The 72,089-nt window shown below is 43.1% G+C and overlaps 2 protein-coding genes across 2 annotated transcripts; both read right to left on the bottom strand.

Annotated features, from left to right (window-relative positions):
* Positions 1–23,764: 23,764 nt before the first annotated feature.
* OLIG1 (oligodendrocyte transcription factor 1) lies at positions 23,765–26,143 on the bottom strand. The gene has a single exon (XM_005283923.5). The coding sequence runs from the start codon at positions 25,911–25,913 to the stop codon at positions 25,227–25,229; it is 687 nt and encodes a 228-aa protein (XP_005283980.2). The 5' UTR covers positions 25,914–26,143; the 3' UTR covers positions 23,765–25,226.
* A 33,685-nt stretch (positions 26,144–59,828) lies between these two features.
* OLIG2 (oligodendrocyte transcription factor 2) lies at positions 59,829–63,096 on the bottom strand. The gene is made up of 2 exons (XM_005283922.4): positions 62,879–63,096; positions 59,829–61,916 (listed from the first exon to the last, which is right to left on the bottom strand). Exon 2 carries the CDS (start codon positions 61,877–61,879, stop codon positions 61,001–61,003), a length of 879 nt encoding a protein of 292 aa, XP_005283979.1. The 5' UTR covers positions 61,880–61,916; positions 62,879–63,096; the 3' UTR covers positions 59,829–61,000.
* Positions 63,097–72,089: the final 8,993 nt, after the last annotated feature.

Below are 72,089 nucleotides of genomic sequence, written 5' to 3'. Positions count from 1 at the left end.
TGTTGAACATTACTGACCCTGATGCCCAACACAAGGGGGGTGGGGATTTACACAGATGTCTGGTAACTGTGGAAGGTGCAAAAATCCAGAAGAACAACCTGCATCCCATCCATTGGAAGTGGCTGGTTAACAAAGGTCAGGGGGAGGCCTGAGCCAGTGTGTGAGCCTCAGTGTTTTGGTGCAGTTTGTTTTTTGATTAGTGCAGTTCATGACCGGGCCATCCCACCTGAATAACAATCAGTCTGATTCACAGCAGGCCTGAAGAGGGCAAGGATGCCTGTGGAGCTGTGCATATGGAGCCGAGCCCTGGGAAGTTTAGAACCTTCCCAAACCCAGATGGTTCTATTTGACGCATTTGGCAAAACCCCAGAAATAGCCTATTATGAGATAAAATCATCAGGATCTTGCCCCGACTGTATTTACAGAAACAAAAGCCATAGGGGAAAGCTAGTGCTGCCGTGGATTAATGAACATGGATGAAATGGAGATTTACTGCTGCAGTCATTAAAAATGAGTGTCTGTAAATTTTTGCTTTCTTATAGGACAATCACTTCCCTAACTATAGTTCTTCTTTCTTGATACAGAAAAGTGCAACAGCCCTTTGGCACTGCAATCAGATGGGAAGGCTACACTGGGAGCCCAGGCTAAGAATATGAGTCCTCCAAAGCAACCTGGGGTAAAACATTCAGGGATTGGCAAAGAGAACTGGGTGCACAATTCCCCTTTATTGCTGTTCTCCAGTGCATGCCCATGAAAATCTCCATCTTTCCAATGATTATTTTCTACCTATGATGTTTACCTAAGCCTACAACTGTACTAGTTGGATTTCTCAAATTAAGTGGGTTAGGGCTGGGCTGGGTCAGTATATATCCAGGTGCTTCAAGGAGTGGTAATCTTCTGACTCCCTGGCAGAGAACCAGCGCCGCAGCATGGTGTTAGAGTTCACTGTGTTGCCAGAACCGCTGTCTCAGATGAAATGTAAAACTGAATTCCTGGCCACTGGCAGTCATTTAAGATCCCCTGGCACGTTTTTTTTTTTTAATCATTATTTATTTATTTGTTTGTTTGTTTGTAATTTTTTGGTGAAAAATAGGGATCTTAACTGAGGGGTCCTGGCCAAATTCCAGTTTGGGAATGTAACAAGCTGTCAGGTTCTAGGATCCTGCACAGTTGTTCTGCTCACTTACCCTGGCATGCAGACCAGTGAATTTGATGAGCTCCAAGACAGGAGCTTGTAAAAAGGGGGTTGCAAGCAGAAGATATATATATATTGTGTGTGTGTGTGTGTGTGTGTGTGTGTGTGTGTGTGTGTGTGTGTGTGAGAGAGAGAGAGAGAGAGAGAAATATGTTAGGAACAAGGTAAGACCACTCTCTGCTTATAAGGTAATATTACATTCTGCCCAGCCCCATTCCCTTACTCTTTGAACTGGACACAACATCTTCCCTTCCCTTCCTGAACTGTTATGTTTAAATCAGGTGATGCATTTCAGTGGGGGATAAAATGTGGCTTAAATACAACTTGTTTTTCATTTTGTTGCATGTTAAAATCCTTCAGGGTGAAATGTGTCATGTAAATGTGAGTCAATTTATTATTACCTACCCTCGGAGCTGAAAAAACAATAGAATTTGTAATCCTGGGTGTCCAAACATATGAAACAAGAGGACACTGGGCCAAATAATTAGAAACAAATCATTTTCACAAATAGTTCATATAATTCTTCTTTGAAAATTGTGCTTTAAGTCTCTCTAGTCTTATGAGTATCCATCACATTTTTCAATAGTATATTTCAAATAATCTGAAAACTACTTCTTAATGAAGGTTAAAATATCAATTTAAATGATGGTTTTCTTTGATCTTTTATACATTCCAGATTTTAATGAGCCTCTGTCTCCTGTATATTCATGTTCTTGGGATTATTTAAAGACATTTACTTGCATGTTTGTCAGCAGTAAATAAAAGTCTTCTATAATATATCAAAACCCAGGGAAATATTCAAGCTTGAGCTATTTTCAGCACTATTACTTTTCACATTATTATGGGCCTAATCTAAAGTGCCATGAAGTTAATGGTAGTCTCTGTTTACTTTGGGTCACCCCATGTCAGAATGAGCCAAAAGATTCATTAATTTTTGGATTTTTAAAAATATATATACATATTTTTGGCAGCTACAAAGGGGAAGATGCTGCAAACCCTTACTACTGAGTGTAGTGCTTTCTACTATGTGCAGTCCCAATGCTTATGCAGTACTAAGCATATGTAGGATCAGGCCCAAACAGGATAACTATTAATACAGATTTCAGAGTAGCAGCCGTGTTAGTCTGTATCCGCAAAAAGAACAGGAGTACTTGTGGCACCTTAGAGACTAACAAATTTATTAGAGCATAAGCTTTCGTGGACTACAGCCCACTTCTTCGGATGCATCTGTTCTTTTTATTTATACAGACATAACAATGAGCATATGAGAAGTGTAGTGGAGTTGCATGCTTTCAGGAATATTAATATTTTCTGTTTGCATAGTCCCTGACTTTAGATTGAGAATTAGATCCTCCCACGTAATATATGATTAGGGGCTAGAATCTGTCACTCTTATTAACGCTGAGTAGTAACGTTTTCAATGAGTAATCCCAGTGAAAGTATTGGGGTTTTTCATGGAGTAAGGCTGGGCTACACTTAAAATGCTGCAGAGGTGCAGCTGCGCTTCAGTAAAGATGCTACCTATGCTAAGGGAAGGAGTTCTCCTGTCAGTGTAGAAGATAATCCCCCTCTTTGAGAGGCAGACAGGAGAATTCTCAGATCGACCTAGCGCTGTCTGCACCAGGGAGTTTGGTCGGTTTAACTACGTCGCTCGGGGATGTGGATTTTTCACATCCCCGAGTGACCTAGTTATACCAATAATTTCCTAGTGTAGTCCAGCCCTTAGACACTTATTGTGAGTAAGAATAGCAGAATATGGCTCTAAAATAACGAGTCTGGAAGCATCTCTATTAAATTCCACCATCTTTGGCTTTAATTAAAAACAAAACAAAACTATTTTCTGGATAGTAAAGCAAGGCCCCACGTACTACTGCTTGACCTCAGCTGAATCAGGACAAAATAAGCTGACCCTCACAGCACTAAATATATATTCAGAATAAAACCACAATATTGTATGAATGTGAATTTGATGTGCATGTGACACATGAATGTCGTACGATTTGATACAGAAGAACATGTTTATCCACCCTCAAGCCTACTCCTTGCCCTTCTTTCTTTCCCCCAAATATTAAAGGCTTTTGTTTTTCATTAATGAATTTTCAGCACTTGCTATAGGATTCCAAAAAAGACTCTGGAAAGAATGTCAACTACCTGTTACACCCCAAGCTCCAAAACACCTTTCCTCTGGTTTAGCACTGGAGAAATCGGAGTTCCTGCTCACTTTTGCATGTGTGCTTTTGAAAATTTGAACCTTATCATAGGATTGGTTTGGTCACTTCAGACCTTTCAAAGGTAACTAGCACTCAGATGGGACAGTTTAATATTAGCCTAGATATTGGTGTGTTGCACACTTCAAATGTGAGAGTGCCTAGCTGCAGCAAGACTAGTATTATAAATGTCAGCTACAAATCTTAAGTACAGATACATAATTTAAGATATTGTAGCAAGAATACCTGTTGCATGCTGTCCGTGTTCCAAGCTCTAGGCATACATTAAGTTTCACAACATCTCTGTGAGGTAGCTAAGTAGTATTACCCTCATTGTAGAGGTGGAGAAACAGAGGGAGAGAGATTATGGCCGAGATTTTTAAAGGCAGTAGGTGGTGTTCTGGTCAGTGTTGCAATGCCTAAATTACTTAGGCTAGGTCTACACTACCCGCCTGAATCGGCGGGTAGAAATCGACCTCTCGGGGATCGATTTATCGCGTCCCGTTGGGACGCGACAATCGATCCCCAAATCGGCGCTCTTACTCCACCAGCGGAGGTGGGAGTAAGCGCCGCCGACAGAAAGCCGTAGAAGTCGATTTTGCCGCCGTCCTCACAGCGGGGTAAGTCGGCTGCGATACGTCGAATTCAGCTACGCTATTCACGTAGCTGAATTTGCGTATCTTAAATCGACTCCCCCCTGTAGTGTAGATGTACCCTTAGACTCCTAAGTCTCATTTTAAAAGTGACTTAGGTCAGGTCTATACTACAGACTTATATGGGTATAACTACATCACTCAGGGGTGTGAAAAATCCACACCCCTGAGCCAGTGGCATAGCCAGGGTTGCAGCCGAGGAGGAGCGGCGGAGAAAAAAGGCGCCGGTCTTTTGGTGGCATTTCGGCGGCCCTGCGCATGCGCCAAAATGCCGCCAAAAGACGGAGCGACGCATGCACAGGGCCACCCCACTTCCCCATCCGGAGCATTGTCCGGATCACCTAGACCCCTGGCCACGCTCTCAGGGCCAGAGTCCCGGCCGGAGCACCAGGAGCCCGCGGCCCCGCTGCGCCGCCCGGAGCGCCGGGAGCCAGCCCATGGCCCAGTTCCGCAGGCGCCACTTTTGGGGAATGTGATCAGGGGAAGCGGCCGCTTCCCTTGAACCCCGCTAGCTACGCTACTGCCCTGAGCAACCTACTTATACCAAAGTAACTGCCAGTGTAGCCCATGCTATGTTAATGGGAGAGCTTCTCCCATTGATCTAGCTACCACCTCTTGGGGGGGGGAGGTGGATTAACTATGCCAATAGGAGAAGCTCTCTCTTCAGCATAGTAGCATCTTTGCTGAAGTTTTCCTTGAACCTCCATCAGTGGTGCAGTTCAGAGGAGTCTGAAGTTTGGAGAGCTTATTAGGAGAGTTTTGGGGAGCTTATTAAAGACGGCTAACTGTCTGACTCACTGCCGCGCCCGATAGGGTCTCTACCTGTACGAGAATGCTGGGTCCCTCACACACAACTGCTATTAATCTCTATGGTACCATTCTGTGATGATCTCCCCATTAAACATTACTCATGAATACACGTCTCAATCATTTTCAGTACTTGCAGTATCAATGAGCGGATACTTCCCCTTTAAATTTTTCCTGAGCTCAGTTCTTATAACATGAGGTAGACAGACAAGCAGAACCACACAACAATGCAATAGCATGCACAAGCAAGAGCAGGAAGCTCCCGCTCAGTGTAAACATAACACAGTCCTTTTTACCTACATGACATGATTTGTCATCAATTAATTACACCAGTAAGGTCTAAAGTGGTCTTTCTCTCCATTGTCCCCTCTGTGTTCTCTAGAGCGTCACATTGAGCGCCATTCTGTACATGAAGACAAGCCCTTAGGCATAGCAATGCTGAGCAGAACAAGGCCTAACTGCCTTTAAAAATCTGGGCCTATGTGCCTTGCCCAAAGGCACGTATTAGGCCAGCTCTGATTAGAACCTAGGAGTTTCTGGATTCCAGTTCTATCCTCTGTCCACAAGACAATTACTGTCTCTCTAGTTCTCGCTTGTCCATCTATAATACTTATATTGTGCCAATCACTCTAGCATCTCTGTGCCAAATACAATATTTAGATAAGCATAAAAACTGTTCGACGTGTACTCTGCTCTTGCTGTTGAAAGGCTTAGAAAATTATACTTCTTTTCTTTCTCCCTACCATCGTTATTCTTCAGGTCCTGTTGCTGCCGGTAGACCTATGAAATAAGATGCTTCTGCTGGCCTCTGAAAACAGTTAGACCAGGTTTTCTTCTGATCGCTGACAGGATGTACATAGGGTTGGCCCAAGCCCCAAGAATTCATGGCTTCTGTGGAGTTTCACCTGAAACAATGAGATGAGCCTTAAAGAGCCCCCGAGGAGCAGAGTGCTTGTTTCTCTGGGATGTGGATGAAGGGTAATGGGATGATATACCGAGATTGTAAATTCTTTGGGACTAGGATCATCGTTTTTGTTATGTGTGTGCCTGGTGCCTAACACACCGGGGCCACAATCCCTGCCTGAGGCATCTGGATGCTACTGCAATGTAAATAATAACAAGGAAAATGAAGGAGGGGCTACGGTAAACTCATATTGGATGTCGGGCAAGTTTTTCACTCAGGGTTGGGAGGCTGGGAAAGAAACAGCAGGTAATGACAAGTGGGGTCATGGGTGGAAGCCTTCCTAGCTGTCTGATGAGGGGGAATTGTGACTTCACTCTCTGCATGAGTTATACCTGTGATAGGAATCAAGCACAGGAAAACAGGGCAGGCATGGGAGTTCCTTGGCCAACTACAATTAATGATGTTATTTGGTGCAAAGAAAGATTAAGAAAATCTTAAACTAACTCATCTTGTCATTCATTTTGGGGAGGAGGGTGCAAAATTTGGATGAAGTACACTTTATGGTTCTTTTTTTTTTTTTTTAAACCACAGCCTCAACCTGGCCATTAATTTTACAGGTGCAGTTTTGCTCCTGCAATTAATTGTGCCTATGATAGGCCTCGAAAACAGGCCCTGTTGAAGTGGATCACTGTGCGCTGATGCAGCATAATGACTCTGTCCCCTACCTTCTAAAGCCCCTGCCTAGCTACATGCCTACCAGCACCGTGGATCAGTAGGAAGCAAGACCTTCATAGGAGCTGAGGCAATACCATAAGTTTCAGCAGCATTTGGCCAGTATGTAAAGGAAACCTTGTAATCATCCTTGGAGAGACGATTATCCTTGGAGGGAAGGACCCTAGTGGTAGCATAGAGGAGAGGACGGGACAGTGACATAGGGATGGGGACCACAGGTAAGTGCATGAAGGGGAATAGGAGTAGAGAGCAGGGAAGTGAAGGGAGCAGTATGTAGATGGGGAGATGTCACAGAATTTAATTGTGTTGCATTTTAAAGATGTGTGTTTACAAGTGATCAGCCACTGTGTAGATTAAATAGCTGGAGTATTAATTTTAATAGATATAAATCACAAATGGTATTTTATCAAATTATAAATGACAAAATATTAATGAGAAATTAAAGGCTCGACCTTTTGCTTATTGCATTTGATGCAATACAGATGTTGCACAGACAATGTGCCTTCCATCCTTCAAACCGCTGGAGCGAGAGTCAGTTGATGTGGCCGTTACATTCCCTCTTCAGTTGCCTGAGAAACGTTTTGAATATCCTTACCAGCACCTCCTGTTTTCTAAGTCCCCCTTCTTGTACTTGAGTTCTTTATTCCCAGAAGCCAGTGTCCGAAGGCATAGACTGAGGTTAAGACCTTGTTCCATATTCTGTACTATTTAGCAGGATCCCTCTTCAATGCTCTAACCCCAAGCAGTAGATGATAGTGTTTAGTGACCTGTCACACTGGTACTTCAGTCTTTTGTTCTGTGAAATTGGCCTTCCTCTTTTTGATGTGAGAGGATTCGGTCTGTTTCATTACAGCCATCCACTTGCCTGGCAATACACCAAGCTTAATGGAGCAAGGAGAGAAAGCTGTTTCTCCAAGAGCACCATCAGGTCTGAAATACCTAGACTCCTTTGAAACTTGGGTTCAGATCCCTTCAGGATTGAATTAGCTCTTCATGCTCCAGAGGTAGACAAACAAGGTCCAGGCTGTTTACTGTGTGATGGTCCTTTGGCAGAGGCTGTAAAAACCAAGGCCCAATTTATTCTGCTTGGATATATAAATCCACATATGGATAGCTAGATCGATAATCACCGTAGTATCTTGGTACCCATTAAAGAACCGAAGTGTCTTCATTTTCCTGTTAGGCATGTATTCTTTGCTTCATCGTTGTTGTGCTTCTATTTTGTAGATTTTATCTTGGGCGGTGGTGGGGAGGAAGACTGTTCGTAAGTCAGAATAGCACACACTACACTGGTTCCTTACCAAGGATCAGATCCAGTTCTATAACTTGTTCCTCACAAACAAATCCATCAGAGCCTTAAGGGCCTACACTAGATTTGTAAAGGTAGGAGATGGACAACTGCATTTTGAAGCAGCTGTATTTACTGCGTGGCTTTGCCTTGACTGTCCCTTGTAGAGACCATGGCAGTAAGCAGAGCATTCTCAAAATAACAAAGGTAAGAGGATCACTGTGGCTTGGCCTTCCTCCGTGAGGCGTGAGTACTGACTTCTTACCAGTGGAAGATGAACTCTGCCAGCTCATCAAAGTACTTTCCTTTCCTCACTGGCACTGCCTCCAACTTGCTTGGCTTACACTTGGGACAGTTGTTACTCCGCCATGTGGAGATGAACTGGGGAGGTGTAGTGGGGGTGCCATTTATTTCATATGAGCAAAATGTTTATATAAATGCCCATGTGCCATAAGCATATTGTTGACTAGAGCTGGTTGGAAAAACAAGAGGAAATGTTCTCAAATTCCCCACCCCCGCCCATTTTGCATTTGAAAAAAATGCTTTGGATTTTGAACTATGAAAATTTTTGACTAGCGTCATTGTTGACATTGAACCTAGAGCTTCTGTAGTTGTTTCTTGCGGATTTTATATTGACATTTAGCGGTGTGGGACTCAGCATATGAAGAATATTGATGAGGTAGAGTACTTCCCCAAACAAACCTTTGAGTAATGAACGGAACTCTCTGACAGGGATTCTTCAGCTCCTGCTTGGAATTGCTGGGGGGCTAGCAGTTCTCTGGGTTATTTCTGTTGAAGGTAGTAGAACCAGTGCTGAATGTCTTACTACTGTCCCTTTCTATGACTTCATCCATCAGGGTCACTAATATTATCAGTCCATCAGCAACCAGTGCTGTTTCTTTGCCAAAGGCAGGCCCGGAGCCTGAGTGGGATAGGTTCAGGATATTGGACTATTGCATGCTTCTGGGCCTCTGATAAAATGCCATGCTTGAGGATCTCGTGTTGATATCTATTAGGACAGGGCTAAAGTGTTGATCCTTTTGCCTTCGAGGATCAGTTTGTACATGGAGGCATGGACATTCCTCGGGGTCTGAGTCTCTTCCTGCATGACTGGACTAATGTTAGATGGATTTTGTATAGGTCAAGGGTGGGCAAACTACGGCCCGTGGGCTGGATCCGGCTCATCAGGGCTTTGGATCTGGCCTGCGGGATTGCCAGCCCCACACTGCTCCCAGAAGCGGGCGGCACCATGTCCCTGTGGCCCCTGGGAGAGGGGGGGCAGAGGGTTCCGTGTGCTACCCTCGCTGTCAGGGCTCCTCCCCCCCCGCACCTCCGATTGGCCAGAAACGGAGAACTGCGGCCAACAGGAGCTTCGGGGGAGGGTACCTGCAGGCGAGGGCAGTGCAGGGACATAGTGCCGGATGCTTCTGGGAGAGGCGTGGGGCCGGCAATCCCACAGGCCAGATCCAAAGCCTGACGGGCCGGATCCAGAGAGCCTGCCCTAGCCCCGCTGCCACCCTGGAGCTACACCCCAAACCGCTCCTGCACCCCACACCCCAACTGTCTGCCCTGAACCCTCTCCCACACCCCAACCCCCTGCCCCTGCCCTACATTCATGGCCCTGCATGTAATTTCCCTACCCAGATGTGGCCCTTGGGCCAAAAAGTTTGCCCAACCCTGGTATAGGTGCTTCAGCCTGTTATTGTTCCTTCTGTTCTGGTGGGTGAGTGCTGCTTGGGTTTGAGGTCGGACACAAACATTTTGGATTTGTTATTTGTCCTATTGTCTAGAACAGGTCTGCTGATCATCATTTGGTAGCTTCTAAGTTAGAGGAATAATAGATTTTAGTTTGTTTCCTTTCTAGGGCTGGCAAATGTTTTATGTACTCCCTGTGCTGTAGGTGATCCAGTTCTGAACCACCATCTCTGCTCTAGGCCCTTTCCCCCATTTGTTGCAGGTATTTGGTTCCATTGATATAAGCCCATGTTCATGTTGTGGTTAAGGCTCTCTCTGTGCTACAAAAACAATTGTGTCAGAAGACTCAATTACAACACAATTGCCCTCTGGCCCAGTTACAGCATGATTCCATATTATATTCTGGATGGGACTGTAACATTATTTCATATTCAGGCTAAAGCATTGAAAAGACTTTCCAAACTTGGTTTAAAATGGAGCTGATGACTAATCCAATATCCTGGATCTCAAACTCTTGAACTTGACAGAAGTCCGGGTTTGTATACAAACTTTAAGGGTCTAGTCCATCTCCAGAGTGCGTGGAATGTGTTGGCTACTAGTTGTTTGACTGGGTGTTAGCTTCCACCTCAGAAATGGATTCATTTCAGCAGGCCCTCTCAGAGGTCCAGAGAGGCCCGGGACACTTCCAGCTTTTGAGGCCCTTAGCCATAATAAAAATAAAAAATGACGGCACATGAAAACAAAATAAGGCACCAAAAAAAGAGTGAGATATAATTTGAATATTTTTTTATTTAACAAATGCTTTTCTAGCCTTTTTCTGTGCAAATGCACTAATTATTGAGGGAAAATCTAGCTTTCGTGCAACATCACAGTTGATATTAAGCATGGTGAGCACATTCAAATACTCTTGTCCCATAGTTGAACAGTGACAGTTCTTTACCTGCTTCAACACGTTGAAGGTGCATTCACCTGAAGCCACTGATGCAGACAAACTGACAAAAATATGCAATATTTATGAACATTTTAAACTCTTTAATATGACAAAATGTATATCAGCAAAAAAATTTGTCTTTTACCAAATCACATCTCTTATTTGTTTAAATTTGCAGCTCTACGCTGAGAGAACGTGTCACATTTTGGTCCGATAAGGATGCACATAAAAACAAGTTGCGAAACTTATCAAATGCCAAAAAAATTAACAAGTGTCTAAATTTGAGGCTCCCTTTGAGCTTGAGGCCCAGGCCAAATGGCCCTCCTGGCCCCGCCTCTGATGGGCCCTGCATTTCAGTGATGCTCTAGTTTGTAAAGTGCTTTGGCGTCCTTTTGGCTTTTTGCTATAAGTGAGATACCTGAGTCCTTCTGAAATTGCCTCTATTTAGAGCATTTGCTTTAAAATAAGTGTAAAATGCCTCCCTTTCTTTTTCTTTTGTGTGTATCTAATTTGGAGTTGTGTTTACAGCGCAACTTCTTCCCAAGAGTATGGGAATATGTATAAGCTTCTTCAGTCTTAGCCAACTGACATGCAGCAAATGGTTACCTACACAGAAGGGGAAATAGTGCAAATTCTGAGTAACTCCACTGAAGCCAAAGAAGTTACAGTACTCTAGATTTAAAGGGCTCCAGCAGGGTAGAATTTGGTCCAGGAACACTTATAACTTCCAGTTGATTTGGTCCCAGGGATATATGTTGGCTAGTTTAGATTTAGAGTCAGATCCTTCAAACACCTCTGCATTTGTGTAACATTACTCATATGAGTAGAGTTATACACATGCCTAAGCATTTGCAGGTTTAGGCTCTTAGAATGTTGGTTTTGGTCATTCACATCATAATAAACCTATGAGCTATGAAATGTAAACCTGTGTCCCCCCCCCCCCCCAACCAACTCATGAGCAAGTTATGGGTTTGATCCTTGGTATCCTGACGATCTGATTTTCAGAGGTGCTGAGGACTCATAACTGCAACTGAGGTTAGTGAGAGCTGCAGATATCTCTGAACATCAAGACCAAAGGAACTCAGAATAACATAGGAGGAAGATTAAAATAGTCGGAACATTTCAAAGAATCTCCATGTTACTCTATAGTATAAACTAAAACTCTGGATACTTCACAAATAGGATGAGGGGAAAATACATGTCTTGTAAGGTGTCAAGCTTGGAACCTGCAGTGGTACCTCTGGAGGCAGATGAAAAATAGGACTACAGGTCACTATAACAGGTTTCTGTAGCTATCTGATTACAGCTCTTCTGTTCTTGTTGACCCTTTGCTGCTGTGTTTTTTGTTTTGTTTTGTTTTTTTACTTGAAAGAATTAAAAAGTACAGCTTCCATGAATAAATATAACTCTTAGCTCCATCTTATTAACCAAAAGCAATTTAGGGATAAATACAGTGAATGTTAACAAAAAGCAAAGAATAGAAAATTGTTTAAGTGGCCAAAGAAACTTTATCCCATTGTGATGCAAGCCAAGCTATGCCAGCTATATGTAAATGTATGCAGTAGTCTCTGTGCATGTGTCCACTTTGAAGTTGCCATCTGAATTTAATTCTGCCTTTGTGATTAAATCAGGCCATTACGTTTAATCTCACTTAATAGTAAGAAACGCTCTTTGTTGTTTTCTATAGGCAACATATTCTGCCCCTAACATATACAGCTTGTCATTCACACTTTACTATTAATCCCCGATGGCTGATAATTGCTTCATCTCCAAGTTCTCTGTCCAATTCACAAGGGAACTGATTGCAACTATTCTTCCCCTATACATTAATGCACTGTTTTGGTCTTACTTCTTTGGCTCAGTGAACCCTATCAAGCTGTCCACATTTTCTGGGCATGTGGGCGTATTGTAAGTTGTTAAATTAAATTCTGTGCTGACCCCCTAAATACCAGAATCTATTAGCACTGCAAGTTAGCTGATTGACAAGTAGGGCTACTTTTCCACTCAAAAACCTGAAATAAAAAACAGGCTAAATAAGGCTGAATATTATGTTTCTAGTGAAAATCTGAGGTCTTCTGCCTGCTGTCTTTCTACTTACATTTTCATTACTACAGCAGGATCAGTTGTATTATTGCCATAGTGTTGCTTCATTAATCTTACATATGTCACTTGTGAAATTTCTCTGGAGAGGAGGGGAAAAAAGACCAAGTCGTTGGGACTTATCTTTATGTTTCCTGAATCTAGAAGCAAATGTGGAAATTTCTTTTACTATGTTCAATAGAAGTTATGGTTGTTGCTGTTTTTTCCCAAAAGGCAGTTCTATTTCATAATTACTGAGCTGCCACAATGTAGCCCCAGACTACCCTTGTTTTCATAGAAATGTAAAAGAATTTACACAGATCCCTGCTGAGAAAGCTACTCAAACATAAAATGAAATTCTGAAGCAGAAACACCAGCAGTTTGAAATGTGTTTTTAAATATCTTATTTGCTTTCCCCTTCCTTTATCAAGAGTTTCACATTAAAACAGATTTATAGGCTTTTCTGCCAATAGAAAAATAGACTGACAAAGTGAAAAGAGACTCAACTACAGAAAAACTTCTATTAAGTTCCACAGTTAGGAAGATCAAATTTTGTTCCTTCCATAGCCACTAAGAATGGACATCAACTCCATGTTATTAAGTTGCGGTGTCATAGCTATTTACATCTCAGTGTTGCAGCTATATATTCCTTACTCATGATCCGGTTTTTACATTCTATTCACTATAATAATAATAATACTTCTCCAGAATTTATCCTCCAAAGATTTCAAAGTACTAAGCAAATATTGTTTAATTAGGCTTCACAACATCCCTGTGAGGGGAAGGAGGAGACAATGGATTAAAAAAACACATTAGCTCTTTTTAGGGATAACAAGAAAATTCAAAGTTATAACAGTAACAATTTTTTAAAAAGACAACAGTTTTGGAAAGGCTATAAACCTTCACGCTTCATGGCATAAGCCAACTTCTAACTAATGAAGGTTAGGAAGAAAAAACTTCCGAGTGCCACTAGACCCTTCACTTTCCGAGTCCCACAAGGACCAATTCTCTCTCCAGTCCTGTTCAACATCTACATGCAGCCACTAGAAGAATTAGTTAGTAAAATAACATGGACTCAAGTGCCAGTAATATGCAAATAACACACAGCTTTATCGATCCTTACCATATATGACCATAGCACTACCACCAAGATAGCCCACTGCTTGGATCAGATCAGCTCATGGATGAAGACCAGCTAGTTGGAGCTGAACCTGAGCAAGAAAGAAGATAGGCTGATGGGCAGAGGGAAAACACTGTGAACAGTTTGCAGCCACAATGCAATCTCCTTTGGTTGAAGCCACACACTCATGATTGGTCTATTCAGGCTATAGCTTAGGAGTGCTGTTGGATTCTTCGCTGATGCTAAACTCTCACATAGCAGTATCCACAATGCTTTCTACCATCTCTGGTTGGCTAGGAGACTCCACCCCACCCTCGCAGACCAAATCCCTGATTTCAATTATTCATGCCTTCTTCACCTCTTGTCTGCACTACAGCACATCTGGGCATGAAACCTTCAGCACTTAGGAAACTCCAACTAGTACAGAATGCTGCAGCACATCTCAGCAACACAGGCTAGCATAAGCACATCAGCCCTGTCCTCCACTCTCTACACTGGCTTCCCATAGAATATCGAGTCAGTTCAAGGTCTCAGTCTTTATCTTCAAGGTACTCAATGGCCTGGGCCCAGCATATCTAAAAGATTACCTAAAGCTCCAGAATGAAACCCATGGTCAACAGGTCCACTCGTCTGGCACTGGCCAGAGGGTAAAGCTTGTCTATTCAGGAGACAGAGCTTTCTCTAGTCTGGACTGAGACTGTGGAATGAACTCCCCCAGGAACTAAAAATCGGCATAAACCTCACCATCTTCTGCTCCAAGTGCAAAGTGCCCTTCTTTGAGCTGCCTTCTCCCATATAAACATAACACAGTATGTACATTTAGAAGAACTCAACAAGGAGCCATCACGTGAAACCTTCCCCGCAGCAGACCACCTCTTGTGGGTTCTTTCTGAAGGAGGGGATCATCCATGCCAATGTTGTTTTTAGTAAAAATCCACCCATAGGATATAGAAATAATTCTCTATCATATTAATACTAGTGAATTTACATATACTGCCTACCAACCACAGCACACTACAGGTATCCTACTGTGTAATAAAACACAATTTAAAAACAGTGTTGAATAGTCGCCGGTCTCAGTTAAAAGCATGCTTGGAGTGTTTTGGGATATATCCTATGATCTAGTCCCCCCCTTCCCAAAAAAAACTCCTCCTCCTCCAGCTAACAGGAAATTCACAGAGTGCAATAGAAGAGTATTATGCAATCTCTTTCCTCAACGCTTATAACCTAGGGCTGTACTAGATAGTGTCTTTTCACTTATTACCTTGTTTTCTCTTTATTTCTTGGCCTTCCGCATAGCATTAAATCCTATATCGCCTCAGAAATATTCACTTTCTGATTCTCTGTTTTGGTGGGATTGCCGGAAGACGTGGTGCTCAATGATCAGTCTGAAATCAGTTACATTTATTAGACACTTCTACGCAGAACAAAGCAGTGGGACCAAAAGAATTATTAGTTTTAAAATGTAGACTTGGCTCAGAAAGCTGTATCTTGCCATACTGGCTCCCATGATCAGCTGAGACTTTTATGCTGAATGATGTACTGTATTTCCATAAACATGAGGGCACATATGCTCTGGAGCTGAATAATTTATTCAGAGTGAATCTCTACCCAATGATTTTCAATAGTTCACTCCAAATCAGTGTCTATCAAATGTGGCACAGATGCTTGTTTGATCCCATTTCAACCATCTCTTTTGCTAGTAGTAACCTGACTCCTGTGAGACATTTTAATTAATTAATTAATTCATTTTCATTGCTGGGTTGTTGTACAGTGTCTTCAGTGAAAATCACTTTATTTACATCATAAAGCAATCATGTCCAAGCACACAATGTAATCTTACTCACTAAAACCAAATAAATGGTGTCTTCAGTGGCTGGAGACCCCACTCTTAAAACAGAAATCTGATTCAATGAAAGTAAAAGATTTTGTCACTGTGGTTTCCAAGGGCTATTCTAAAGAAAAATGATAGGCAAAGAGATTAATGGCCTAATTCAAAAACCTGGCTAATTTTGTCTTGAGAGATTTTGATTGCAATGAGCACTTTGGAACTTCTGAATCCCAAAGGTGTTTGAATGCTGTTTAATAAATCAATGATGTCTTATTAAATTATCTGTCTGTCTAGATACTTATATGACCTTCATTACTGTTCTATCTGAGCTGTGTCCCATCATTATTCTTAATGATGTTACTTTGGGTTAGACAATTCATTATAGGTAGAGCTGGCAGTGGTGCATGTATTTAAGGTTGCCTGACACTTCCCATTGCAGGTTATATAGAAGGAACTTCAATTAAAAAGTGCCTCCATGTGATGAGATTTTAATCAAAATGTCAATGCTGGTGATAATATACATTTCAGAAAATAGATATGAGAGACTTGTTTTGCAAATCATCATCATCATCAACAAAACAACAACAACAACAAAGCCAAACCATACAACAGTTCTTCTATATTATTTCTGTAACTAGATTTTGAATATTTAGTAGAGTTTAAAATATCACAACATGGCCTTTCTAGCTATCCATTTTACACTCCAAGATCAAGCAATTATGCTACAACATTGCTCAGCAACACTGGGAAAGCTTCATTTTAAAAGTTGGGTATCAGCTAAACAGTTATATTTACTAGTTTATTTAATTGGACAACTTGAATTTTTTCCTAATAATTTTTATAGTGCCTTCCAGCTGAGGATCTCAATATACTTTACAAACATTAATGAATTTAGCCTCACAGAGCCGCTGTAAGCATTATTAGTCACATGAAGTCTGCAACCAGAATAGAAGTCAGATTTCTTGACTGCCAGTACTGTGCCTTAACCACATTAGTGTGAAATACACACCTGTGCAGAGGGGCCAGCACAAATTTATGCACCACTTGAGTCCTATTTAAATCCTCAAAATAGGTCTTAAGTGAAACTTAAGTTGTACATAAGCCTTGTGACTAGCTTTCTGGTCTGGGATGAATTTAATCCTTCTAGAAAGCTATGCAAACCTTCTGTAACAAAACCTATAACTCTGCCTAGGTTTGTGATAAACTTTTGTATGAGTTTTGGGTGCTGGGGAAAGGTTTCTGGTTTCAAGTGGAAACCAGGCAAAGCTCAGCACATTTGATGGGAGTTTTGCTTCATTTTTTTAAATTTTACCTTTTATTACTGAGCAGAGTTTCAGAGGGACACCTTATTCCATGCATCACATCACCTAATTTTTAAATCCTTGGCCTGAGTTCTCTCCTTGTCTTGTCACTTGTGACCTGGTATTGTCCTATTGCAATTATAGCCATTGCGACACCAGTTCAGATTATGAGCAATGAGTTAGCTAGAACCTTTCCTCTTGGCCTTTCTCTTTTTTTCCAGTCCAGACAATAGCAATGTAGAAGTTTCCTGCAGCATCCATTCCCTTCCATTCAAGGCACAGTCAATGCTCCCCGCACATGTAATTATTTTCTGTTCAACTGTATTCTGCTGTATGTTTACTATAGAAACCTTTTTCAGCCTAGGGTTTGTACCCGTGTTCATAGTAGGAGTCTCAACCACACCATCAGCTCCCATCTGTGTGTGATAGAGCACTGGATTTTGAATCATGGATGGTAACATTTTAGGCCAGGAATTTCAAATGAGCCTAAGGGAGTTAGGTACCCATCCCCATTGGGAATTTGGCCTCTAATGCCCTTAGACTCCTTTGGAAATCCCAGCCTTAATAATTAATCTCTTCTTGCCATGGGGTCCATCTTCCCTCTGTTGAGGTTGGTCCTCCTTCAGTGATAGCCCTACCTGCTGAACTATAAGCAGCCTCTTATGTTCTCATATTATGCTCAAGTAATGTTTCCACCACTTAGGGCTGGTGCCACTGTAACACTTCAGTGAAGATGCTACCTGTGCCAATGGGAGGTGGTGTAGGTATAGGGTGACCAGACAGCAAGTGTAAAAAATTGGGACGGGGGTGGAGGGTAATAGGTGCCTATATAAGAAAAAGCCCCCAAAATTGGGACTGTCCCTCTTAAATCGGGACATCTGGTCAGCCTATGTAGGTGCTTCACCTCCCTGAGAGGCAGTACCTAGATTGATGGGCGAATTCTCCCATCGGCCTTGTACTGTCTACATTGTCCTTCTCCTGCTGCACCTCCCCCCCAGCACTTCCAGCTCACTTAGCCCCACCCTGCTGGCAGCTAGATCTTGGTGGGGAGTAGAGGGGGCAGTCTGAAGCTGCTTCTCATGCTGGCTGACTCCACTCAGGGTCACTGTCTGTGAGACAGTCCTGGCTGGGGAGGAGGCAGCAGCAGCCCGAGCCCAGCAGCTGGGCCTGGGCGGGGCGCTCATGGGACGGACTGCAGCTGCCTCCCTAGCTGGGCTCTCTCTGACAGCCACTGCGCACCGCACAGAGGAGTGACCACCCTCACCTGGCATGAGAAGTGGCTCCGTCCCGCTCCCTGCCTGGGCCCAGCTGCCGGGCACAGGGACTGAGCGAGCCAGAAACGTGCCCGGGGGAGGCACAGCAGGAGAAGGTAACTCTGGTGGGGAGAGCATGGTGTCCCCAGGCCGGGTGCAGGGTCGCTGGGGAAGGCACTGGGAGCAGGGTCCCTCTGCTCAGATGGAGGTAGGGGCATTGCCCATACTCTTCCCCCTGCTGAGGTATCCGTGAGGTTGCAGGAGCTCTGGGGAGACACTGTGGTGCTGTGAGTCTCCCTGGGCCAAGGCCAGCCCTGGCCCAACCCAGCCCAGAAGCACACGTTCCCCACTGCTGTGGCCCCAACCCCTCAGGAGCTGGTAGGATTGACTGCCCTAGCCCAAGGAGGTGGGGCTGGAAGCTTCCTCCCAGAGGCAACAGGTGGGGCAGCCTACCCCCCCCCCCCCACTGGCCACTGGGGAAGTGGCCAAAGCCCCCAAAAGGGGCCAAGTTTTATTTAGAAGCCCAAGGAAGGGGCTGGGAATTTAAACAGGCCCAGGGATGGGGCTGAAACCCTGAAGAGTGTCAACCATTCGTTGAACTTTGTTACCCCCCAGAAAGGGACTGAAGTTAAGAAGTGACCTGGCTGGAAAGCTGGGAAACCATAAAGCTGCTAAAGGCAACGAGTCTCCAGGGAGAAATCCCTGCTGGTACTGCTCCATAACAGGGCAGGGACAGACTTAAAGACAGCCCAGAAGGGGCTGAAGACTGAGCCCAGAAGCAGGGCCACAGATACCAACAAGGGCACAGTGATAGGCCCTGGTGGACCTTTGTTACCCCCAAAGGGGTTTCTCCCTTTTAGACTCTGTGTGGCTTAGCCAAAGGGCTGAGCCATTAAAGAACACCCTGATAAGGGCACCATCTGACAGCGGGCACCGTGAGCAGAGAGAGAGAGCAGGTTTGCACCCAGCCAACAGGAGGCACTCATGAGAGGTGAGTTCATCCTGTCACATAATGGTAATAGGCTTTTTAAGCCATTATTATGGTCCACATATTCCTGAGGCAGCCAAAGGCCTATCCAGCCCCTGGCATAGTTTAGAGCAGCCTCCAGCATACCCTATGGGCCATTGGCTGCTGAGACTAGCTCAGATGCAGTGTACTTTGGCCTCGCTATGACTTTTATTCACTCCTTACTGCAGTGGAGGAGGGGGAGGGTCATTGTGGTAACTATATGCCAGCCAGTGAACTTTTTGGCATAGGGATTATTTCCCAGGGACCATTTCTGCCCAATATAAGTTCTGTTTACTTTGCTAGGGCACAAAAGAGAATTGGACCCTGAGTTTATTCTTTGGTAAGTTAACAAAGAAATTCAGTATATGGACAGTTATATCCTCCTCCCAGCCTGACCAAATTCCTTCAAGTATTTAGTACCCACTCCTGCCCATCAAAAAATATAGATATGTTCAAAGTTAGTGCTGCCATTTGTCTCCAAATTAGCCAAACATCCCATCCCACTTTTTTCTCCACCCTGTATCATCTACTATGTTTTAAGACAATCCTCCCATCCTTAAAGCGATGCTACCCGTTGTTGTTTTTTTGTTATGAAATACAAATTAGGAGCTAGGACGAGACCCACATGGTTAATTTTAAAGAGCAAAGTTCATTTGAGTTTCACAACTGAGTGTTATGACCAATATTCTTCTTTTTATACAGCTATGCTTGTGCTTTGTTTCAAGTGGTTTTAATTTGTTCAGGGTTAAAACAGAATATTGTGCATGTTTTGGAAAGCATCACTAGAAGGATGTTTAGCTGATGCTACGAATTAGAAGAATCTATTCCTCTCCTCCTAAATTATATCAATTTATTTTCTAAAATCTGCCATGAGACTACAATGGAAGCTGTGGCTCCGTCATCCGTTCTTGCATAGAAGTTATGGAAAGAGGGAAGCTATTGATTTCTATTGCCAATGAGCAAATATAGAGGGACTTTAAGAAAATACTATCAATTTCTGTAGGAAGTTGCATGGGATGAATACATTTCTTATCCATGATGTGGCCTATTTCAGGTAGCCTGTGTTCAGTTCAAATGTCCAAGACCCTGGTCAGGTGAGCCAATAGGGAAAGAATAGTAGATAGAGTGGGAGTGTTTTCAGTCACAGCTCAAATAAACTTCCGGGTAGCCCTATCCAAGATCAGAGATGTGATTTTTAGAAAGCCAGTGCATGTTCTGATTAATCAATAGCCTAACATCACAATTCTTAGTGTTTCCATGAAAATGTAAACAACTTCCATCACCCCGACTGATCGTATTACAGCATTTTCTTTCAGAATGAAAGCTGTTGTTCTCTTACCAATAACCTGTAAAATGGGGGAAATTATACTTTCCCTCTTTTGTAGAGTGCTTTGAGATCTCTGGATAAAGAGCATGATATAACAGCTAAATAGTGTTGCTATTATTAGTTATCTGCTAAATTTTGGGTAAAATAGTGGAGGGTTATTGTGCAAGCTTTACATAGCTCATCAACTTTGCTGTCAAAACTACAGCAACATCGTAAGAAATATAGAGTTTGTAAAGTTCTACTGTGAAATGCTTTTAGCAGGAAAAAGGTGATTAAAAACAGATTTACAGAAAAGATAGCAAGTTTCGCTTTACAGAAAGATTTTTAATTATTTTCATAAGAGTGAGCCTGCAGTCTTTACTCATGCAAATTCCCATTGGAGTAAAGACTGCAAGAGCAGGCCTGAAAACTTATTACTTTGAATGTAATGTGTCTACAACTCTTTGAGTGGCGTAGTGATGTCACATCCAGGTCAGTAGTGCGCCTAATATCAGTAAGTGATTCTAGGCAATGAGCGAATGTCTTGGCAGTCATTTCTCTTCAGTTGTTACATACAGACTTTATACTAACAACGAGTCCAGTTGCATCTTAAAGACTAACAGATTTATTTGGGCATAAGCTTTTGTGGGTAAAAAACCCCACTTCTTCAGATGCATAGACTTTGTACTATCACCACCCAAGTTGTGCAATAGTCATCTTAAAGCCTGGCAAGTTAGATATAACTTACCAGGGATGAAAAAGTAACTCAGCCATAAATGCTCACAGCTTTAATTGGTATAGCTTTGTCAGGGCCGGCTCCAGCATTTCTGCCGCCCCAAGCAACAACAACAACAAAAAAAGCCACGATCGGCGGCGGCAGTTCGGCATCAGGTCCTTCGCTCCTAGGAGTAGTAAGGGACCTGCTGCCCCCGAATTGCCACAGGTGCTGCCCCTCTCCCTTGGCCGCCCCAAGCACCTGCTTGTTAAGCTGGTGCCTGGAGCCAACCCTGAGCTTTGTCAATAACTGGAAAGATACATTGACTAATGTGTCTCCATGTTGTTGTTACAGGAGATCTCTAATATCTCTTTGAAAAAAAAAACAGACATTTTAATAAACTCAAAAAATGGGTAGGTAGGGTCCTATGAGAAGAAAATCTAAGGGAAAAAAAGAGTTCAAGCAAGCTGGCAGTTTCAAAGAGACAATATTAAAGGCACAACTGCAAACTATCCCGATGCAAAGGAAAGATAGGAAGAATAGTCAGAGGCCAATATGGCTCCATCAGGAGCTCTTTCATGAACTGAAAATCAAAAAAGAATCCTATAAAAAGTAGAAACATAGATGAATTGCTAAGGAGGAGTAGAAAAGAACAGTGCAAACATGTAGGGACACAATCAGAAAGGTGAAGGCACAAAATGAGTCACACCTAGCAAAGGACATAAAAAGGAATACTTTGGGAGTGAGAGGAAGACAAAGGAAAGCATAGGTCCTTTATTTAGTAGGGGAGGGGGGGCTAATGACATCAAAAAGGTTGAGGTGTTTAATGCCTATTTTGCTTCAGTCTTCACTAAAAGGGTTAATTGTGACCAAATATCTAATACAATTAATATTAACAACAAGAGGGAAGGAATACAAGCCAAAACAGGGAAAGAACAGGTTAAAGAACATGGAGATAAGTTAAATGTATTCAAGTAGGCAGGGCCTTATGAAATTCATCCAAGGGTGCATCAGCTTGTCCCTTCAGCAATCTCAGAACCCTTAGCAATGATCTTTGAGAACTCGTGGAGGATGGATGAGGTCCCAGAGGAGTGGAGAAGGGCAAACACAGTTCCTATCTTTAAAAAGGGGAACAAAGAGGACCTGGGGAATTAGACCAGTCAATCTAACTTTGATACTTGGAAAGATATAATTTGTTCCTGTTAAACAATTAATTTATAAGCACCTAGAGAATAATAGGATTATAAAGCATAACCAGCATGGATTTGTCAAAAAACAAATCATCGCCAAGCCAACCTAATTTCCTTCTTTGACAGGTTTTCTGGCCTAATAGGTAGGAAGAAACAATAGATGTAATCTATCTTGTTTTTAGTAAGGCTTTCAAATTAGTTCCACATGACATGCTCATAAGCAAACTAAGGAAATGGGGTCTAGGACAGGATTAGAATTCAAATTGGAGAACTGGTCTGAATTCAACAAAATGAAATTCAATAAAGATAAGTGAAGTACTTTGCACTTAGGAAGGAAAAATCAAATGCACAACTACAAAATGGAGAATAACTGGCTAGTTAGGTGGTAGTACTGCTGAAAAAGGATCTGGGGTTTTAGTGGATCACAAATTGAATGAGTCAACAATGTGATGCAGTTGTGAAAAGGCCAATAGCATTCTGGGGTGTAGTAACAGGAGTGTTGTATGTAAGGCCTGGTCCACACTAACCCCCCACTTCGGACTAAGGTATGCAAATTCAGCTACGTTAATAACGTAGCTGAATTCGAAGTACCTTAGTCCGAACTTACCGCAGGTCCAGATGCGGCAGGGAGGCTCCCCCGTCGATGCCGCGTACTCCTCTCGCCGAGATGGAGTACCGGCGTCGACGGCGAGCACTTCCGGGATCGATCCCAGAACATCGATTGCCTGCCGCCAGACCCGGAGGTAAGTGTAGACGTACCCAAAGACACAGGAAGTAATTGTCCCTCACTACAGGGCACTGGTGAGGCCTCAACTGGAGTACTGCATCCAATTCTGAATGCCACACAAGTTGGAGAGAGTCTGGCGGAGAGCAACAAAAAATGATGAAAGGTCAGGTTTTCTAAACCTATCAGGAAATGTTTAAAAAAATTGGGTGTTTAATCTTGAGACAAGAAGATGGGGTGAAAAAAGAGAGAGAAAAGATCGTGATAACCATCCTCAAATATGTTAAGAGCTATTAGAGAGAGGACTGATCAGTTGTTCTCCATGTCCACTGAAGGCAGAACAAGAAGTAATGGGCTTAATCTGCAGCAGGGGAGATTTACGTTAGATAGTAGGAAACACTTTCCAACTAGAACAGGTAGTTAAGCTCTGGAACAGGCTTCCAAGGGAGGTTGTGGAATCCCCATCATTGGAGGTTTCTAAAAACAGGTTAGACAAATGCCTGCCAGGAATGGGCTAGGTTTACTTGGTCCTGCCTCAGTGCAGGGGGTGGATCTTGATGACTTCTGGAGTTCCCTTTCAGCCCTCCATTTCTGTGATTTTATGATCTTTAGATGAGTGGGAATCCAGCTCTATCTTTGTTTATAGGAACAAATTCTTACTCATTTTGTCCAGGTCATAACTTAATAAATAAGTGTTAAAGCTAGTTATATTATGCCCTGAACATCAAGAAATAAAAACAATTTTATCATTAATAGCTGTAACCAGGTAAATATCGTCAACTGGCTAAGAACATCTTGTTCAATCATTAAGACAGCTGACAGGATGCAGGGAAATTGAGAGTTTTATTATGACTGTACAGTTCCAAGTAAAAGGGTCATACAGTGATAAAACACTACAGTTAAAAAAATGCTATTAAAATAAGCTACACAGCAACAAAACCCATTCCCAGAAATGAGTGCAAAAAACCCCATCATAAACATTGCTTTTAAATGTATATTTCACTTGTATTAGTACACATGTTGAGGATGCATGTTCTTTGCAGTGTCTTTTAACTAATGTACAGGCTGGCTATGAAGAAACACTCTGCTTTCTGTATTTTTTCAAAAATCTTTATTTAAAAATGTTTCAGAATTGACCTTGTCTACTCTTAGACATCTGCAATAATAACACTGCCTCTGAAAGCATCATGTGGATTAACACAGTATGTGGGGGGGCAACTTTTGCTTTCCTAAAATAGGGGTCCTACCTTATTTTCCTCTATTAGATCAAGTTAATTGATTATCTTCTCTGAGTAATGCATATCGCCAGGAATGCATTCTCCTTTTTAGTAAACTATGGTACTTATTTGTGTTCAAGGTGGCATTTTGTTTGCAAGCAACACTCAAATTTCTAGATTGGTGGTTAAACCAATCTAGAAATATAATAAGCTGCTCCCCCAACAAGACTAAAAACCAAACAAACAAACCTTGATTCAGTTCTAAAAATTCAGATTCCTAAAGATGGAGGTCCCTTCCAGTCCTACATTTATAGGATTCTAAATGATCGCAAGTAGGTAACAAATTGGATTCTGCTTAGGTCACTGAAAGAGAAAATTACGGCATACAAAAAGTAATGTCTCCTTTAAATCACTGCCTAGTACATACCTTTAACTCTACATGTTGTTTAAGACCTGTTACTTTATTACCCTGAATGGTAGCTCAGTAAGCCAGGGTGCGGTTTCCATCTACAGTAATTAGATACTCTCCTAGCTAAATAAAACATTGTAGAAGATGCTCCATTAAACGGATCTTTTAGGCATTATTTTCCATGTCTTCGACTCAAGTGTCACAATGATTTTGGCCTCTCCTCCCCTTTCACCTGTGGAACGCATGCAGGGGGTCCCCGGGCAATGGCTGAGACAGCGACGGCAAGGCCAGGGCTGGCACACCCCAGCTGAATCGCCAGCAGCGTGACTCAGCCAGGCCTGCAGCTTGTGGGAGAGCTGTGCCCAGCGCGGGTTCGCCCCGCCAAGGGGCTGGGAGTTCGCTCTGCAGCCGTCTCGGTTCTGCTTTGAAAACAGGCCCTGGCAAACACGCGCCTTCAGGAACACACCGGACCTGAGCCGCACAGCGTTGCTCAGCTGCCCGCAGCGGCCCTTCCCCAAAAGACAGCCAGGAGCCCGGGCCCGCGTTCCTTCCAGCCGCCCGGAGCGCACCGAAAACCCCAGCGCTCCTGAGCCCGGAGCTTGCAGTCCCCGGCCTGGCACCCCACCCCGCTCCCCGAGTCCCGCCGCCCCGCGCCTGCGATCACTTGGAGAACTGGCTCTGCACGGCGGCGAGGCTGAGGCTGGAGGGGATGAAGTGAGGGAACTTGCAGATCGCGCAGGTGCACAGGCTGGCTCCCCCGGCCAAATGCAGCTGGCTGCACTGCTGCTCCTCCAGGGACAGCGAGAGGTATTTGTTGGCGGACCGCAGGCTGTCCGGGTGGTTCACGTTCCCCGGGGTGAGCAGCACAGAGCCCGGCGCGGCGAAAAGGGGCAGCCCGGCCAGCAGCACCCTGGGCCCGGAGCCACTCATCTCCCCAATGATCCGCCTGAGCTCCTGCAGCGAGCTGCCCAGCAAGAGGATGTAGTTCCTGGCCAGGAGCAGCGTGGCGATCTTGGAGAGCTTCCTGCCCGGGGAGCTCTGGCAGTGGGCTGCAGAGTAGGGCATGATCACCTCCCGCAGCGCGTCCATGGCCAGGTTCAGGTCCTGCATCCTCTTCCTCTCCCGGCTGTTGATCTTTCGCCTCAGCTGCTGCTGCTCCTTTTTCTGCTCAGTCTTGCTGCCGCCGCCGCTTCTGGCGCTGCCCAACCCCTGCTGTTGCTCAGGGGCAGGCTCCGGCTTGTCATGCACTTGCTTAGTGAGCAAGGTGGAGGGGGGCTGCCTGTAGCCAACCAGCTCATACAGGGCTGTCCCCAGCTGCACCTCACCTGGGCGTTGTTGCCTCAACATGGTCCTCCTGCTGCTTTCAGACGAGGCTGCAAACCTTCATAGCGAGGGCTGGGGGAGGGCCTGACGGGCAGGGAGCGGCAGCGTGCACAAGAACACAGGGCTGTCCTTCGTACTGGACTTAACGTTACATAAGGTGGCCACGGTGGGTAGGAAACATTTGCCGCGAGGAGCTTGTCGCTCAGGTCTGGGGAAGGGAATGATCTAGCCGGGGCCCTTTAAATCCATTTCTCCCACTTTGGGCAAAGGGATGGCGGTGGGCAGCCAATGGGAGCGCAAAGCTGGCCAGAGACGGGCTCTCATTGGTTGCCGCCTGCTGCGGGGAGGAAGAGTTGCACTTGGCAAACAAGAAGAAGTTTATTGTAAGGTTTGCTCGGCAGTTCTGCAGCCGAGGAGCGCTGCCATCCCGGAGCCCATTTCCCTCCCACGGACTCCTCTGCTTTGCCAGGCAGCTTCCTTTGTTATTTGAGACACTCTATTTTCTCCCTATATTTCTCCCCCTTCCCCTCCTGGGCTCTGACTGCTTCCAAGAATGTTAATGTCTGCCCAGGGATTGAAAAGAGAGTTTATTTCTGAACTGACTCTCCCTTTCAGAGCACATAAAGCAGTGTCTGGTTTGTCTTTTTCTTTGCTTTCATAGCTCCTTTTAAAAAGCCTTTCAGGATTCCCTCTTCCTCCAGTTGTTATTATTAGACATGGGCTCCCCCCCCCCCAAAAAAAATAGAGAGTTGGGACCAACTGCCAAATTTGGATGGTGGATGAAATGCCCCCTCTCAATTCTTATATCCAGAATTTTTGTTCAGGCCCATCTCTAGTTATTGAATTAATGTTTACCTTTGTGTCTGTGTATTTCTTAGATATGCATTGTTGTAGTAGTTGTGTTTTGTCCTAGGATAGTAGGGAGACAAGGTGGATGAAGTAATATCTTTATTAGATCAACTTCTGTTGGTGAAACAGACAAGCTTTTGAACTACACAGAGTCTTCTTCAAGCTGGAAAACATGTCTCTCTATGTATTAGATAGACAACTGAGCAGCTAAACTGCCTTTAAGTTCTGAGTAAAAATACAGTTATATTAGTGATACTTCGCAGTTTTTTGTATAGCATACTGGTCATTCTGTAGCCACAGTTTAAGACTAGCAGTTTAACAGTTGCATAAAAACAGAAATAGATAAGTAGATTTCACATATTCTACAAGTCATAGTAAATTTTCATTTGTTTCAATATGAGAAATATGTATGTAACCAATGATTGGGACAAAGTATTGCATTAATTCTTTGTATTTTCAACTAAAATTAAATGTAATGCTGTGAACCTAGATATTCCCCTAGTAGGGCTTGATCTGTAGTGCATTGAACTCAATGGGAGTCTTTCCATTGATTTCTGTGGACTTGGGATCAAGCCCTTAATGCTGTTAAGGGAATGGGGGGGGGGGGAACAGTGGAAGCCAGTGTGTCTGATGAGAAGAAATATTCAGTGGAAGAACAGTTCTACTTTTTAAAAATGTGTATTTACTGGGAATAGGCTTTAAAGACATTCATTTCTAGGTCACCTGTTCAGATTCAGCCCAGATCATCAGTGAGCAAAACTCATTACCCTCTGAAAGTTATTCATCAACCTATAGGAAATGAGTTGGTGGGCTCAATGAATGTTCCCTTTATTTTTTTTTCCTGGTGCAGAATGAACAGCTGCAAGAGCACAACTTATGTGCTGGGAAAAGAAGTACACAAAGCAAAGTCAAGGATATGTTTATTGACAAAGAGAGTCTGTGCTTCTATCAGAAGTAGTAACAAAGTGGAAGTCCAGACTATGTAGGTATAGCTTTTGAGAGATAAACATGGAACACAGCATGATGTGTTAGAGAGTTCTTGTAGGAGCCTCTTACTAAAATTCTGCCACACTACTGAAAGACAGGTTGGGATAATTTTCGTGCCATCAAAAATTTGCCCTTGTAGCTCATAAAAATACTTCTAAAGAGCAAATATGCTTGTGAAACAGATAACAGCGCTTCAAATGTATCCTCGAAATACTTATGGGGGGGGAAAAAAAGAGCTGTGGACATCACTTCTGCTCCCATTTCAAACTACGCAAGTAAAATTCTGCACGCTGTTGGAAGTCTGCTCAGCATACTTTTCAGGCGCAAAGTAAAATAATTTTTAGCGAAAGGTACTTCATATGTTTTTGCGCCAATGCTGTTGCTTCACCTCCTTGCTTGTGAGGAGATATTTTTTGTTTTAAACGGGAAAACTGATTAATAGATCCTCCAGTCTCTCAGCCATTCTTTGTGAATATGCACAGGAAAACCACAGCTGAAACATGCATATATTGGGCACCTGATTTTCAATAGTATTTTGAAAATAGAAATATTCTCCACATTACCCTACTACTTCTTACAAAAATATGTACATTAACTTAGCATACTGCATAAAAACAAGAAGCTTTGTACACTTTAGAAAGGATCAGAAGAAGATATCAAAGAGGCTACTGCCTCCGAAATTCAAGCTGTTTGTCTTTTGTTGGATGAACTGGCCATGAAATTATTGGACCTGCCTTGGACAAAGTCAGAAAACATGTCAGAATATTGACTAAGAGTCCATATACTCAAAGAACTGAAACTATGGTGACTTTTCCCCAGGATCATTTCCATAAGGTAGATTGATTGATTAAAGCTTGTTGAAATGACCACTTTAAACTCCATAGGAGTTAATATCTCCAGAAGAGTTAATATCTCTTTTCCTGTTCTGGTAGCATGAAGAGGATGGAAATCCCTTGGGAATATCTCATGTAAGGGGTGTTCCACAGCCAGCAGAGAGCTACTGAAAAAGCTCTCTGTCAGCCCTCTCCCAAATCCTGACATGGGAGCATATCAGGGAAGGGTCTGTGACTAGAATGCACCACACTCCAGCTATTCTCACTTGGCAGGTGACCCACAGCAGGTCATTTCAGCCAGAACATAAGTTAGAGCAACCCCTAGGCTAACGTATGCCAGGGCTATCCCAGTGATACAAGGAGTACAACAATGGCTTAAAGCTACCTTTACTGCTGTCCTGCTCCCTTACAGTTGCTACACCAAGCCCAGGAATGGAGGAACAGGGACTCAGTGGCCCTGTTTTGTAACCAACTCCTCCTCTCTTCCCATCTGATTCTCTGACTAGAGGAGCCATTGTCAGGGATGGGTCAGAAATTAAATCCTTTTTCCGCTTGTACCAATTGAAGCCAGGGAGGGAGAACATTTAGAATGTAAACAAGTTTCTTCATCCCCTTCCTCCTCCCCTTCCTGTTTCTAATTTTTCCTTTCTCCAATGATTTATTATTAATGATAATTATTTGTATTGCAGTAGAGCCCAGAGGCTCAAATCATGACAGGACTCTACTGTGTTAGATACTGTACAGGCATGCACGTGTACACACGTGCATACACACTTATCCCATTCTCCTTTCTTTTCTTTTGAAAGATAATGGTGATAGTAATTCAGTATAACACACCAGTCTCAAAGCTGTTGAATTACTGCTTAGACTTCTTTAATAGAAAAGGCTCTGTTAGGTTTTTTTCCATGGGGGAAAAAACCCATTTTAAAACTCAATAGCTGTTCAATTTCTGTTGTTGAAATTCAATCCTCCTCCTTTTAAGACTAAATAAAACAAAACCAAGGGGGGAAGAGAGAGAGAGAAACAGCAGAAAAGAAAATGCAATTCCTCTCTCTGACTGTCTCATATTTGCAGTGTAGCTGCTGGAAATCACAGTCGTAGCACTTGGTCAGCCTTTATCAGAATTGTTTATAAGTGCAAGGGTGGATTTGTTGTGGCTGACTAAGCTATTAGACAGAATGCAAGCAGAAAAAGATGGGTAAGAGGGAGTAGAAATAGGGGAATTGACACACAAGAGACTGGGTAATAACAGGAACCTCATGTTTACATCACAGGTGTTGCATAGGATGTTGAACTTGATGAAGGTGGTGATGTCATCTTGTTCGCTCTTCTTGTTCAGTCTGGCCAGAACATCTTTCAGGATTAGGACAACCTATGGAGACTGTGATATGAGAGAGGAAAGGATTTCTGGGGCTCCCCTGCCCCCAATCCCACTTCTGATGGGGAAGGGAAGACAGCTGTAAAGCTACTGTTGGGGGTGCAACTTCTTCTTCTTGGACTTCCCTTTCCCCTCCTGCTGCTGCTACCTGTCAGGTAAACAGGTTAAGGGAATGTGGTGAGGGGCAGAAGGGAGAACAGATGATAGATTTGGGGGGCAGAAGGGAGAACAGATGATAGATTTGGGTGAGGGATGGAGTGTGAGAAACAGCTAGTAGGTTTGAGTGGTTTGTTGTGGTGAACTCCACTGACTTCAGTGAAGTTACTCCTGATTTACACCTGTGTTAGTGAGAGTAGAATCATGTTCACCATCTATAACTGCCATAGGCAACCAGTGTAAGGATTCTGTGATGGGACAGAACTGGTGCACAACAGCCTAATGCTACCTTTTGTTCACACCAACTCCCACCAAGACATACTATAGTGTGGGTTTCTAGGTTTGTGTACATATTAATATAAAAATACCTATCTTAGTCAAAAACCTACCTTTCATTGTCGGGGGGGGGGGGGAGGATTTAAGATGATGAAAAAGCATCAGAAGAAGATCTGAGTCATGCCAATTGTTCAGATAAAATGCATGTAGTTAGTAAAGCAGAAGCCGGTTATTTCCCTTCTTTTATCAGATCAGGGCAATATGTTGCAGATCAGCAACAGACTAACATACAGCTTTTGATAGCAAAAGGACTGAGTTTTGAAAATTCACAAAATAGATTGTACTTTCCAGCAAACGGGTTCTTCAAACCCCATAGCTAGTAAATAGCAAATTTGATTTTTCTTTTACGTGAAGTTTCAGATTAACAGTCCGTTTTCAAGATGCACTCATATGAACACAGTAGTAATCCAATGAATCAGCTGAAACTGATTTCCTGATTAGATCACATCAGTTATTGGTTTTTATTTTAAATATGGCTATTAAAAAACAATATATTTATACTGAGAGCATTTTTTTTATTTTGCTGCAGACATCAGTAGCTTCAAAACACACACAAATAGAAAGTTAAAAGCAAGAATATTTTACTCCTGCAACAATTGATTACATTCTACTAATATAAAATGTCTTAACATATTCCAATAATATACATAGGAATCTACTTTCTCTTTCTCCTACTGAAATCCACTATGACAAGGCAATTTTGCAGAAAGAAAGATAAAATGAATAAAAAATAAAGGTGGCAGTTCCTTTTTCTTCATAAACAAGTTTAAACTAGACAATAAAATGTTCACTTTAACTTCAACATAATTGGAAATAAAAATTGCTCCTCACTAGAAAAATATGTGTTGAGTCTCTCTTAAGTCAATAGCCTAAGCCAAATGCTATAGAAGCTTACACTGACACAATAAAAAGGGACAATTTGCTTGGAAGGCTGTGGCTAATTTAGAACACAATGCCCAATGTCATGGTCAGTTTTGTTGCAAAAAATTGGCAGTTTAGCTCAGAGTCTCAGTCAGCCCGAAAAGATGTGAGTGATTCTGGCTGAAACAGCTTTGCTTATTGGATGTTCCAAACTGTTAAAACAAGCCCTTTCATAGTGATACATGGCTAAGTGTGTTCGAAGAAATGAGGGGAAAAAACAAAGGTAGCTCTGAAGTCATTTCCCTGCACTGAATCCAGCCATCCGGTTTCACTCTTTCCCCATTGAATGGACAGAATGCAACAGGAAGAACAGGAATGAAAGAGAACAAACAGGCCGAATGTACTGGCAGAGAGACTAGAGAGAGAGGGAAGACAGGGCAGCTAGATGCTAAACTTCTATTCTTTGTTCTTAGAAAGGAATGAATGATTAATTATAGAAATCCAAGAGGTAATAAATGTGCCTAACTGACGTACTGTGGCCAAGTTCCTAGAACACCTGCAATAACAGTAGCCTGTGTAAATAAAAGTGCTTCCCTCTTTATGGAGAGTAGACAGGATACAGGGAACAGAAGGATACTGTTCAAAACTTCACCTGGTTTGCTTTCTGCTGGCTTGAAATCCTTGTCATCTATCCCTGTCTGCTTTCTTTCTGTGGGAAGCAAAACCCCGGTCAGCTAAGGAAGAAACCAGGTTGTTCCAAGTGCCTAAAGAGGGTGGGATCAGGCTCTGACATGACTAGAGAATGTAATTTTACTAATACATCTAAAATTGATTCCCAAATCAATATTTGTATTAAAACAATTTTATTAATGAAACATATGAAAACAAGTATTTAATATACAGGCAGCAAACATCTATACTGTGTAAGTATTACAGTTGGGATTTTCAATATAGCCTAAGGAAGTTAAGTGCCTAAATCCCATTACAATTCAGTGGGATTGGGTGCTTATCTCCTTTAGGCCCCTTTGGAAATTCCATCCTACAACACTGTGGCCCACAATTCAGCAAGGTACTTAAATAACTGCCTATCTTTAAGCGTGTGAGTAGTTCCAGGGATGACATTGCTTAAAGATAGGCACCTGGTTAAGTACCTCGCTGAATTAGAGCTTTAATGAAGAAAGGTCAAACTCTTTTCACAGAAGGGTAATAAGTTACAAAAAAATAACAGTTCAACTATTTAAAGATGTGATATCTATAAAACCTACTAGACTGGAAAAGCTGTAGTTGATGGAGTTAAACAAGACCCAGTTAGGGCTTAATTAATCCCCCACTGCTCAGGTTCATAAACATGGAAGCTCCTAAGTGGAGTGTTGGATCCAAATGAGCCCTTTTTGTGTCTTGTTTCACTTTTAAAGTCTAACCCCTTTCTAATGAGACTGATTTTTCAGACCTCCCATCCTCATGTGTCTGAACTGTGTTCTCTCTTACATGTGCGATGTCTTGGGTCAGACACTGACATACAGTACTGATTTACTGTAAGTGTTACGGTAATCGTTTAACTACCTAGAGCCTTACGGTGGCAATTAGGCACTTAGGTAGCATAAATCACATGTATTTACAGAGAAAATACATTATTGCTTCTATCTTCCACCCCCTAGCAGAGTTTACATGGTATACTCTGTATGGTATTGGAATATTTCCAAGCTGCCGAGTGGGGAGAAGAGATGTTGCCTCTGCACCCCCTGACTAAAAAGGTTGGAGTCACAGGAAAGGAGAGTCAATCAAGCCTTCCTGAAGTCCTTAATCAATCCATCACTGCTTGCACCAAGGCTGGGCCTGGTACAATGTCTCTGATTGTTTTTCCCTTGTCCTCAGAATGGCCCGTTTTGCATTTAACCATTGTAAGCCTGATACTGTGATATGCTGAGAACTCTCAACTCCCATCAATATCAATGGGAATTTGAACTAAACAGCACCTTGCAAGATCAGTCCTTGTGTGAATTTGGTGTTTGTGAAAGAGAAAATATAATAGTGTATCGTTTCTGTGCTCAATGCTAACAGCACAGCTCTGCCTATGCACCACAGTCCTAACGTATGACACTTCTGTAGCATTCCTGGCCATATCCTGAGTTTCAAATCATACAGGGAAAACTGTCCTCTCTGAGATGCTCTATAGGTCCTCTTTCCCTTGCAATGCTACCATTGTTATAATCACCGAGAGAGAGGCTGAGTATGTAGTAGTAATTTGTTCTTTGAATAGGAGAGACTGGCCCAGATTTGGAAAGGTATTTAAGTGTCACTCCACTCAGTGTTGCAAGGCCCTAGCGACTTGGACAGCTATGTCCCATTTTCAAAAGTGACTTAAGCAATGTAAATTTCACTGAAAGTCAATGAGACTTAGGCTCCTAAGGCACTTTTTAAAATAGGACTTAGCTATCTAAATCTTTTAAGCCTTGCAAACACTTGCAAGTGGAGCAATGTCTAAATCACCTTTAAAAATGTGGGCTTTTGCCCTGTATACAGTCATTTTGTAATGTGCACAAATTCCCTCCAAGAACTGCAATCGGACTATTATGGGGAGAAGGGCTTTGGGATAACAGACCAGATAACCAAAACATTTTTAACAAAAACACAATGAAAAAAATAATTCATGTTCATTTTATGAACATGTAACAAGAAGGATGTGATAGAGTATGGAAAATAATGAATTCACCAAATTGCTAAAATCACCAACACCACATTGCTGTCAAGTGCGCTCTGGGAGTTTCCTAGTAGTTATCCCCCAGAATGCAGTGCACAGCTCCCACTCTTTCCCAGTTGCTGACTCTCTGAGGTGTGGTCCTCACAGTGAGGCCATGGCATGTTTGCATATGAGACACATTGGTGATGGATAGATTACTTACCAGTCTTCACAGGGATAAATATTACTTCACTACTTGGATGCAATGTATAAAATTTCCCCAAAAACAGGAGCATAAAGCAGCAAAACTCATATTCTTGACATATTTCTTTTTGAATTGACTATAAAGATATTAGACTTATATACTGTTTGGTATTAATTAGCTACATATAATCATTCAGAATGTAGACAGATTGGAGAATAATGGGTAGTCTTCTTTTTTCTTTTTTTATTGTGTGTGCCTGTGTATATAATATATAAACAGTATATATGCACATATATAACACATTTGTACACATGCATTCCTTCTCTGTGTGTATATTACACACACATACTAGAAAAAATAAATATTTTTTTAAAAAGCCTGTTGGGCTTAGCCAACCTTTTTTTGTTTGTTTTTTGGTTTTGGTTTTTTGCAAATTTTTGTTGTATTACTTGGGTATTCAAGTTTGTATATTTGCAAATGAAAATAGGTAGGGGTGTGTATGTGTGTAAAATGCTAAGATGAGAAGGAGCTGATTTTTTTGTACGTGACATTATGACTTAGTAGCACCAGATGTTATATGTTAATGATAGAATGAAAATCGACAGTGGCTGGAAACTACTTCAGGGGAAGCTTTTTCCAGCAACACAAAGAGCTATCATTTTGCAATGTAGCGAAATAAAAAGCATGTTAAACTTCTTCTCCTGAAGAGTTTGGTTAGTTCTGCTGAGAGCAGAATTCTTTTGGCTAAATTATTAATAGTGTATTACAGGAAGAGGAGTGATTTTTAGGGATTTTATATTTCAGATGATTGATATGTAAAGCAAACAATACCAGGGGGACAGCATGGCATAGCACACTACAGAAACCTCGCACAGAATATAGACCAATTTGGTATAATAATTAGCAGCCACTGCACATATGAGGCCCAGAATTCTACAGTAAAAATAAATTACCTCTCGCTTATACTTAGCGAGATCAGTTCAGCCAAAATCACCTATGGCCCTGATACAGTCGACAGTGTGGATTAGTTCTAATTGTATCCTACTTTAGCAAGTCTTCATTAGGGGATAAACAGAAAATTTTAGTTTTCCATCTACAATAAACCCACATTTTGATTGTGTATTTTTTACTTTTGATAAAGGTGTCTGGAGTATGTCACCTTTTGCATGTTTTTATAAATATGAATACAAATCCAAGTGAATAAAAATTATTGAGCCAGAAGGCACTGATTTACTAAATGTAAATATGTGATATCTGAAAGCAATTATCAGGATATGCTTGAGCAATGGTAGTGGTCTCAGGGAACGAGTTGTTTCTGTCTTGTTGGCCTGGGCTGCTGATATCTCAAGGAGCAAGAGAAGACCTCAACAAGCTGGCTTCACTATTGGCTGTTCTATGATGGAGCAAATCTTTACAGTGTGTCAGGCCAGCTTATCGAGAACGCACAAGAATTCAAGCACCTCATTCTCATTGCATTTGTGGATATCAAGGAAGCCTTTTGACTCTGTTGACAGGGAGTTGCTTTGGCTGATCTTGAAACATGCAGGCCTTTCTGACAAGCTCTGTAGAATGTTCCGTCTTCTGTATGGTCACTCCTCAAACTGCATTCTTGTAAAAGGGAAAAGAATTGCCTTATTTTGAATTAGGTCAGGTGTTTGGCAAGGATGCATTCTGCCCCAGAATTTTTCGATGCCATCGTAGATTATGTGCTTGATCAGACACTAAGTAAGTGCATGTTAGGCATACACCTTCATGATGATAACCTCACCAACGTCAGCTTTGCCAACAATATAGCACTAGCTATTGAATCAATGAGTGAGTTGGTTTGGGGCATTTAAAGCTCTGGAAAACTCAGTGGGAAAAGTTGGCCTGAATCAGAATTCTTCTTTCAGTGATTTTGAACCCGCTATGGGCTCCAGCATCTCAGTGGGCAACCACCTAGTTGAGATTGTTGATAACAAGGGCTGCACAGAGAGAGGACTTGAAGCTCACAATGCAAAAGCATCATCAGTATGGGGTGCCTCGTCAATAATGTCTTTTGCAAACCAAACATCCTGATAAGTAGAGAGATGAAGCTGAAGATATATGGTGCCTCAGCAATCAGTATCCTGACCCCTGGGACTGAAACTTGGCTCCTCACTGTCAGGACTGAAAAGAAATTGGTCACCATCCATATGAAGCATCTTCAGATGATTGAAAATCTCAATTGGTATGAATTCAAGTCGTATGAAGAGATCTGTTTTCTAACTAACCAGGTTCTGATCCTTCAAACAATCACCAATATTCTCTAGGGTGGTATGGGCATCTGCATCAAATGCCTACCAATTTCCCTATGAGAATCCTCTTTGACTTTGACCCAATAAAAGCAGGAGGGGAAATCCCCTACAGAAGACCTAACACCCCTTTAGGCATCAAAGGCATCCTAACTTGTAACACACTAGATTTGGCTCAGGACAGAACATCATGGAGTGCATAATGCATTCGGTGACTTCTATGCTGTCCAAGCCACACCATGAGAACTAACCATCCAACCATGTTAGTGGTGAAAAATGTTTTAAACGCGTATTCATTTAAAAAAATCATTAAAAAGTTATTATTAGTGTTTTAGTTCTTTATCTTGTCAACACTCATCTAGGTATCCGGAGACTGTATGTTATTTAGGCCTGATCCAGCACCCATTGAGGTCAATGGAAAGTTTCTCATTGACTTCAGTCAGTGCTGGAACAAGTTCACAGTGAGGTGTATGTTTGAGGGGAAGGGAAGAAAGGGTTAGTTTAACAGTTGACCTTAGAGTTCGGATTTTACTTCATGAGTTACCAGAGACAGAAGAATGGACATCCAGGATCTGAAATCCACCTACCCCTGAGATGTGATTCAGATCTGTGACTTTTATTGATTCTTTGGTAGAGGTAAGAGTTTTCTTACTCTGAACCCCTGAAATCTAAGGGTGTTCAGATCCAATCTCTAGTTTGGAATAATGATTTTATGGGTTTTGGTACTTCAATCTAAATTACAGTAAATACAATGTGAAACCTTTTAAAAATGTTACCCAGTTAAAAATCACAGGTTGACTCCTTTAACACAATGTGTTTTCTCATAAATTGACTGTGACAGTAAATCAGTTTAACACAGAAAGGCCCTGTCATGCTGGGATCAAACCCATACTAGAGACAAACATTTGTCAAGCGTGACAAACTTTTCGGCACTGTTTTAACTAGCAAGGTTTCATGACTGTTTGTGTCCAACATGTATCAGGTTTTCTTGATTTTTAAAACCTGATACATCAGAAAACACACTGTAAACTATTCACTAGCCAATCCATTGCATGGCTGCTGAACTCAATTGTAGCATGGTTTATAACCATATTGTGTGTAGACACATCACTTTACAACCATATTTGGCTGTAACCATTCTCAAACTATTTGAAACATAGGCCCTAATTCTGCTTTGGGCTTTGCCCAGGCGCAGAGATCCATTGACCTAATTTCAGGGTCAACGCCATATTGTAAGCCTTTGAGAGGACTGGACCTAAAAGACAAGCCCAGTATCAAAATGATAATGCAGGGTATCTATGTCTATAGAGAGATAAAATAACGTTCCACTGGTCTAAGATTTTGCTCCTTGACCACAGTTGGTTGCTGTCAGCAAACGTCTAATTTCCTTCTGCCACCAGCATTCCTATATGAGGCCGGCATTATTTTCTAAGAACAGGCACACCATCTCAGCAAGATGCTAATTCTCTCCTGAAGCAGGCCAAGTGAAAGTATACTGGAGACTTTGGAGATAATTTTAGTTACTGAAGATGGAGAGTTGGCCATTGAAGATGGGCTTTGGTAAGGGTTAGGGTTGAAGATGGGCTTTGGTAAGGGTTTTGCTCTACATCTTCAACATAGTGTGCAGCCTTCTTAGCTAGTGACAGACAAGGACTTTTAAATGTAATGGAGTTTGGTTTCGTCTGTAATGGAAGCAATTTTATATATTCTCAAGTTTTAATTTGTCCAATTTTTGCAAACATGTATCTAATATATAACTTTCCCACATCAGTAGAGGAAAAAGTAGCAGCTATGAGATAAAAGGAGAAAAGCCTACCTCTGACGTGGGCAAGAAAGGAAAAGGCTGCTGTGAATTACTGGAGGCACCATCAAACAATACTCATCCACAAGCCCTAAACAATCTATATATTTGTTCTAGCATGAAGTGAGGCCCTGATCTGAAAGACTTATGCCTGTGCTTAACACTGTGAATAGTGCCACCGAAGTCAATGAGACTGCTCCCAGTGCTTAAAGTTAAGCATGTGTGTATGTTTTTTTTTTTCAGGATCAAAGTCAAGTTAGATGTAAGTGTCTGAGATTTACTGGGGCAGCTGGCAACCTCCTGTGTCATGTAGTATGCAGTGAAGACAGCAAAACTCTCTTTCATGATATTATTTACTGTTATATTTTATCAGAATCTTACATTCCTTTTTTTTTATGAGAAAAATTTCGACAGCAAATACTTGTTGAATACCAGTGATCCAGCACAATGAATTTCTTCTCCCTGAGAAGATAGCATTTTGAAATCTCACCAGTACATAATTTTCTCATCCTGTTTCCCAACTGTAGTTTGTAATGATGTAAAGTTATCTAAAAGAACAAAGAAAAGTAACAGTAGATATTTAGATCATGTTTTGATGGCTTTATGTAGATTTTTTTTTCCACTGAGCAATCATGCCATTTTTAAAGTAACAATATTTGAGTTGGAAAGAAAAAAAGCCAAGGAATAACAATATTAAAAATATAGATTCATTGCTGAAGAGCAATTGTGCTGTTTTTGGCTAGTCCCCATAAGCTAACTAGTCCCCATAAGCAGATGAGAAGTTTATAGGCTGTTAATAAACTGTAACCAATCAGTGAATGCTGGCTGATTGTGTTCAAGCTGTTTGGGGCCACAGGTCCTTGGGAGAGCTTGCACTTGCTCTGTCTTTATTTCAATATAGCAGAAACATTAAAGCATGTGGCAGACACTTGATGTTTGTTATAGTGAATAGACATATGTCCCTCACACTAGCATGTAGAATATCTAATTAAGTTACACAATGATAGCTTATACCCAGGGGCAGTTGCAAACAAGACACTGTCACACTCTTAGGAATACAAACAAAATGAAAATTGGCTCTTAATACATTATAATGAATATATTTTCAACACATTAAACTTCATTTAGTAACACATACAAAAAGGCTGAACTGATCTCTGCTAATATAATTTTATAATTTATTTATTTATTTATTTCAGAAGTGTTGTCTTGTATAGTTAGGATTAAGGACAATTTTGTTAATTAACTACTGATATTTTTCCTCTTTAGTTGTCTCAAGAAATGAAATCTTATTTGTATATTTATTATGTCATCGTAAGTCAGTCCTCAGTATTGCAGTTCCTAAAGGCCTCTTTTAAGAATAGTATCTTGGTTTTGTAGGATGTGTATGTTATTGATTCAAAAACGTGTGTGTGTCCCAGACCACCTTTTTCATGAGTAGTTTTACACACTTATACAAAAAAAAGAGAGAAAGCCACTCCAAATCTGAATGGTGGGGGTTGTAATTATTTTCTAATACTGTGGATAATATTGGAGAACAAGTTGTGCTATCATGGATTTTGGGTCCAATTCTGCCACCCAACGACTAAGGTTTGATCTATGCACAGTTTGTAGTGAGATTGTTAATCAGGGGTGTGATTTTTTTTAAGTGATATAGCCCCTATATGATATAGCCCTTTTTTTAAGTGATATAGCCAGGTGGATGCAGTTACACCTGTATAAAGTCGCCCTCTATTAGTATAGATTATTCCTCTTCCTGTATGGTCATAAGCACTTTACCAGTGTAACTGCACCCACACTTGGGAGCTATACTACCTTACATGGGTATAGTTAAAGTGGTATTACTGTTGCATGTAGACAAAGCCTCAGAGGTAGGAACTCTTAATGCTATGGTTTTCTTTCTTTCTTTCTTTCTTTCTTTCTTTCTTTCTTTCTTTCTTTCTTTCTTTCTTTCTTTCTTTCTTTCTTTCTTTCTTTCTTTCTTTTTATTAATGTGTCCAAATATACCAAGTACATCATAATACACAAAGTAAATTAAGAGGGTCAGGATAAGGGGAGGGGAGAGGAAGTGACATATCTATTTTCAGGGTCTTCCTTAAGCACAGACCTCTTAAAAAGTCAGATACTAGGGTTGCCTGAGATTTCACACATACCTTAATTATGAGGTACTGGTCTGATACTTCAAGTAGACATGCAGCTTGCTTCCTCTTTCCAGACAGAGGCAATCACTTCCATCTCCGCTCCACCCTCTTCAAACACAAGCGCCAGGAAGCAACTCCTGAACCTAGGATTTCCTTCTTCCTTAATCTGACTCTGTTCAGCTCTGCTCCTTAATTAACTAAGAGGTTATTACTTAGGGATGGATCCTGCCATCTCAGTGCAGCCAAGATGTGCACTAGCATCAGTGCTAAGACGGAAGAGAATAGCAGTTCAAGTCATGGGGGAGCTTTCATGGCACAGTGGTAAGAACATCAGAGCCCTGTCCACTCTAGCATTTTCATCATTAGTGGCTATGGTGCGTCTGCACCATTGCTGAAAAATGCATACTGATTTCCCCTATGTGCTCCAAAGCATTTGTAACATCCTTTGTGCTTGAAAAGAGACAGGGCTTGCTTGTAAAGAATATTTAGGGAATTTTGAACCCACTCAGGAGTTTGTACATTTCTCTGGCTCCCTCACTCCCAAATTAACTAAAGGCAGCCAGTGTTGCCTAATGTCACTACACAAGGACTTACATTTTCAGAAGTGACTAGTGATTTTGTGTGTCAGTTTCTGGTGCCCATCTTCAGACACCTTAAAGAGGACTGAAAATCATGCTTGAGGTGTCTCAAGTCCAGCACCCAGAAATTGAGGCACACACAATTAGTGACCCTTTATGAAAAGTTTGGTTCAAGTGATTTGCCCAGCATCCCATAGGAACTCTGGCAGAAGCAAGGGTAGAACCCAATTCACCAGGGCTATGTTCTTAACCTTAACCACCAGACCCTCCTTTCTCTTCCTGCAGTCTCCTGCAATTCACGGCTCACCTTCTAACTTCTTCCACAAATGAGGCAGGGGTCCTACAGACAACAGCCTCCTTCACTGCACAACCCTGGTTCATCTCCAGAGCAGATTCATCCTTTGTGCTGAATGAGGCAGGGTTCTCTAGGAAAAAAAAGTGTAATGTAATGAAAGACAATATCATGATGCATATGCACAAGAAGGCTGATTAAGCAACCTTAAATCTGATGAAGTGGGCATTCACCCACGAAAGCTTATGCTCCAATACTTCTGTTAGTCTTAAAGGTGCTACCGGACCCTCTGTTGCTTAAATTTGTCTTTTCCTAACTTTTGAGAGCTTGACATTGCAGCCTTAACTTTCTTTTTACCATACTTTTTTATGCAATAAATAATATTTTAATTGTAAAATTATATAGCATATACTGTAAGTGAATCTACACGTGGGTATGGTTCAATAACCTAGCTCCTTTGCAGCCTTCCTAACCAGGACCTGTCTCTTTGTTTCATCTCTATTCAATTCATCACCACTTTCCTAGTTACAGTGCCTGTAGCCACAGCACCACAAAAGCACTGGGAAAATTCGGTAGCTTTTATTCTGTGCTGTGCCTGCAGGAGGGGCAGATCAGGGGTGGGGAGAGGGGGAAGAGGAGAAAAAGTGGCTTCAAGTCACCTCTGCACCCTCAGGATTCTGGGATGCTCAATGTAACTCCAGTTTATGGCAGCTGTCTGAGGGCTGCCTATAGGTTGCCCCATAATTCAGAGCAGTCCAGAACTCCATTAGTGCCATATGCTATGGCCAATGTTGTGTCCATACTGGAGAAACCTGAGCATCATACAGAGGCTGTGTGTGTGTGTGCGTGCGCACCTGAGCACGTGCACATGTGTGGAAGGAAGGAAGGATCACTTCTAGACTTTTCTAAACTGAAGTTGAAACATCAGAACCATGTAATTTACTTAGCACCTTAATATATTAGTTGTAGATTAATTGCACTAATATAGCTTTTGCTACATTAACTACCTTGTTTGGAATACTGTATATATAGTTTTTGCACCTGTAATAAGGATACATTCTATTCTGTTTCTTTAAACATATAGGGGAAAATTCTGCTTGGTTACATCAACAAAACCCTATTGAAGTTAATGAGATACCTCCGGTGTAACTGAGAGCAGAATGTGGCCCATGCTTTCTAAATGAGTGAAAGGGCATGATTTTTCAAGCAGACAAAGATATACATATTTTATTAAAAATAGAATTTAACAATTGCTTTCTGCATCTGTAAAAATCTCAGACAATCCTGACAGTGTGATCATTCTATAGGCTGGTGATGTTTGGTGACATTGATTGATTGATTTTTCCTGCTAATAGGATCAACACTGAGAATATATTAAACTAAAAGGCACACTTCTGACTTTCAGGAAACACTCTGTGTATTGGGCCTGATCCAATTGTATTGGTTTTGGCAGGGGAATACAGTGATTGATGACAGCCAGAGAGTTGAGGGCTGCTTAGAAGACGAGTTTGGTTCCCTTGTCTTAGAGGTCTCTCCATGTGCATGACACTAGTCCCCTGCTAGGAGAGGGACATGCATAAGAAGGGACAATGGAGCCGGGTGGCCCATCCAGATAACCCCTTCTAATGCATATGGTGAGATCTGACCTGCCAGTTCAAGAAGAGAAGGCAAATGGCTGATGGGAAATTAATTCTCAGGAGTTTGTCAAGACATCTCCAACAAGTGAAGATAAATGGCAGAACAAAACTTCTAAAGATAAACCAAGAATAGGGATGAATGAAAAAGAGAAACACTGTTTTGCATTTACATCCATCTTTTGGGGTGGGAGGCTTGAGGTGAACTCTGTGCTTATGGAGGATATCGACTTTATGTGTAATAACTTTGTGCTTTGCATAACTCCAGATACATTTGAACATCATTAGATTGTCAGAAAGGTTTGTGTGATACATAAGTACACATTAGTGTCTTTTTGGTCAAGCTAATGAATTTAGCATTTACAAAACTCTGAATCCAATCTTGAGCCCATTGAAGGCAATGGCAAAACTCCTATCATCTTCAGAAGTGTAGTCCATATAACAAAAGCATTTTAGTTATATATAATTATAGTTTTTCAACCTGGAAAAGTTAAAACTTTGCTGTGTGGAGCTTGAATGCCATCCTCCTTTTTATTCCCATTGCTATATTTATTGATTTCCTTTAGTAATTACTATCAGAAACATTTAAACATGTTAAAAAGTGTCTTTTATTAAACTTATTTTTTCTGACTCCGCAGGACACTGGAGCCTTTGCAGGCTTAAACAGGTATTTTAAAATGCATTACATCCTTCCAGGGATATAGGGGCTGGAATTTTCAGCAATCGGGGATAGGTTTTCCAAAGAGTTCAGCTCCAACTTTAAGCACCTAACTAAGTGGCCAGATTTTCAGAAAAGCTCGGTGTGTTGGCTGCTGAGCTCTTTGAAAAATCTGGACATGTGTCATATTGGGAACTGTTGGGTGCTCTTTTGAGAACCTGCCCCCAACTGTGGGGCCTGAGTACTTAAAAATCTGGCCCTAGGCTCTTTTGAAAACTCAGGCCATGGGGTAGGAGTTCCCCATCCCAACACTTCCAGGGAGACTTGCCTGTGAAAGACCCCTCCTGGAGGTAGGAAGCTGGGAGCAGGTACTAGTGTCTATTGATGCTCTGGCCTAGTGGCATTATCAGAGCTCATCTGCAAGGAGATGATACTTGTTGGGATGATGGGTGAGAAGGGAAAGTCACCGCCTCTTCTCTCTATGTGTGGGTTGGGGGTATCAGTTGCTTTAGAGAAACATATTAAATATAGAACTATATTAAAGATAGAACTATAGACTATTTAGCATAAATAATTGTCCAGTACATCAGCCTTTCATCTATGGAGACATGAGTTCAACTCCTGACTGTTAGGCAACAAGGAAAACCGAATCCAATGGTTTGTGCCATAGCGACGTAGCAAAGTTCTGTGGCTTCCCTGTCCCTTTGTTGTAGGGCATCACTTATTGCATGGCATGTCCAATGCTGTGATCCTCATACAGATGAAAATCACATGGACTCCTGCCAGAAGTTTGGCTTCTATAGCATCTACATGATCAGGCTCTCAAAAGGGGGATCAATGTGGAGTTTCTGTCTCCAAATCCTGCATGCAATAAATGGGGCAAAGTGTCACTGAGGAGAAATTATGGTACATCATTGTGATAGCTGTCAACAAAATGCTTTTACCCCCAATCTATGTGCCTGTACCTCATATAACCACAACATAATATGGCCCAGTACAGTGTAACTGACAGCTTCTGCTCAGCATAGGCTATGGGAAAAGAATTGTAATTCTAAGAATAAGGCTGATATTTTAAAAGCTGTCTGAGGGGATTTGATCATCCATTCCCATTAATTTTAATGGGAACTGGGCATCCAAATTCCTTTAGACAGTTTTGAAAATCTCATCCCAAATATTTAAGATTAATTACTAAAGAAATATGGAGTAAAGAGACAAAAACTATATTTTAATTTAAAAGGTACAGACATTTACTAAATGTTATTGATTAATAACAATATGGAGACATGTTATTAGAACACTATAATCTTAAAACTGTTTGATTTTTACCGGATAAAAATCTACCCTGGGTCTAGCTGGGCCATGCAAAGTTTATGGAAGATCAGTTTCTCTTGTGGGATTTGGGCGCGGGCGTGTGTGTGTGTGTGTGTGTGTGTGTGTGTGTGTGTGTGTGTGTGTGTGTGTGAGAGAGAGAGAAAATTGGCTTAGAATGTGGAGTTAGCTTCAACCTTAACTATGAAGCAACTACCACTGTGTAAATTGCCAACAGTATTAAGCCTATCACTCTGAACTGGTGAATCGTTTAGGAAAGTTCTAGGTTTTTTGTTTGTTTGTTTTTTGAAGGTTCTTATATATATTTAACTATACTGCCCTATGCCTTAGTTTCAAATGCTCTTTCTACACGTATTACTTTAAGATGTGTGTGTATATACATTTTGTTCTTCAGTCTTATTACCAAATGAATTGATAGAAAAGAGAGCCCTAGACCAAGTTTCATGCCTCGTATAAGCTGTTTCCCCATAATCAGCAGCAAGCTATGCAGATGTATGGGTGGACATTGTCAGGCGTCCCTCGGGGCAACCAACTTCCCCGTTGCTAGCAAAAGAAAAAGAAAAAAAAAAGAAAAGAAAACAAGAAAAAAGGGTTTGACGGACTCGTTTGAAACTGGAAACTCCGCAGCACTGCTCTCTGAGCCCAGCGTAGCCAGCAGTGCTAGGATGGATTCTCGCAACCATCTGTTGCAGACAGAAATGTATTAGCACATTATCAGCGTGCTCTGCTTAAATATCATTCTGTATGGAGTGAATGCAGCAGAGTTAACAAAAAGGAAAGGGATGGGTTTTGCATAAAGCCACTGTTTCGACAGTCCCCAAAATTAGAATCTTCCCATAACCTGCACATACCCCCGATTAACGCACTCTTACTGTATTCATAGCACCGGTCACAGCTTAATAGGAAAGGGCTGTTTTATGCTGGTGAAGAAATCTTAGATTCTTCAGGGGAGCACATCCGATGGATTGCTTATCACGTTCTATTCTAGCTATTTTCTCTTGCTCTTGTTTGGCAAAATGGATTAAAAAGGGAGTATCCAACGTTAATTCCCTTTAATCTTCAAGTGACTGCTACGGCTTGAGGTCTTGATACTTCTTTGCGCCCCCCCCCCCCCCGAGTGCACTAAGACTTAAGGAGACCTGTATTGACCTCGGCGAGGGGGGTGTTACTTTTTAAGCCTTATAAAATGCGCAATGCTATCTGATTCGCGATTTCACTCTCCCAACTGTGCCAAACGCATGCACGTTGTGATCAGCCTGTTTTGGGGAGAGGGGGAGAAGTATATTGCTTAGAGGGGTTCTGCTGCTGTACTGATGAAAGATCCAGACGGAGAGATTCTGGGGGAAGCTGCTGATTGTTTGACAAATGCTCACCCCGCTCTATTCAAAGAAGAGAGGTCGATAGGGTCTTTAAACTGAGCTACAACTCTATCACCAGTCGGAACGCCTTGGAGTGCAGCTAGATCGGCTCAAAAAAATGGGGAAACCGTGTCACTCCAAATTCAAATGATTAAATCGGTTTTCATTCCCCAGAATTTGAAATGGATCTGTGTTCTGTTTCCAGGGCTTTCCGATGCGTTTTTACCTCAATTGGTTTTTGGGGGGGAAATAGTTTTTAGTGAGAAAATGTGAGTTTTTTTGTTTGTTTTTTTAAGTAAACAATTTAAATGATTTTGGTAAACATACGAATACAAATTCCTGTAAAAACATTGCAGGAACTATCACAAAACTCGGATTTTTTTTAAATGTCAGCAATTTGTATGAAAAGTTTCATTTTTGTAAAAGGGACATTTTCTCAGGGGGGAACAACCCCCAGCATTTGTGAGACGTTTTGACCAGCTCTAATTGTTCTAGCTCGGGTAGAGGCTGCAGGAGCAGGTTTCACTCAGTGCAATACAGCGTTTATCCTGCATTGCAGTACAGCCACCTCTGGGGTAAAACACAGCAGCTGTAACGTGTAATAGGCCAGGAAGTCTCCCTGTCCCCACTGAAACTGCGGGCGGTGAGGGGTCAGCTTCCTAATTCTGCCAAACTGTTTGAGAGATGGAATGGAATTTGTCTCGTGTTAACATTCCGCCTCCCTCCCCCAAACAAATACACTTCTGCAAAACCATACACCCTTTAGCGATCACCAATGGTGGAGACCTTTGCGTTTACAATTTAGGCAGAATGCAGAAGAAATCTGATTTTAGTTGAGACTGATGATACTTTCCCGTTGGCATGATTTTCTTACATTATTCCCTGTATAGGTGAGAGCTTTATGCAATAAGACTTTTTAAGACAAGATTTTCCGAAGTCCGATGATTATGGGAAAGGAAAATAAAAAGTGCATTTTAAAAGTCCTGCATAGTTATCGTTGTAAAACCCTGATTTTCGCTAAAATCCCCTTGCTGTATATAAAATGAGCAGTTCTTACTGCTGATATAGACATCCAGTGCATCTGTGAACATTGATTTTTATATAAATATATATAAATTTATATATATATATATATATATATATATATATATATATATATATATATATATATATATATATATATATATATATATGGCATGCCGAAAGAAAGGTACTGCAATGTTTGTATTGTAAGGTAAATATCTGGACTATGAGTTTACTGAGAGGAAGTCGGCAATTTCAGGTGCATTTAACAAAATTCTGTCTTTGTATACGCCTGGGAGGGGAGAGGTCTTGTATGGACTTCTTTTATTCCAGGACTCAAAACAATGTCTGACTTTGAATATGGTCGTATCAGACTAATCAGAAATGCCAGGATTCTGATTAACATCCTCTAACTACGTTCGACTCGGTGATAGGGGCTGGGAACAAGCTGAGGTAGAATGTCATCGTGTTCTTCTAAATATTTGTATTTGCATTGCAGCTTCTGAGAAAGAGCGAGCCAGCGTCGAGCAGCAAAAGTAATAACCCCAAAAGGCTGGTTGGTATTAATATCCTGTGCTCTCTGCGTCCCCGCCACTGCTGGTTTGCTCACATGATGGCAACCAGAGCAAAAGCGATGATGCTCCTAATTGGAGAGAGGCTGCTTGCAGCCTTGCTACCTTTCCGAGCTGCAGGTTGAAGAGCTTATTTACATCTCTCTCTGGAGAGCAGGCATTCTGCTGTCCCTGCCTTCATGCAGCAAGCTTTAATTCTAAATCACTTCCTTCCTGTCCCTACTAAATAGATCAACCCTCCATCTTCATTAGGTTCCTTCTTTTATTATACCCTCCGGGGCAATTTTGGAATCCCAACGCACCTTCGGCCACCTTTTTCCCAGATCAGTGCCTCCGAACCTTCACTGGACTGTATTGGATACACTTACCCAATCAGAGCACACGGTCAGCTCCATTTAAGCACAAGACTCACTTTTTGCCCAGAACCAATATTGACCAAACCATATTTCCATTAAAAGGAAGGAGTTTAGATCCATTCGAAGTTTCTCTTACATATAACAACCCTTTTAGTCGGATGTTTAAATGTGTGCTTTGGTTATTATACGGTACACATTTTATTAATTCCCCTAAATATGTCTCTTTTGGGAGGCTCTGGCTCCACTAATAATTAGGATTATTAGAGATCATAAGTAGAGTCTTTGCGCTCCCTTCACAACGCACAATTAGGAAACGTCGGGAATTTATTACGATATGATATCCCACCTATGACAAGAGTAAACACGGGCCGCCGCTTCGTGTCATCAGTTTGGCAGTAGGGGTCCACCGAGAATCCTGCTTTTAATACTGGTTCTGTTATGTCACTCCTGCATTCTGTCCTGATTGAATTTTGGTGTCATTCCCTGAGAAGCTGTTAGGAAGTTGGAAAGCGAGTTAGAGCTTCCAAAATGTGTGTGGGGAACTGATCCTGTGTGTGACCTTTAGGTTGTTTTAACGAGCTCACATAAAGTACGAAAAAAATTGATCATTTCCCTAGCTCATTTGATAGAAGGGGAGATGTGTTAATCGTGCGTTAAGAAAGTATTATGCGGCTCTTTCCAGTAAAAGAAAATGGTGTTTGTTCCGGTATTGAAACGGATCATCATTTCCATCAATAAAACACGGCTTAGATCGGATCCGTTTTCTTAGAAGAGATTCTACTCCCAGTGGCTTCACTGAATATTCCTCAAGAATCTGATAATTTCCTCTTCCCCACAAGGTCTAATTGTACAAAGGCGAGAGCTCAGCCCCAAACAGAAGCAATGCTAGCTCCTCTTTCGAAGATCTCAGTATAAACGGGTGCTGGGCATCATAGGAGAGGACAGTTACTTGAAAAACCAGTAGGGCGGTACAAAATTCCTTTAAGAAATCTAAAATGTTGAGAAACAAAATACATCTAAGGGCAGATTTACTGCATCTCTTTTCAGGGTATGTTACTCTGGAACCTGTAATCTTCTATTGCTCTCCAGCAAATTTTAAATGACTACCCCGCAGGTGCCTGGCTTCAATGATTAGATTTCGCCCGATATTGATCAGAAACATACAGCGCAACCAATCCAATTGGCTGCAAAACTATCAAAGGAAACCGATGCCCATGCACCTTTTCTGGGAAGTACAACTAAAACTTTTAGATTTCCGGCCTGCACCTCATCTATGCCCTTTGAACCCATCCTGATAGGGAGGGATAACTCGGATATACTAGCGGTGAAAACTAGGCACAGACGATTGTTCTCAACTCCATCGGATTTAGTGTCGTGCTTGATTCTGCTTGAGATTTCTCCCTGCAGTTCACCTCCCCCGCCCCAACACATATGAACGTGTAAATTGGTCCAGCTAATCTGGCCATTCTTCAATAAACCTCACTCTTTGTCAGCCAAGGCAGAAGAGAAATATGATCCTTCTTAACAAGGAGAAAGCAATTTGCTGGTTATCTAATGGAGGCTGTTTTGTGTGATCTTAAAACAGCAATTCACAGTTTGCAGGGGGTTAGTGTGGGGGCTTCCACCATTTCATTTAAATTAAAGGTTTATGCATTACCGGTTTTAACTTGGTCAACAAAACCCCTATACGTAGGTTTTCCTTTCGTAGCAGATTTTAGAACTCTGTAGCTTGCCTGACTCTCATCTGATACTGGGGTTGTTTTGAACAGAATTCAAAACCAAACTCAAGCTTGTCACGTTTCCTTTTCATGTAACACTTCAGGGGCTGTAGTGGCAGATGAAAGGCTCAGGCTAGCTAAATAAATGTTATAATCGCACTCACCACCGAAGTAACTAGATGGAACAGCTAACTGCATCCTTCCTCCACTACAAGCAAAGCTGTAATTTTTGTATCAAACACAAGCCTGGAAGAAGTCACTGTCATTGTCCCTTTCCCGGGAGATGATGGAATATTCTGCCAGGGCTGCTGTACATTTAGTAGTTTCAATGGACTGAAGTGCTCAGCCCCTTCCTCTTAACGACTTATCCAAAGCCCGTTGAAGTCCCCGTGGGTGTCTTTGGACTACTTCAGTGGGCTTCGGATCAGGTTCATACCGGGGGCTGCAGCGTGACTATTACCAGGCTAGATCAGAAATCACAAGTGAATTGAATGGCAAATGCACTGTTCGTCACATCCCTGGGTCCCACCATGTCAGGGAGATGGGGCTGCAGCTGGGAGCCGAGGGCTCATATGCTCCGCTAACGGAGAATGATCCCAGTGGAGCTACTTTGATTTATACTAGCTGAGGCTCTGGCCCTCTTATTTTTAAGGCGCATCCCCAACAGGATCAGGGGACACACACGCTGTAGGAGCTGGCAAAGGTGTCGCTTTCCCTCAGGCCCCAATGAGCAGATTTTGTGCTTTGGGCCGATCCTGCAGCTTTTTTCTCACTTGAATCTAATGGGAATTTACCTGGGGAAAGACTGAGGAACTGGGCCATTTGTGAGGCTTCTGGAATCTTTAAAAAGTTAGGACCAGATTTTGCTCCTGTGAGTTGTCCAATTAACTTTCACTGCTCCCATGAGTAAAGGACTCGGGGCTTGGCCCTTTTCTGTCTTCGTCCTTAAAACGGACAGTCAGTGAAAGTGAGGCCTGCAGAATTGATGACAACTCATAAATGAGAAAATTCTGAGCCCTGGAAACGAAGCACACACGGATCATTTCTGAAACAATATAACTCGATTTTTAACAGCTTTCGTGGTGAATGGAAAGAAATGGGGAAAGGAAAGCAGATGGTTGTGCGGTGGTGAATGCCACATTACTGCTAGAAGAACTAAAAGCTGAGAACTGCATATTGTACTTTCAATTAAATTAATTAAATACACTAGACTACATAGTGGGATCCCCCATAGATTTAGCTATTAAAATGCGAACCAACTCCTGGGTTCTGCAAAAGTTTACTCAGTGCATATCTGCGGAAGTCAAGGGGTGACATCCTGCCTCTATTAAAGCCAGTGCGACTTTCGCCGTTGACTTTTAAACAGGGCCAAGATTTCACCCAAGACGTCTACTCATCCGTACAAAGCACGTGGCAGGATGGGGACATAAGGCCCACCCTGGCGATCCCTACCTACGGGTCCATGTTCTTCTCTGCCCTGTTGTATCGTGGGCCTTTCAGCAAAATACTCCCACTTTGGTACCAAGGAACGGATTGTTGTGGGGAGGAGGGGAACGGTCAGGGGCTTTTCAAAGTCTTTACAGCTACAATTTCCAGAAAACTGTGGGTCGCATCTTGGAACCTAAATAGAGACTGTACGATCTAACCACAGGCTTTAGCCTTCTGGATAAATGATATAGGCGAGCTAATCATATAATGCTCTGGAGCCCAGGGCAATGGTATGAAAAGGGAAAAGGAAACGTTATTTAAAGTGTGTTTGTATACAGCTTCCCTGGACTGACATTCTCTTTCCCTGCAATGAGTATGACCCGTTAGTAGTTTAGGTTAATATTAGCAGGTCTGAGAAAAGGGAGACGATTTGATCTTATTTGCTGGGAACCATCTCCAGGCCTGATCGAAAACCCACTGAAGTCAATGGAAAGGGGTTCTTTTCATTGGCTTCAAGGAGCTCTGGCTTTAGAACAGGGGTTCTCAAACTGGGGGTCAGGACCCCTCAGGGGGTCGAGGTTATTACCTGGGGAGTCAGGAGCTGTCAGCCTCCACCTCAAACCCCGATTTGCCTCCAGCATTTATAATGGTGTTAAATATATTAAAAAGTGTTTTTAATTTATAAGGGGAGGTCGCACTCAGAGGCTTGGGATGTGAAAGGGGTCACCAGTACAAAAGTTTGAGAACCACTGAATGTCCCTGAAATCCCAGGGCCCAATTCTGCACCGCTTGCAGTCCCATTTAACCAGCGGCGTTTGGGGTGAGCTGGAAATGCAGGAAGGGGCCCAGTATGGTATTGGTGACTTCTCCCAGCCTGTGGTTACCGATTTTATACATCTCTAACTTCTGTCACTTGAGTCTTCTCTTCTTTCCTCACCTTTCTAGAGCAGTGGCTCTCAAACGTTCCAGTCTACAGTACCCCTTTCCGGAGTCTTTGTACCCCCAAGTTACACCTCACTTAGACTATTTCCTTACAAAATCAGGCATAAAAATACAAAAGTGGCACAGCTCATTATTACTGAAAAGTTGCTTACTTTCTCATTTTTACCATCTACTTACAATATACATCAATTGGAATATAAATATTGTACTTATATTTCAGTGCGTAGTATATAGAGCGTTGTCTGTATGAAATGTTAGTTGTACTGACTTCCCTAGTGCTTTTTATGTAACCTGTTGTAAAACTAGGCAAATATCTAGATGAGTTGAGGTACCCCCTGGAAGACCTCTGCCTATCCCTAGTTTAAGAACCACTGTTCTAGGGGGTTAAATGTTGCAGTACACGTGGGAGGTGATGTAAAGTAAATCTAACCTGGTGTATGTAGAAGCATATGGACAATCCCACCACTACCGCCAACTCTGTAACTCTATATGAACCAAGCATTGGCTTAATCTACAGTAAATGTAATAAATGGAGTCCTGTGGGGCATTTGCCCGTACAGAGCCAGCAGGGGAACATATGGGCATAGCATAGGGTTGATGGGATTGGGGATAAAAAAAAATCAGCTAATTTCATTGGCAGGTAAAGTGAAAGGCAATGCAGCAACACCGCGTTGGGAAGAAAGTCACAGAACAGCTGGCAACTGGATCTGTGGGCTAGTCTTGTGGGAGTGCGGTGAAGGGGGAAAGAACAGGAATATCCCGCCGGTTTCTCTGCTCCAGACGTTACTGCTGATGTTCGGAAAGAAAGCGGGGTTTTGTCTCTCTTTCTGATTGGCTACACTCTTCCCCGTTGCCATATTCTAATACTTTGCACCTGGCGCCATGCAGTCTCGAATCTGATAGTCCTACAGACGTTGTCAGCCTCATAACAGCCCTAGACTAGAGAAGTATTATCCTATATTACAGACGGAGGAAACGGGCTGGAGAGGATAAATATCACATAAGGAATCAGTGACAACAGGCTTTCTAACTCACTTCCCAGCCTGTAAATTAAACCAGGGCTTCCTTCCTCCTGGACATCGTTCCCAGGGGTGCCCATTTATTGCAGTATGGAGCCCGATCCTGCAGCCCTTCAATGAAATAACTAGGATTGTTCAGCGGGATAAAGATGGCAGGATCAGATCCGGGGAAGATGCCTTCACTTCCTGAATTCCGGGCCCTTCTAGAAGAGTGTGAGGTGGAGGAGTTCCCTAGCGGAAGCAGAAGGGTGTGAGCCTTTCAAATCAGCGTCTCCTCCCGCTGCATGGGATCCTGCCTCGAATGTTTTCTCCAGTTTGTAGGTTCAGTTCGGTGCATACAGGTTGGCGCAAAGAGGGTTCAATTCTAGATATCTTTCTGGTCATGTAGCTGCACAATACTTTGGTTTAGTTCCGTCCTCCCCACCCCACCATCCAATCTGTTTAAAGTGAAGTCACCACGTCAAGGAGCAAACGAACCATCTCAATGGTCATGGTCGGGATCCAAAAAACCTGTCACTATCCCATCAGGGATGGGCTCAGGACTAGTGCTCTTTATAAGTGCTGCGTTTGATTAAAAGCTTTCCCCTTCAGTTTGATCTAGTGTACAGCCCCTCGCTTAAAAACTCCTAGTTGACCTCCTCAACAAGATCAAGAGAACTCACACCCTAAAACTGTATTTTTCCCTTCTGTGGATTGTGTGTGTGTGTTTTAGACCGACCTGCTTCTTAAGCGTGACACTGGCACTGCTCCTATATATGTTTCTTCAAAGATGCCGCTGATCTTGTAAATCTAGGTTTCACAGCTCTGGTTCCGTTTTTAACAACTAAATCTCATGGAAGAAACAGAGTGTGCGCCTTCTAAACGTCTTGCATGCCAGTAAGTATTTTTCAAAACAGAGTTTGCTGAATAGAAGAACATTCTTCCTATGTCGACACTTATTCTTACATAGCCCTTGTCACCCCTACAACTCAAAGGGCTTTACAAAGGAGATATCATTGCTTTAATTTTTACAGAGGGGGAAACTGAGGGACAGAGATGGAATAGAACCCCAAGTCCCACCCCTTATAGCCACACCGCCTCCCACTGTTCCTATTGATTTCCAGGGAAGAGGTACTGGCTTTTACAAGGAGATAAATGTATTTCGCTGTTGATTCAGTTGAGTTACTACTATCTATCTACTACCTATTTACGGGGTGCAACCTGATGAGCTAACTGTAAAGCCTATTCTAAATGACTTGTTCATTGTATTTTTTTATGAAAATATCCTGAGATTTGGATGTACATTGACAAGTATCTCTAATAACATGGGGGATGCTTATTGAGGAAAATATTGTTTCAGGTTGGATGATGGCATTCTGCTTTGGAACATTTTATAGGCCGGGATATATGAAATCATACTACACCTTTGCCTCTATGAGAGGCCGATCCCACTCCGATCCACCTCGGTGAGAGTACCTCGTTGCTTTGGGAGCTACATCCAACCAGTAACTGTGCTGTAGGCCAGTTTTTTCCTTCTGAAGAAAAGTATCAGTGCTATGAACAAATCCCACTGCATGAACACCAAGGAGCGTGACTGGAACCCAGCTCATAAAAAATTAAATTGTTACCACAAGGCAAGCCAATTAAAGCAAGTAGCCTGGTCACTTCCTGATAAGCGTGGCCTACTTCATTGAGAGAGAGACAAGGAAGGGAGCCAGAATGGGAATTCTAAGTTGAGGACCTTTACACTGCATTATTCTACATCATTCTTCCTAGTGTGGTATCGGGACTCCGTCCCCCAAGCAGGAAGGAACACGGTATGCAACATTTCCGTTTGCCCCGCAACTGTCTCCTCCTTTGCTCCACCTGTTAGTCTGATGGAAAGGCCCTCTGGGTAGAAGCGAGAGATCAGCGAGACAGCCGTGTAGATTTAGTAGCTTCTGGTCTCTGCTGAATCTCTGCATCTGTCAGGGTGCTAATTGTTGCCTTTAATAGAGACAAAGAACAGTTCCTAATGGTGCTCCCTCTAATGCTCACCTGCTCCTGCGCTTCCTGCAGCACCACTAGCTCACCAGAGCAGTGCTAATTGGGAAAGCTGCTCTGCTGACCGCGCCTCCCCGCAGATGGAGGGAAAGCAGCTAAGTAGTGTCAACTGAAAACACATCGGGGTTGGGGTAACAGTATAAATGGGGAACACATGGCGGATTAATACTGGAATTAACAAGAGTCTTATCTGGAGGCGTTCCAAAGAGCGCCTTGTACCGGAGTCCAAACAGGTGGTAGGGGGCTGATTTTTTTAAAGAGGTACTGAGCAGCCACAACTCAGACCGGCTTTAAAGGGATCGCTGACATGTCAGGCTCCTACTTTTTGCTTGGAGGTTCTTCCAATATCGTATCTTCTCTTATAACCCGGTACCGAGCTAGACTGCTTTGGACGACCACCTAGGAATACTGTCTACCTCCTTTAAAGTGACGGCTGGGAACTGGCTGTTTGCTGAAATGAAGGCAGCAGCTTGGGGTCCGATCCCTCCCTCCACTGGATGGGAGTGTAGCTTGCAAGATAGCTGCGGGATCAGGCCGTTCCTGAGAGCGGTGCCCCTGGGACAGAAGGGTGATCTGATTCCTTTCCCCAAAGAAAAGAGCCACTGCCAGGAAAGGGAACGAGAAAAAGGGCCTTCCTTGCCAAGGCTTACTTTGAGTGTTTGGCGTTAGCGATACCTTGCTAAACTCGCAGGTCTAAAGCAATGATCAAACGACTCCCCAAACTCTGCGAAGTGTAAACTCAAATATATTGCATGGGCTAATTCTTGAGGGCCAGCATCATCGGTGCAGTTGGCGGCCAAGAGAGCTCAGAAAATAGAAATTCACCAGGCTTCACATCAGCTACCCTCTGATAAATGGGGGAGAGGGAGAGGGGAAATCTTGCCTGGTAAGGGCAGCTAACACCTTGATAACCGCCTAGAAATGCTGTAGTGGGAAAACCCAGGGGCTTATTCTTTCTACTAAAGGACTGAACGATATTTGTTCTAGAAACTAAATCCATATTTTCCATACTGAGTGCCAGCAAATGAATCACTGGGTTAAATCCTGGCCCCACGGAAGTCAGTGGGGCCAGGATTTCACTCATTGGATCCTGTATTCCGTATACAGCAGTCTGCAGCTTCATGGACTATATAAAGTGTGACGAATGGAAGTAGCTTTGGGCTATGTGATTGAGCCCCTAAGCTGGAGACGCACTCACCTGTCTCTGTTCAGGTGTGTTACACCGCGTTGTGCACAGGGCAAAGAGAACCTTTGGTTCTATCATCACTCCACGGTGGAGATGTCACACCAAATGGCTTTATAGCTGATGTTTTCTTCCGAACCCTTTTCTGCTGGCGCGACTAGCCCCTTAAGGATCAGTTCCTTTCTGCTGCTGTTCTGAGAAGTTTCGTGCTTAAATAGCTCGCAGGGTTACTCGTTTTAACTCTGAAGACGGTGATGGGGCGAAAAGTCGAAAAACTAAACTTATTTTTAAAGAAAACAACAACTAGCCTTTGGGTGGGGGGGGATCTGTTCGATTAGATTTCCCCCTTTTCAAACAAAGAAAAAATATACGTGCAGCATTTAAAAATAAATGCCTAAGGGCGTGGGCTATTTAAGGAAAATCCTTCCTAAACCCTGTCCTGAGAAGAGAACAGAGAAAACTCCTTTCTCCGGTACAGTAGTGGGATGGGAGAAGGTGCCCGCATTCTAACCCAGGTGGGTGAGTGAGGCGGGGTACAAGGCGCATGTGTCGCTAACACTCACTATTTATTCTTCCCCGTATCTAATGGGCACCTTTAGTCTTGTACACAGGAAATCCCAACGGATGCGCTTATCACCTTCTTTAAGCAGAGCGCCACATTAACATACGAAAGAGCCTCTGGTTGCACTCGTATAGGAAGCAACCCAATTGTGTGTGTGTGTGTGTGTGTGTGCGCGCTGGGGGGAGGGGTGCATCTCGGGGCATCTTGCGAACTGCTTGCCTCCAGAGACTCTTAGGGGGACTTGGGAAATACTATGTGACGAGAGATTGGCTTCATCGGGCCAGTTTGTGTTTGAGATTGTATCTGCTGTTCCGAGTAATCCTGGTTAGAGTAATAATTAGCTCAGGAAAGAGAGATCGCCAGTAGCAATTGCTAATATTGTCTGTCTGCCTCTCATGTTCCCGGAGCCCCGGTTGGACCTTAATCGTCTTCTTTTGCTATACCAGTTTTTCCACTACCAAATAAAACGCTCTGCCAGCCGCTGGACGCAGTGGGAATTTAGCCATGGTCTCCAATGGGGAGCAGGATCTGGCCCCTCGCTTTATAATTGTAGGGGTAGAAACTAGCTTAACGCAATGGAACCAGTTCCTAGCGTGGGGTTTAAAAGCGATATCTGCGCGCAGGAAACGGCAGCGAGTTGCTCACATTGTCCAGTGAGTGCGATCCTTCACATGGCGTTTGTGTTGCAAGGTTTTCCTTGAAACGGTGATAACATTAATAGAGAAGTTTAAAACTCTCTCTCTTTCTCCGTCTCCAGTAACAGCCATGAAATCTGTAAGGCTGCCTGGACTTATTGGAGTAGGAGAATTTTAGCCCATCAAATGCGTTTACGTCTCTCGTCTCTGCCCCACAGATTTGTTTTTAGTCCCATTCCTCCTTGACTGAGAGAAAGGGGTTTATCTGGAAAAGCAAATTCGGAAAATTCCAGTATTTTTTAGCTATCCTGAGTGAGGGGGTCGAGTTGCGTATCAAAGTAGCCCGAAAAGACCTCCTGGCGAGTAATTCAGTACGTTTCTCGGGCTCTGGACTCTTCCTCAGAGAGACACCCAGCCCCATTTCCCCACACCGAAAGAGTTAATGTGGAGTTCCTCTGCCGACTTCGCAAGGCTGATTCGCTTTCTAGTGTAGCCTATCATTTATCATCTTAAACCCTTGGCTCGTGCTTCAGCTTAATTTAAGCACGTACTTCAATGTTTTTAGGATCCGGGCCTAAGTAAGGATGGCTTAGGCTACTAGGTGCCCAAAATGTTTAACGTGTATTAAAGGGGGGATAATATTAACGGCTGTTACTGATCGGTAGAAGTGCTGCGATCTCCCTATAGGATGTAAGAAAAATTAGCCCTGCCCGTGGGATTTCAAAAAGGGCTGATCTGTAGTGGAACTCAGCCGCAGGGCCCCCAACCGATTGAAATGCCCGGCGTGGAAGGAGCCTTCCCCTGGGTCTAATACCTCGAAAGCTGCAGGATTCTCACGCTGGCTGAAACTGAGATCCCCACGCACACGCCGAAATCTGCTTTGAGTATTGCTTCAAAATAGTCACGTCTTGAATAAAAATGTTCCAAAGAACCGAATTCACTTCCATTCCCTGGCAGGTTTTGTGGGCACAAAAACGCCTGCTGGGATATCTTGGAGTCGACACCAGGAGTTTTTATGTAATTTTTTTAAATGGCTCCGGAAAAGAGACAGGACTTGCCGGCCAGATGCTGTGAACTTTAGAGTTAAAGTCCCTTGAAGTTTTGCCTAAATAAAAAGCTCAGGATCGGGATCCACTGAAGTATTTGCACAAGTCGAAGGAAGAAACTGAGATGGGGCGTGTGCAAAAATACTATTGCTAAAGAATCTCTCTGCACTATTCAATAGAAAAGCGTGTTACTGTGCGGGAAGTGCAGTAATATCTAGAAAGTTAAGCGAAGTACTGTAGTAATAAACACGAAGGAAGAGTTAAAGGGGAAAATGAGGGCCCGATCCCGCTCCTATGGAAGCAGATGGGATTGCTGCCATTTCTTTCAGCGGGAGTAGAATCGAGCCCAGGAGGTGGTGTCAGATGTGACGTGTATTAACAACCAAAGCAAAATTGCTTATTTGAAAAGTGTATTCGCCTCTTTTTTTTTTTTTTTTTTGCTAAGAAGGGGAGTTCATTTTTTTAAAAGTGAAGAAATAAGGCGTCTTTTTCAGTGCAAACCATCTCCACATACCTGCTCTTTAAATCAATTACATAATTTGCTTTTTTAGCAAGTTGAGGTTTAAAGCGCACGAGAACTAAAATTTTGCTCTAATATATTGTTGTGTCTGAATATCTCAGTACAGGATTGTTTAAATAGGCAAATACATAGATACACAATGAAGTAGAAATTATTTCATTTTAATTTTTGTCTAAAGTCTCATATTTTGAACTATTTAAACACGCAACACCAACCTGTGTTTAATATTTCCTTCTCATAAGCAATTCCTTATTTTTGCTGGATGCTGAGTTTTGTTTAAGAAAATCTTAAAAGTTTGGACCTCATAAACTAGGTTAATTGATCATTAATCTTGCCACTTAGAGAACTGATGGGAAAACAGTTTCAATTGCAGCCTTGTAAGACCGTTAGGAAAAAAGGCTGGAAGTATTATCTTTAAAATGTTCTAAATCCTTTTCGATCTGTTTTTGGTCTATTTAACCATGATGCCTTATTAATATTGTTGAAAGTAAATGTGTCTTGTTCTTCTTACTCCGGGCTTCAGCCACTAGACTTCCCAAAATATAAATGGATGGAAAAAACCAATTTACTTAAAATGTTTTTTATTTAAAATCTCAACCATGGATCACTCATTTTGTTTTTGCAACCAAACAAGTAATAAATATTATTTAGCAACTTTTTTTTTTACAAAAATAAACAGATGATAAAATCTCTGCAAGGGGCAGTAATAGGAAAAATTGTTATTTCAGAAACAAGCCCAAGTTCTCAGTATTGCAACACAGGCAGTGTGGAGTTCCTACATAGAAAGCACATTAAAGAGTTTTGTAACTTTTTGTTAATGATGGCAGAAAAGAAAATCGTGTTATACACTAAAACAAAACAAAAAATCCTTTACCATTCATAAGGTTTCCAGTACAAGTGCACAAACAGAAAGCTCAAGCATAACGGACTTACATCATCATTGGACAGTATATTTACAAATCCAAACCCCAGAAAACTTTGCAGGCTACATTTACATCAAAAGCCTTCATTCTTGCAAATTATGTTGGTAGGAAGTGACCAGCCCGGTGCTCAGAATAATCACTTTACATGTCTTATGATATGAACCAGAAAAATGTTGAAAGGGAATATGTAAAAATAATAGAGAAAAACAAACAAAAAACCCTATGCAATTTTGGTTACTTCACTTGAGGAGAAGAGTCTATAGCTATTTTCAACTCCTATCAAAGTTTAAAAAGATGCACATATATTTATTTAAAAAATGCTCTGAGGGTTTACACAATTGCTATTGAGATTGGACAAAACATCAAGTACTGTACGTAACGCTGGCCTCCTTTCTCCTTTCCCTGCTGGAAATGATGGAGGAGAGAGGATCAGTTCTGCGTGGAGTCGTTTGCAGGAAGAGGAATTGGTTTTTGTTCATCTTTCTCACTGATGGGCTTCAGTGATTGAGTGTCCTCAGTCTATCTCAGTATGGAACATGCCTGAAGGTGCCCCGGGTGGCCTTGGGACAAACCTGTAGTGAGGGGTGAGGGTGGGGAGGGTGTGTTTAAAAAACTTGGATGAGACCGGTATGTCCTTGTAAGTCCTTAGATGTGCCTGTGCTTTTGACGGAGGCCCCCACAGAGTCTGTGTCTCAAAAATGTGCCCGCGTTTCCTCGGGGCTAGAAACTGGAGTCTCTCTCCCCACTCCCCACCTTGTTTCGGCAGATTCTGTCCCCCTCCCCGGCCCCCCTGGAGGCGGGTCTCCTGGGGGTTCATTTGGTGTCGGTGGTTAATCTGGGCAGGCTGGCTGTGCTCATGCTGGAGACGTGGTGGTGAGGCGGTGCGGGCACCTGGCACATACTGCACGGGCAGGGCATTCCTCCCCAGTGCTGGAAACTGCTGCCCAGCGGGGCTGAGGCGGCGGCGGCCGAAGGCGACTTGAGGAGCCCATGCGGGGGTCGGATGGAGCTGACTGCGGAAAGGCCGGATCCGGGCAAGGATGCGCTGGAGACGGCAGCGGGGGGCAGGATGGGGTGGTGCACGGGGTGGGAGGCGGGATGCCCGGGATGACCTGGGAGCGGGGCGGAGTGGGCGGCCATGCCCCCCGGGCAGGCGGAGGGGTGGAAGCCGGCGTGATGGCCGCCGTAGATCTCGCTGACCAGGCGCTTCATCTCCTCCAACGAGTTGGTGAGCATGAGGATGTAGTTGCGCGCCAGCAGCAGCGTGGCGATCTTGGAAAGCTTGCGCACCGAGGGCCCGTGCGCGTAGGGCATCACTTCCCGCAGCCCGTCCATGGCGATGTTCAGGTCGTGCATCCGCTTGCGCTCCCGGCTGTTGATCTTCAGCCGCAGCTGCTGCAGCTCGGGCTCCGTCATCTGCTTCTTGTCCTTCTTGGAGGAGGAAGAAGAGGAGGACGACGAGGAGGACGAGGAAGACTTGAAGCCCAGCTTGTCCACCACCACCACCCCGGCCGCGCTCATGGCGCTACGCAGCTCGGCGCTCAGCTCTGGAGGGGAGTCGCTCTGGGTGGAGCTGGACACTGTGCCCCCCGAGAAGCCCCCGCTGCTGCCTTTATTCCTGGCAGAGAGGAAGAGGTCATCGGGCTCCGGAGAGGAAGGTCTGCTGGATACCAGGCTAGCGTCGGAGTCCATGTCCCCGGCGAGGGGAGAGCGCCGCGCACCAGGCTGCCTGCGAGGAGGAGAAACCAGAGAGCGACCCCAAATCAACGGGACAAGAAACTGCGCGGCAGCCTCAACTTCACCTAGCTAATGCTCCAGGCAGCTCCCAGCTCCTAGCCACCCCAGGCCACTGCTCAGCCTCTTCCTCCCAATTCCCGGCAGTGTCTACGAGATCCTTCATGTGCGACCTTCCCAGCAGGATCCGAGACCCTCCATTCCCCTCTCCCTCCCTCCCAAGTTCAGCAGCAACGAACTCCCAAATCCGATATAGTCTCCCGGGCTACTTTCCAACTCCCGCGCCAGAAGCAAACGCGTCGTTACACCCTGTCTCCCAGAATACTTCCCAACCTTGCTTCACCTCCTCCCCTAGCCCCCCTTGCCCCACCTCCCGCGCCAGGATGCTCGCTGGAGAATTGTCACCGGGATACCTTCCAGTTACTCCCCACCATCCGCCAGCAAAACCCTGGATCTCCACCCTGCTCCTCACCCCGCCAAACAGCGAGATCTTTTAATATATGAATCTGGCACGACTGGTTTCCGAAGGGTCACAAATTGCGCCCCAGAACGGGACAAACCGCTACAAAAGGAGGCGGAATCCCGGTTAAGTGACTGGAGTCGTGATGTGGGGAGGGACGGGGAAATTCGGGGACGACTGAGGGAAAATGAAACATTTTCCCGGCGAAACCTTCCTAACCAGATCAATATTTGTTTAGACACTTTACCCCCCCCCCCACCCGCCTTCCCCCGCATCTGTCACCTCGGCGCCCGCGAGGAGCCCAAAGCGGTGAGAATCGGAGACAGAACCGGCAGGGCGCACAGTTCCCTTTGGAGGGGGGGGGGGCTGTCTATCCCCATTTATTTATTTGGGGATAGTGGGTGAGGGCTACTGTGGAGGCTGTCGGACGCCCCCCTTATAAAGTTAGCTACCGCAGCCGCACAGGAGCCAGGGAGTGAATTTGTTTGGGAACTTACTGTTTGCGGAGTGATCCCTTTGGCAGTACGGACCCGCTCCAGCGCCGCTGGTGGTTGTCACAGTTCACAATAATAATAAGCACCTTTTGGCGACTCGATGGTGTTTTTATAGGCACATCGGCAAGCAGCGCCGGGTAAGAACAATGTTATTGTCCTGGAGGGGCCGCTGCACCAATAAGCAAAGTGCTGCCAGGGGGCTGGGAAACTGATGTCATTCCGGCTAATTCCGCTCAATGAAACTGACTAAGACACGCTCCTTTGCAGCGCCAGCCAATGGCGTTTGCTAGGAGGAGAGACCCAGAGAGACAGGAGGGAGAAAGAGAGAGACCTTTGTCAAATCTATAATAAAATGTAACAATGCCAGCGTTAGGAACAGCTGTTGGGGGAAAAAATAGACCAAACAAACCTTAGTCCCAGCATAACAATAACATTTTGAAAGGAATGGCCCTAAACTCCTAAAGCACTCCACCGGGCTCTGCCGCTTGAGAGTTTTAATAGGTTTCACAAACACATCGGTATTTCTCTCCTAGCACCCCCCCCCCCAATGTAAACACTCACCAGGCACAATGCAACCCTTCCCACACTTACTTAACCACTTATCTCTGGTCTGGGCAATCTCCCACTGCACCCCGGACACACATATTTCAGGGCAATGAAAGACATATAGTGCAGGCGGGAATTCATAGAAATCTAAAACCATTCTTAACGACCCCCGCCCTGCACTCCTCGGGGGGATGGCTGACGAAGTAAAGGTGATTTAGTCTTTTCTCCGCTTACTTCAGTAAAGAAAAAGAAAAGTTTTTGTGTCAAAGGGTTTACAAAGGAACAGATGCGATCGGACAGCGAAGTTAGCAGGAGTCACGTCACCACGTCAATAGCTCAACGGAGTCCGATATTTCTGTTTTAAAATATGTCCTTCTTCCAAACCCCGCTCACAAGAGCAACCCTTTGCCACGATAAGGCTTTTGTGTTGCCCTAAAAATGCACCTGTCCTTATTTACAGGGTATTTTTGTTATCTCTCTCTTAAAATAACATGCCCACAATATCGTTTCAAGATAGCGCCTCCTCAAAACCAATCTCTTATTTTAAGTAATGACACAGTTTGGGAAGCGAGGGAGCTCTGCTTCCTAACTAGAAACTTTAATAATTTCTGTGCATCTGCCACAACTTTAGAAAAAAAAATAACCTTTGGAAATAATGCTGGATTTTGCATCCAATGCCTCTCTCAGCGCCTATCAAGTAATGTCTGGTGTTTCTTCACATCTAGAGGCTGGCCCTTCCTTTGCATGAGTTTAATTCCTGGGTTTAGCGTTTCCTCTCGTTTGTATATATCCTTGTCCCCTCTTTCCCCACAGCCTTGCTGCCTTTGTTGTATTATTTTTATACCCGGGTGTTTCCCAGCTGGCTCGGCAAGCCTCAGTCATCCGTTAAATGTGTCTTTAAAACGTTAAGAAGTGAAGCGTGGAAATGTGTTTCTTAACGGTTATGAGGATGATCCATAACAGTTCAATTAGCAAAATCTGTCGCAGGGAGCCCCTGCCTCGCCGCGTGTGTCTGTCCGGCTCGCTGGGTCTGTATCTGCTGCGTGCGTCCCAGGAGCGTGCCCGTGCCCGAGTTTGTAGCAGAGGGAGTGGGCAGGCGTCTGGGAGTTTGCTGCTGGGGGTATGGGTGTGATGGCATTACCTGGCGTGGCAGGCACGAGTGCCGAGCGTCAGGCATGGGTGCGTGTCTGAACTGGCCTGGGCTGTGTGCGTAGGTTTAGGGGCATGATTGTTGGGTGTCGACACCAGCCAGTGCGGCGCGCGAACGTGTCTGTGTGCCCGTGTCTCTGCCAGTGAGGACATGGGGAAGGAGAGGGGGCACACTGGCGGGGCAGGAGGAGAGAGGGGGGATCGCGCTGAGCTCCGCAGGGCAGCCGCGGTAGGGAAGGCTGGACAAATATGCAAACGTTGCATTTCAGGATGAGAAAGTAATTCAATTAATCAGCAACAACAACCCTGCCCTGCCCTTTGACGGACCACTTGATTACGCGTATTGTTAGAGTCCCATCAAACAGGGCAACATCTAGTCAAATCAATTCAGCCAAGTAGCATTTCACCGTCGGGCAGATCCTGGCAAGCGGGTAGCCAGAGACAGAATGAGCGACACTGGGGACGGGCACTGCAGACCAGAGGTTTTCGAAGTATTTCTCAGTCTAGAGTCACATAACGGCTGGATCCGATCCCCAGTGACACAGAAGGAGATGCAGCCAATTTGAAGTCTGTGTCTTCCAGGGAAGAAATGAAAGAATCATTCTTTTCCGTGTCCCTTTCAGTCTCTGAAAGCTGCTTGAATACTGAATATATTCATTAATGAATTTGTCGATATAACGGGACACGTCCTAGGCGGATTTTAGGCTGCCGGCTCTAGTAGATAAGCCTGGGTAACCCAAACTAATTACATTTTCCACTAATCCGGGTTTAATATCAACACCTGCCACCTAGTGGCTCCCCGATAAAAGCTCCAGAACTTCTCCCAAACTTTGCTCCGATGAGCAGGTTACTGCCCTGGTGAAATATGTAATTTAGGGTTCGAAAAAAAGTCCTGTTTCCTTCTTTCCCTTTCTCTTCTCCCTTTCAGTCCTTCTCTTTTAACTCCACTTCTTCCTTTTCGCTCTCTAAAGCATTTACTTAAAACTCATTTTGAAATGACGTGCAATAAGTTTTCGTTCTCCAGAAGCAGCCCAAACTTTTTAGTGGAGTTTCTCTGTACAAAGCAACGTGAGTCCACGCTTCAGCTTGGGGGGGGGGGGGGGGAAGCTTTGCTCTGTTTGCTATTCGCGCCGGAGAAGCAGGTCAAACTGCAGCCTCAAGTTGGCTGCTATGAACCGGAGACAAGCGATTGGCCCGTTTGATTGAGGCAGGATGAAAGTCACTCCGAGTGCGTTGGGAGGGATCTGTGTGACTCCGAACGCGCGCGTGGGATTCTTTGATTGTGCCCCCGTGCCATTCCCTGGGCTGTGAATGCGCTTGTGGGGCTCGCAGTGTGTGGGCGAGAGGGTTTGCGTGTGTGTTTGGAAAAGGTGGCAAGGAGAGATTCACGTTTGACAAGGAAATGGCAATCCGCCCCGGGACAGGCCATGAACGCCAAGCGCCAGTGATGGGGCAGTGAGTGGCACACGAAAACATACCTTCTATTATCAATGTTCGTGTCAATGTCAATAATCCCGGAGCCTGTGCAGATTTTTTTGTAACCCTCAAACACACGATTATGGAGCCCAATGTGGGTTTTTTTTGGCTGGTGCCACTGAGCCAGCATTGTGGAGGCTATTACACCCGAGCAGGAGAGATGGCACAGTCGATGCAGAACATTACACCAATATTTCGTTTCAGGCGGCGAAGCACCAGAGGAATGACGTGTGTTTTTAAAATACACTTAGAACTTTAGGTAACATGTTTCCGAAGGCTGATTTTTGAAGCTGGAAAAAAAAAATCCGGTAAATTTCCGGTTTGAGCTTTCATATCCCAACACTTCAGCACCTGGGCTTTTCTCAGACTCCTTTTCTTCTTCCTGTATTATGTCGTGGTTTTAAAATTGGCTGTACAGTCTCGATCCTGCACTTCACACTCAGCCAAAATTCCCATTGATTCCCATTGAGAATTTTCCCTCAGCAAAGATCTGGTCCACACACGACATAGCAGGTGTACATCGTACACAAAATGATCAGTTAACCCCCCAATTCCTATCACTATTAATTATTATTATTATTTGCAATGGATCAGGAGGACCCCGTTGTGCTAGGCGCTGTACAGATATCTTTGTATTCTGAATTGTACCGGTATGGAGATCTCTGTCTAGGTGATCTAAAAATCCTTTGATGAAAGAATGGTACCACACTATGTCTGACAGTCAGTGCCGGGCCGGCTTTAGTTATTTGTAATTAACATACTGAAGAGCGGGTTGATGGGGTGACCTGGCTGGTTTCTTTGGAGAGCCACGGCAGTTTGGGAGGGACTCGGAATTCTCTCCGAGTGCAGTGTTGCCATGTTTAAGGGAGAGTTCACCCCACCCTGGACCTTAAATGTTCAGTGAAAATGTCTTAATGAATCGGCGGGGCTTACAGGGATTCGGATTTTACAGGTGATCTACGCGTTGGCTTTGTCTTTCTATTAGTTAAACTCCCAATCGGAAGAGAATCCCTTTAGTGTGGCTAGAAGGCTTGTAACTTGGGAACCAAACTCCCCGCTCTTGCAGGCAAGGTCCAAAGCCTTGTCCCTGCAGTCTAGCTCCCGATTTGTTCCCACTCACATAGTCAGCTGTCATTTTACAATTTCTGATGCAAACAATCCTCACGGCAAAACCCATCACAGCCCGAAGCTGCTGCATCCAGATCACAAGTAGAAGAGCTGTGCTAAATAAATGAATCCCACACTTAATGTTACTTTGGCGAGGTCCCTCAGTTCGCAGCGGTTTGCCATGTGGGCTTCTTAGCAGGTTGAGATCAGTGTAGACAAAGGAGGCCAGCCAAGAGGCGCTGAGAGCGCTCCCACCATCCTCCGGCTTCTCTGGAGTGTTACTTTTTAACAAATATTTCTCTGGGGACCTGACCGCGCTGGGCTGAGAGCACCGGCTGCTCGGGCCAAGCGGAAAGTTGAGAGAAGCAAGATAAATGACTTCAGGGCTGCTGCTGAGAGGAGAACTCGCACTGCGTGAGGCCTAAGCGCTGAGCTTCAAGCAGAGGCGCCGACTGATGGCGAGAAGGAAGTTTTAGTGCCGACAAGCAGAGCTGATGCGCACCTGCAGCCCAGCTCACCTACCCAATGGATTCAATGGAGCTAGGGTGTAGGGCCTCCAATCATTTGCTGGACCTTTTACTAGCTCGGTTCAGAACATACAGGTCTAAGCTGCTTTTTAAAATATCCGGCACACCGATCCGAATTGTTGCCTCCACGCTGGGGCGCGTCCTTCCCTTCGAACCGTTCGCAGGGAGTTCTCAAGCGACGGGAACATTGCTGCGCCTGGAGGGATTGGGGCGAAAAACCAGGCACCTCCAGCGAGGGGCTCTGCGAGTGTCTAACGCCAGCTGCTTTCTAAAGCGGTGCTGTTGGACTGGCCCGAGTAACCAGTCATACACAAACTCCCGGAATGTAAAACAGGAAAGGATTCGATTTCGGACTCAGATCTGCGGGCTGAAAATAAAAGGGCCCGTTGTCCTGGCTTCGCAGAACAGATCTGCAGCGAGAGAAACAAATTCCCCGCCAATCCACGCGCTGGCTGTTTGACAGTAGCAGAAAACCGATCACAATTCCCCGGGGCAGCTTCCTGGCGAATTAGGACGGTCTCTGTCAAGAATACTGGGACATTTCGCTTTCACGATCGATGAAGTATTTCACTGCAGTAACCTCATGCTGCAGTATCGTTTCACTGTCTAGGAAAAGTGCAAATACACGCTACGATTCACTAAGCCTTGAACAATTAAACTATCTATGCGGAGAACAATTTTGTGGGGATCAGACAACGCTCAGTATCAACAGTCATTCCCCCCAAATGCAAAGCCTACAAAAACCCGGAAAGCCAAAACCCGATTTTCATCTCAACTGACAGAAATAGAAAACAGTGTTTCTTCCCCGCGCATCGAAAAAGATCTAAGGAGGAATGAGTGGTGGGGATTGAAAACTTTCTTCTGGAAAACCTGATGGTGCAGCCGCAGGAATACCTCGCCTTTGGTTAGAAAACGCTGTCAGCACTGGAAACTGTTGGAACATTTGCCTGGAGTTCTGTACAGTGTAGGAGCAATGTTTTTTTCCACTGGCATTTGAAGTTATGTGAGAAGAGATAATTTCATAGCTTTCGAGTTGTGGGGCAGGTTTGTTAGAAAAAGCAGCGTTTAGCCAAACTGAAGGAGATCATCTAATGCTAGAAGGAATAAGAAGATTGTATCTGATTCCCCACTGGTGAAATATTCTCTGCTGCTTCCAATTTGCCTTTACTTTGTGGCAAATAAAACATGCAGGAAACTACTGTGTGTTTTGTGTTTTTCTCTTAACCAATTCATATAATCTGCCCTGTTCAAATCCCTGGGTTCAGTCCTCATTAAAGCTATTGGCAAAATTCACATAATCTTCCTTGTGAGCAAGATTGGCACTCTAGAAATTTAACTGACTAATTTATCTTCTAGTTCAATGGGGCCCGATATTGCAAACTCCTCCTCCTTGGAGTGATTCCACTGAAGTCAGTAAAAGGGTTCCTGGAGGAGCCATTCACCCCAAGTTGGTTTTGACAATAAAATGTGGAATTGAGCATACTTTATTACTTACTAATTAGGGCTGTCAAGTGATTAAATAAATTAATTGTGATTAATTGCCCAATTAAAAAAATTAATCGCACGATTAATCACACTGTTAAACAATAATATAATACCATTTATTTCAATATTTTTGGATGTTTTCTACATTTTCAAATATATTGATTTCAATTACAACACAGAATACAAAGTGTACAGTGCTCAGTTTATATTTATTTTTTATTATAAATATTTGCACTATAAAAAACAGAAGAAATAGTATATATCAATTCACCTAATACAAGTACTGTAGTGCAATCTCTTTATCATGAAAGTTTAATTTACAAATGTAGAATTATATACAAAAAATAATTGCATTCAAAAATAAAACAATGTGAAACTTTAGAACCTACAAGTCCACGCAGTCCTACTTCAGCCAATCGCTCAGACAAACAAGTTTGGTTACAATTTGCAGGAGATAATGCTGCCCACGTCTTGTTTACAATGTCACCTGAAAGTGAGAACAGGCGTTCTCATGGCAATGTTGTAGTTGGCGTCGCAAGATATTTATGTTCCAGATGTGCTAAAGATTCATATGTCCCTTTATGCTTCAAGCACCATTCCAGAAGACATGCCTCCATGCTAATGATGGGTTCTGCTTGATAACAATCCAAAGCAGAGCGGACCAATGCATGTTCATTTTCATCATCTGAGTCAGATGTCACCAGCAGAAAGTTTATTTTCTTTTTTGGTGGTTCAGGTTCTGTAGTTTCCGCATCAGAGTGTTGCTCTTTTGAGACATCTGAAAGCATGCTCCACACCTCGTCTCTCTCAGATTTTGGAAGGCACTTCAGATTCTTGAACCTCGGGTTGAGTGCTGTATCTATCCTTAGAAATCTCACATTGGTACCTTCTTTGCCTTTTGTCAAATCTTCTGTGAAAGTGTTCTTAAAATAAATATGTGCTGGGTCATTATCCGAGACTGCTATAACATGAAATATATGGCAGAATTTGGGTAAAACAGAACAGGAGACATGTAATTCTCTGCCAAGGGGTTCAGTCACAAATTTAATTAACACATTTTTTTTTTTAACAAGCATCGTCAGCATGGAAGCATGCCCTCTGGAATGGTGGCTGAAGCATGAAGGGGCATATGAATGTTTAGCATATCTGGCACGTAAATACTTTGCAATACTGGCTACAAAAGTGCCATGCGAAAGCCTGTTCTCACTTTCAGGTGACATTGTAAATAAGAAGCAGTCAGCAGTATCTCCCGTAAATGTAAACAAACTTGTTTGTCTTAGCGATTGGCTGAACAAGAAGTAGGACTGAGTGGACTTGTAGGCTCTAAAGTTTTACATTGTTTTGTTTTTGAGTGCAGTTATGTAACAACAAAAATCTACATTTGTAAGTTACACTTTCACAATAACGAGATTGCACTACAGTACTTATATAAGAAATTGAAAAATACTATTTTTATTACAAATAAATATAATAATATAAAGTGAGCATTGTACACTTTGTATTCAGCGTTGTAATAGAAATCAATATATTTGAAAATGTAGAAAGACATCCAAAAATATTTAATAAATTTCAATTGGTATTCTATTGTTTAACAATAGTACAATTAATCGCGATTAATTTTTTTAATTGCAGTTAATTTTTTTGAGTTAATCACGTGAGTTAACTGTGATTAATCAATAGCCCTATTACCAATATTTAGTCTTTTTAGATCAGATCTATAGGTAACTAAGGCAAAAATGAAGACTCTCAGGGAATTTCATGAAGGGAGTAGGCTAGTAAAAATCAGATTATTGCTTTCATGCTGATATCACTTGGAAATGCCATTAGATTATCATTTTAAATATTTAATATATGTATCAAGGTAACTCTTTGAAGGCTTCAATCACAATACAAGTCATGCTGGGTGCTGTAGCCTTGTAGTCCCTGCCCCAAAGAGTTTAGTTTTTATGACTGTTGTTATTTTAGGACTGGAAAATTGTGAATGGTTTTCTGGAATTTTTGGAGAGTCAAACCAGTTTAATGGGTTGAACATGGAACTAGGAGCTAGCTTTTCTTCATTTCTAGTACTGGCTCTAGCAAGGACATATTGTGTGATCTTGGGCAAAGCACTTAGGCTCCTACTCACCTCTGCACATGGGGACCAGCACAAGACCTATACAAAACTCTCACTTAAGTCCTATTTTGAGCCAAAATATTGTGCTGGCCAATTGCACATGGGTGATTTCACCCCTGAAAATGATCTGCAAAGTTGAGGGGTAAAGGAAGGGGTCTATGGGCCTGATCCAAAATGGAAAGACTCTTATTGACTTCAGGGGGCTTTGGATCAGACTTGTATGGGTTTTTGGTGTACAAAGAAGGCTTGAAAGTTTTCCTTCTTCCCCAGTTTTGTTTTCTGCTGTTCCCCCAACCCCCTGGATAGACAAGACCTGAATTTATTATGTAGACTTTACAACTGAAGAATTAGTAAATTTATGACATTGGTGATACCAAGGAAGGGAAACTTGGTTAACTGAGTGGGGAAGAAGTTTTTATTCTGATGGTTTAAATCAATGGTTTATTTTTGTTAACACTTATTTAACACAAATGTTTGATAGAAACACTCTCTGTGCCAAGACACCTACCCCTACAGTGAAAGGCTGGCATAGCTCCCAGTCCACATGAGTCTTCCAACAAAACGGGGGGAAACCTGTCTTGATATTCTTGGTTTTTCTAGGGTAAAAGGATGCAGGAAAAACAAGCAATCTTTTTGTCTTGTTTAAACAGAAAGATAGCTCTGCTTATAGTTAATGCTCGTTAGAGCATTTTCAAATAAATGAAATTTTCCTGGGGAAAGTCTTGGGAGAAGTTGCACTCTGTAGCCCAATGGTTAGGACACTAACTGGGGCTGGAGGAGACCCAGGGTCAAGTCCCTGATTTAGAGCAAG

This window comes from Chrysemys picta, chromosome 1 (assembly GCF_011386835.1).
Source record: "Chrysemys picta bellii isolate R12L10 chromosome 1, ASM1138683v2, whole genome shotgun sequence".
In the NCBI taxonomy this organism is placed as follows: Eukaryota; Metazoa; Chordata; order Testudines; family Emydidae; genus Chrysemys; species Chrysemys picta.
Note: the sequence above shows the minus strand (reverse complement) of the source record. Positions and strands in the feature narration are given on the sequence as shown.

What these genes read in the sequence shown, in the direction of transcription:
- OLIG1 (XM_005283923.5), bottom strand. Translation starts at nt 25,913, where the DNA reads ATGTTGAGGCAACAACGCCCAGGTGAGGTGCAGCTGGGGACAGCCCTG.
- OLIG2 (XM_005283922.4), bottom strand. Translation starts at nt 61,879, where the DNA reads ATGGACTCCGACGCTAGCCTGGTATCCAGCAGACCTTCCTCTCCGGAG.